General features: G+C 33.3%; 1 protein-coding gene and 1 pseudogene across 1 annotated transcript; one reads left to right on the top strand and one right to left on the bottom strand.

The window, feature by feature from the left end:
• Positions 1-33,144: 33,144 nt before the first annotated feature.
• Positions 33,145-46,606, bottom strand: LOC139848594 (plasma membrane ATPase 1-like; annotated as a pseudogene).
• LOC139848595 (uncharacterized) lies at positions 34,591-38,369 on the top strand. Its single transcript, XM_071838320.1, has 4 exons — positions 34,591-34,816; positions 36,533-37,637; positions 37,785-38,100; positions 38,247-38,369. Exons 1-4 carry the CDS (start codon positions 34,591-34,593, stop codon positions 38,367-38,369), a joined length of 1,770 nt encoding a protein of 589 aa, XP_071694421.1.
• Positions 46,607-72,089: the final 25,483 nt, after the last annotated feature.

Here is a 72,089-nt window from a genome sequence, read left to right as displayed (position 1 = left end):
GGGACGGACTAGGACATCGATCCGAAACGACCTCGTCCTAAATAACAAGGGAAACAAAATTTTAAAATTAATTTCTTAATTGTTTTATAAGTTAAAGATTATAAAAATAAAAAAAAAAAAAAAAAAAAAAAAAGGGTAAACTCCGCGACTCGCGGAGTTTTCAGTATAAAACCTCCGCGACTCGCGGAGGAACAAAATTACAGAAAAAAAAATAAAACTAGCTGCACGATCAGTTCACTCCCACAAACAAAAACACAGCAAAAATACTGCGAAAACACCTCGAAAAAACCCGAAAATCACCCCCAAAAATCTCAATTTTTAACCGTTAATCACCAAATTTTTTGCTAAAATCATGTTGAGAAGGATGATATCTAAGAACTACTCAAGAAAAACGGTAAAATTCTACACCTAAACACCATTTAATTCGAATTTTAGTGTTCTTGAGCTATTTTTCCCCAATTTGATTTTGATGCTTTTTAGTGTAATTAGACTTAAATTGTTTATGTATTATGCTTGTATAACCTAGATTGATGCTGTTTAACATGATTAGAAGCCTTAAACTTCAAATTTTGAATAATCTAGGGTTTGTGTTCTTGAGCAATTTGGGGCTTTTTGATATAAACAGGTTATGGCCGATTTTTGTCATGAATTATTGCTAAATTGAGTAGTGTAACATGTCTAGGTAGTTAAAAGATCCAAACTTTGAGCCTAAACATGATTTTGAGAATTAAAGTGGACTTTTTCAAGTCCAAAATTCATGAACTTGATTTTTGAAAGATAATGCCATTTGAGACTTGTTTATTTGCTAGTAATGATTATTTTGACATGTTATTTGAGTTGAATGCTTATGAACTTGGCGAAAATTTTCGTATATGCTTATTTGAAAAAGTGTAGATTTGATAAAAATGTGAAAATAAGCTTAAGTTTGATATAAATTGATAATGTCATTGTAATTATTTTGATTGATGATTTTGCTGACACTAATGCATATTTGGATGCACAAAATTTGTGTTTGATGTGTTTTGCAGAATGAAAGGGGTGAATCTTCATCCCAAGCCCGCCATGCTCCTGCTGAGAACTTGGAACAACAGGAGGTAGATAACTACTACAAGCAGGATGTACCTCATCCAGTCATGACCTTTTCAGATATGCACTTGGAACAGTTGCACCCGAACCTGCGATTTGACAGACTTTGGATAGATTATCCAAAATATCAACGGGGTTTGCATACTCTTCACTCTAAGGTTGTTGAGGTACCGAGGGTCATAGAATGGGGACCCTTGGAAGCTGTAGAATTGGCCGGGCCAATTAGGGAATTACTGGTACAGAGGTATGGTAATTCTTCTTTTAATGACTGGATATGTTTATTCACCATACGCAGACCTGTATATAAAGTATGGTGTGAAGAGTTGTTATGTAGTATAGAGTTGAATGATCGGGTAGCTAGTTTAACCGATCGTTCTTTTATTAGATTTTTGTTAGGCGGTTCGATGCGCCACATGTCTTTACTGGACATGGCTCAGGCTTTACGTATATATACGCCTGAGGAGTTAGCGTCTGCCGATTGTAGAGGATTGATACTAAACGGTAGGAAAATAGATGAAAATTTTGATACACACGGTGTGTGGAGTCAAATGACAAGCCATCACCGTTTTAAAGGGGGAAACTACTCTTATTTGGATATAGATAGAGCCGAATTAAGAGTAATACATAGGTTTTTAGCTAATTCGATTACACAAAGGGGTAAAAACAAAGAAAAGGTAAATGAACAAGATTTGTTTTACCATATGTGTATTCGAGACCCACACAGCGCTGTAAGTATACCATATTGTGTGGGTTATTATTTATCAGCTATGGTTCGAGGGATGCGTCCACATAGCATAATAGGAGGTGGTATTTTTATTACTTTGATTGGTGAATATCTCGGTGTGGATATAAGTCGGGGGGGATTATTGGTAGAAGAGCCGGAACCCCGCGACACTATAGGTTTAAATGTATACCATGGTGCTAAAGTTTTGAAGCGGCGAAATAACGCCGCAGTACGATACAATGGTAGACATCCACAGGTAGAGAGAAACCAGGAACAAGGTAATGTAGGAGGGGGGAATGAGATGCAAGAAATGCATAGGTTTATAGCTTCTCAGGAATACGAAAATGCTAGACAGAGAGCATTTGAAGATTGGCAAGTTCATCAGAACCAGATCATAGCGCATTGCCAACATATAGGTAGAAACTATATTCCTACTCCGAAACCCGTCTTCCCTCCTTGGTCGATAGAGATGCAGCCACCATATCCTACGTATGACCCTGCCGAAGCATTCTATAGCACTTATGGTTATGCGTGGAACCCCTATTGGTACCAATATCATCCTTAGTTTACTTATTTTTATTTTTATTTTGTAATTTGTAATTATTGATACATTTAATATTTTTGTTAATATTGTAATCATTTTTATAATTATCTAACTTTTATTCTTAGATTTTAATAATTTTTGAATGTGGGGTAATAAACCAAACTTCAAAAATATTTATATATGTTTGCAGTTTATCTTATGTACACAACAGGGTAAAACAACGCATTTTCAAAGACTGGCATTAAGTTCAGCAAAAGCAAGTAATTTTGACGACAATGATGCAAAATGTATGTGAAATAACAACAAGACGGAATGAACAAATGACGTGCACCATTTATCATTCAGCAAACAAACGCCAATATATTTGGAAACTTTGGTAAAAATTTAATCATTTTCACACAAATCACCCTCAATAATTTAAATTGTTACTGATTTCTTGCAAATGAGGGCATTGCAAGATCTTAAGTGTGGGAAGGGATTAAATTCTTTCGAATTTTAAAAAATTTTTATATTAAACACTTGGTTACCATTAAAAATACTAGTAAAGCAGTAGTTGTATTAGAATCTAGTGCTCTCTGATAATAAAGAACAGCTCTGGTCTTATATACTGACTACCCAATTCTAGTAAAATTTTTCAAAATTTTCAATTAAATGAATTCAAAATCATGTTTATACATATTTATGAACGATAAAACTAGGTTTTAACACCGAAATTATTGTTACCTCAAAAAGGACATAAATTGAGAAACAAACTAAAACGTCAAAATTCATTTAAAATGGAATAGAGGACGATAAAAAGAAAAATAAAAAGCCAAGTGTGGGAAAATTTACCAAGTTATTTTAAACATATGTCACATATATTTGAAAATACTTTTGCTTTGGACTAAACTAAACTGTTTTACCCGATGAAAGAAAAGAAGAGATGGATCTACACGATGAATCAATTCCATCATTAAAAGGAAGTAAAGTCTTCCGAAAAAGACACGCGCTTCTTGATTTAGGTCATGAAGTTGTCGTCCAGACCAGTTGTAGGTTGACGAAAAATCTAGAAAAGTCATCACTAAAATCAGCTGGAAATCCACGGACCTCAGCATTAAACAGGGTCGCCAAGTGGTCAGATTTATCCTAACCATGAGAAGGATTTATCTCGTACAATGGGGAGGCACCGTGCAAATTAGCTGGATAAGACTAATGAATCAGATCCCCAGAAAGGATAATCTCCTTAAAGATTAAAAATCAGCTTTTAAGACTGATATTACTCAATCCTAGAGATTGACCTTAAAGATTGAGAATTACAAACTCATGGAATTCAATGATATCTAAACTCGAGCTTGAACGAGAAAATATTTTGATCAAAATTATAAACCGATTTGTTTTCTGAAAACCCTATTTTCAATGCGTTCATTACCATTGAACGTAAAATCCTAGGAATTCACCTAGAATTCATTAGGTCACCTGAACTAAATCGGGTGTCAACCGTAAGAACGGTGGTTGCATAACATGGTCAAAGACAGGACCTTGTGCCAGACCGACAAATTATAAGGGTGAGCTTTACTATTGCTCCTACCAAGGATAGTAATTGCGTCCGACACGTTATAGACCATAATCAAAAGCATGTCACGGGACATTGCCTTAAACAGTTGCTTGTTCAACGCTTTCCTTTACAACCGGACGGTAGTTTGCCGAAAGGTAATATACGGAACAAGTAAACTGGACGTGTTGCTTTCCAAATACAAGGTTAGCAAGTGGGTGACACAAAACCGCAAGTTTTGAGCTAAAATTTTCAAATCTGAAACCCACCAAACCCACAAAAATATTTTGCAAACACCGGTAAAGGGTTATTCCGGAAAACTTATCTAGGGTAAAAAAAAAAACTAGATTTAATTTTCAAAAGATCAAATGTTTTCATAAAGATCCAATTTCCTTAATGGATCTAAATTTTTATAGTCATGTGGGACTGTAAACCATATCGTTACTACCATTGTTTATACCGCCGTATAGAAATCACTGATGTACAAAGTGTGAAGAATAAAGAAGTGATTCTAGTATTTCAAGACAATATTGCTTGAGGACAAGCAACGCTCAAGTGTGGGAATATTTGATAATGCTAAAAACGAACATATATTTCATAGCATTATTCCTCAAGAAAGACAAGCTTTTTGTTTCAATTGTTCTATTTACAAGTGATATTCGTTTAAATAATAAAAGGTGAAGACAAAAGACAGATTCGACGATTTGAAGACGCAAACGACCAAAAAGCTCAAAAGAACAAAAGACAATCAAAAAGGTTCCAATTATTGATAAGAAACGTCTCAAAATCACAAGAGTACAAGATTCAAAACGCAAAGTACAAGATATTAAATTGTACGCGAGGACGTTCGAAAATCCGGAACCGGGACCAGAGTCAATTCTTAACGCTCGACGCAACGGACTAAAAATTACAAGTTAACTATATATATAAATATAATATAATATATAATTAATTATATTAATTATATATATATTATATATATATATTTAAAACCGTCGGCAGCAGGAAACTCCAAGGGAGTAAACTGTAAATACCTCTCCGCGACCCGCGGAGTTTTAAGGGTATTTGGCCGCGAGTCGCGGAGCCCCAAATTTCACTTCTGGCTATAAAGCCAACCGAATTCTGATCGAATTTATCATCTTTTTTCTCAATCTCTCTCTCAATATATACGTAATATATTTATATTTATAATTTATATTTTAATTTTAATTATAATTCTAATAATAAGGGTATGTTAGCGAATGTTGTAAGGGTGTAAGTCGAAATTCTGCCCGTGTAACGCTACGCTATTTTTAATCATTGTAAGTTATGTTCAACCTTTTTATATTAATGTCTCGTAGCTAAGTTATTATTATGCTTATTTAAAACGAAGTAATCATGATGTTGGGCTAATTACTAAAATTGGGTAATTGGGCTTTGTACCATAATTGGGGTTTGGACAAAAGAACGACACTTGTGGAAACTAGGCTATGGGCTATTAATGGGCTTTATATTTGTTTAACTAAATGAAAGTTTGTTAATGTTAATATAAAGATTTACAATTGGGCGTCCCTATAAACTACCATATACACTCGATCGGACACGATGGGCGGGGTATTTATATGTACGAATAATCGTTCATTTAACCGGACACGGGAATGGATTAATAGCCACTAGAATAATTAAAACAGGGGTGAAATTACATTCAAGGGTAATTGGTGTAAATGTTAACAAAGTAGTAAAACCTTGGTTTACACGCAGTCGATAACCTGGTGTATTCATTAAACAAAGTATTAAAACCTTGTTACAATTCGAATCCCCAATTAGTTGGAATATTTATCTTCGGGTATAATAATAACTTGACAAGGACACTTGCAATTTATATTTATGACTGATGGACTGTTATGGACAAAAACCAGACGGACATATTGAATAATCCAGGACAAAGGACAATTAACCCATGAGCATAAAACTAAAATCAACACGTCAAACATCATGATTACGGAAGTTTAAATAAGCATAATTCATTTATTTCATATTTAAATTCCTTTATTTTATATTTAATTGCACTTCTAATTATCGCACTTTTATTTATTGTTATTTTATTTAATCGCACTTTTAATTATCGTACTTTTAATTATCGCAATTTAATTTTATCGCATTTTTATTATTCGCAATTTCATTATCGTTATTTACTTTACGCTTTAATTTAAAGTCTTGTATTTATTTTATATTTTACATTAGGTTTTAACTGCGACTAAAGTTTTAAAATCGACAAACCGGTCATTAAACGGTAAAAACCCCCCTTTATAATAATAATATCACTTATATATATATATTTGTATTTTTATAAAAGTAAACTAATATAGCGTTGAGCTTTGTTTAAAGATTTCCCTGTGGAACGAACCGGACTTACTAAAAACTACACTACTGTACGATTAGGTACACTGCCTATAAGTGTTGTAGCAAGGTTTAAGTATATCCATTCTATAAATAAATAAATATCTTGTGTAAAATTGTATCGTATTTAATAGTATTTTCTGCTAAAATTTAATAGTATTTTATACCCCTCTGCTTTGACATCATATATACACTCCAATGATCAGCTCTTAGCAGCCCATGTGAGTCACCTAACACATGTGGGAACCATCATTTGGCAACTAGCATGAAATATCTCATAAAATTACAAAAATATGAGTAATCATTCATGACTTATTTACATGAAAACAAAATTACATATCCTTTATATCTAATCCATACACCAACGACCAAAAAGACCTACAAACACTTTCATTCTTCAATTTTCTTCATCTAATTGATCTCTCTCAAGTTCTATCTTCAAGTTCTAAGTGTTCTTCATAAATTCCAAAAGTTCTAGTTTCATAAAATCAAGAATACTTTCAAGTTTGCTAGCTCACTTCCAATCTTGTAAGGTGATCATCCAACCTCAAGAAATCTTTATTTCTTACAGTAGGTTATCATTCTAATACAAGGTAATAATCATATTCAAACTTTGGTTCAATTTTTATAACTATAACAATCTTATTTCAAGTGATGATCTTACTTGAACTTGTTTTCGTGTCATGATTCTGCTTCAAGAACTTCGAGCCATCCAAGGATCCATTGAAGCTAGATCCATTTTTCTCTTTTCCAGTAGGTTTATCCAAGGAACTTAAGGTAGTAATGATGTTCATAACATCATTCGATTCATACATATAAAGCTATCTTATTCGAAGGTTTAAACTTGTAATCACTAGAACATAGTTTAGTTAATTCTAAACTTGTTCGCAAACAAAAGTTAATCCTTCTAACTTGACTTTTAAAATCAACTAAACACATGTTCTATATCTATATGATATGCTAACTTAATGATTTAAAACCTGGAAACATGAAAAACACCGTAAAACCGGATTTACGCCGTCGTAGTAACACCGCGGGCTGTTTTGGGTTAGTTAATTAAAAACTATGATAAACTTTGATTTAAAAGTTGTTATTCTGAGAAAATGATTTTTATTATGAACATGAAACTATATCCAAAAATTATGGTTAAACTCAAAGTTGAAGTATGTTTTCTAAAATGGTCATCTAGACGTCGTTCTTTCGACTGAAATGACTACCTTTACAAAAACGACTTGTAACTTATTTTTCCGACTATAAACCTATACGTTTTCTGTTTAGATTCATAAAATAGAGTTCAATATGAAACCATAGCAATTTGATTCACTCAAAACGGATTTAAAATGAAGAAGTTATGGGTAAAACAAGATTGGATAATTTTTCTCATTTTAGCTACGTGAAAATTGGTAACAAATCTATTCCAACCATAACTTAATCAACTTGTATTGTATATTATGTAATCTTGAGATACCATAGACACGTATACAATGTTTCGACCTATCATGTCGACACATCTATATATATTTCGGAACAACCATAGACACTCTATATGTGAATGTTGGAGTTAGCTATACAGGGTTGAGGTTGATTCCAAAATATATATAGTTTGAGTTGTGATCAATACTGAGATACGTATACACTGGGTCGTGGATTGATTCAAGATAATATTTATCGATTTATTTCTGTACATCTAACTGTGGACAACTAGTTGTAGGTTACTAACGAGGACAGCTGACTTAATAAACTTAAAACATCAAAATATATTAAAAGTGTTGTAAATATATTTTGAACATACTTTGATATATATGTATATATTGTTATAGGTTCGTGAATCAACCAGTGGCCAAGTCTTACTTCCCGACGAAGTAAAAATCTGTGAAAGTGAGTTATAGTCCCACTTTTAAAATCTAATATTTTTGGGATGAGAATACATGCTGGTTTTATAAATGATTTACAAAATAGACACAAGTACGTGAAACTACATTCTATGGTTGAATTATCGAAATCGAATATGCCCCTTTTTATTAAGTCTGGTAATCTAAGAATTAGGGAACAGACACCCTAATTGACGCGAATCCTAAAGATAGATCTATTGGGCCTAACAAACCCCATCCAAAGTACCGGATGCTTTAGTACTTCGAAATTTATATCATATCCGAAGGGTGTCCCGGAATGATGGGGATATTCTTATATATGCATCTTGTTAATGTCGGTTACCAGGTGTTCACCATATGAATGATTTTTATCTCTATGTATGGGATGTGTATTGAAACATGAAATCTTGTGGTCTATTGTTACGATTTGATATATATAGGTTAAACCTATAACTCACCAACATTTTTGTTGACGTTTAAAGCATGTTTATTCTCAGGTGAATATTAAGAGCTTCCGCTGTTGCATACTAAAATAAGGATAAGATTTGGAGTCCATGTTTGTATGATATTGTGTAAAAACTGCATTCAAGAAACTGATTTCGATGTAACATATTTGTATTGTAAACCATTATGTAATGGTCGTGTGTAAACAGGATATTTTAGATTATCATTATTTGATAATCTACGTAAAGCTTTTTAAACCTTTATTTATGAAATAAAGGTTATGGTTTGTTTTAAAAATGAATGCAGTCTTTGAAAAACGTCTCATATAGAGGTCAAAACCTCGCAACGAAATCAATTAATATGGAACGTTTTTAATCAATAAGAACGGGACATTTCAGAACAGATATATCTCATGTTATTTCCCTGGACTTTAAAGGGAGAAGCCAAAGATTGGTTGGAATCGTTACCTGAAGGGGCGATTGATACATGGGATGTTTTAGTTGACAAATTTCTTAAACAATTCTTTCCTGCATCTAAAGCCGTAAGACTTCAAGCAGAAATTGTTACGTTTACACAGAAGCCAAATGAAACTCTATATGAGGCATGGACAAGATATGGAAAGTTGTTAAGAGGATGTCCGCAACATGGTTTAGACACCTGTCAAATAGTACAAATATTCTACCAAGGATGCGACATCACTACAAGAAAAGACATAGATATAGCAGCTGGTGGTTCTATTATGAAGAAAACCGAAACTGATGCTTACAAAATTATTGATAACACTGCTTCCCACTCACATGAGTGGCACCAAGAAAAAAACATCGTTAGATCATCTAAAGCAGCTAGAGCCGATTCTAGCCATGACTTAGATTCCATTTCCGCAAAGATAGATGCTGTGGAGAGACGAATGGAAAAGATGACTAAAGATATTCACTCAATACGAATTAGTTGTGAGCAGTGTGGAGGACCACATTTGACAAAAGATTGTCTCAGTATTGAATTAACAATGGAACAAAGAGAGAATATTTCATACATAAACCAAAGGCCTGGAAATAATTATCAGAATAATTATCAACCGCCAAGACCGATTTACAATCAAAACCAGAATTATAACCGAAATATTCCATACAACAACCAACAAGGTCCTAGCAATCAACAAGTATCCAATAATACTTACAATCAGCAAAGACCTAATTTTCAAAACAAACCACCACAACAAACCGATGATAAAAAGCCGAATTTAGAAGATATGATGATGAAGCTAGTTGAAACTCAAACGCAGTTTTTCACATCTCAGAAACAAACTAATGAACAAAATGCTCAAGCATTTAGAAATCAACAAGCTTCTATTCAAAATCTGGAACAAGAAGTAAGTAACCTTGCAAGGTTAATAGGTGAAAGAAAACTGGGAAGTCTACCTAGTGATACAAATGCTAACCCCCGGAATGAAACAGCTAAAGCCATTACCACAAGAAGTGGTACAACACTTAAACCACCTGAAATACCTGTAACTTCTGATGAAGCTACTCCTACTCCACAAAAACCACAACCTGATCAGAATAAGGAAAAAGAACCGGTAGTTGAAAAGGTTAATGAAGATAACACAGTTAAGGATAAACCTTATGTTAAACCATACCAACCACCACTTCCTTACCCGAGTAAAATGAAGAAAGAGAAACTTGAAGCCGAGCAATCCAAATTCTTGGATATGTTTAAACAGATAAATGTAAATCTTCCTTTCATTGATGTGATTTCAGGAATGCCTAGATATGCTAAATTCTTGAAAGATCTAATCTCAAATAGAAAGAAAATGGAAGAACTCTCGGCTGTTACTATGAATGCTAATTGTTCAGCAGTGCTGTTGAATAAGATACCAGAAAAATTATCTGATCCAGGAAGCTTCACAATTCCATGTTTTCTGGGTAGTCTTAGTTCAATAGAAGCATTGGCAGACTTAGGTGCTAGTATAAATCTAATGCCGTATTCACTATACGCTAAACTAGACCTTGGAGAATTGAAACCAACCAGAATAAGCATACAACTAGCCGATAGATCAATAAAATATCCTAGAGGGATAATGGAGAACATGCTAGTTAAAGTTGGTAATTTAGTATTTCCAGTAGATTTTGTTGTTTTGGACATGGAAGAAGATTCTCAAGTTCCTCTCATATTAGGAAGACCATTCTTAAACACGGCTAAAGCAATGATAGACGTGTTCAGTAAGAAATTGACCCTAAGTATAGAGGATGAGAGTGTTACCTTTTCAGTTGATAGAGCAATGCAACAACCACAATCTGCAGATGATACATGTTATTATATTCAAACTATAGATGCACATGCAGAATTATTAGAAGAATTTCCAGAATTACAAGGAACAGGAGAATGTTCTTTAGGAGAAGGTAATGAACCAATTGATGAAGCTGAAATGTTAGCTACACTTATAGCTAATGGATATGAACCAACAACAGAAGAAATTCAAATGCTAAAAGAAGAAGACAGATATCGATATAAATCATCGATAGAAGAACCTCCGAAATTAGAGTTAAAGCCACTTCCAAACCATTTGGAATACGCTTATTTACATGGTGAATCTGAATTACCTGTAATAATATCGTCTTCTCTTACTGAAAATGAGAAATCACAACTCATTTCTGTGTTGAAAGCTCATAAACCAGCCATTGCATGGAAGATTCATGATATTAAAGGAATAAGTCCTTCGTATTGCACACATAAAATCCTTATGGAAGAAGGTCATAAAACGTATGTGCAACGCCAACGAAGACTAAATCCTAATATGCAATATGTAGTTAAGAAAGAGATTATTAAACTGCTAAATGCAGGTCTAATTTATCCAATCTCTGATAGTCCATGGGTAAGCCCAGTTCAATGCGTACCTAAGAAGGGTGGCATGACTGTCATTACAAATGAGAAAAATGAGCTTATTCCTACTAGGACTGTAACAGGATGGCGTGTATGTATTGATTATAGAAAATTAAATGACGCCACCAGAAAAGATCACTTTTCCTTACCTTTCATAGATCAAATGTTGGAAAGATTAGCCGGAAATAGTTATTATTGTTTTCTAGATGGATTTTCCGGATATTTTCAAATTCCAATAGCACCCGAGGACCAAGAGAAAACCACATTCACGTGCCCTTATGGTACTTTTGCTTACAAACGCATGCCATTTGGACTTTGTAACGCCCCTGCAACCTTTCAAAGGTGTATGATGGTAATTTTTCATGACATGATAGAAGAATGCATGGAAGTTTTCATGGATGACTTTTCAGTCTTCGGTGATACATTTGAATCATGTCTAGTTAATCTGGAACGAATGCTTCTTAGATGCGAACAATCAAATCTAGTACTTATTTGGGAGAAATGCCATTTCATGGTTAAAGAAGGCATCGTTCTTGGACATAAAATTTCAAAAGAAGGAATTGAAGTGGATAGAGCTAAAGTAGATGTAATTGCTAAACTTCCACATCCCACCAATGTTAGAGGAGTTAGGAGTTTTCTAGGGCATGCCGGTTTTTACCGACGTTTCATAAAAGATTTTTCTAAAATTGCCACTCCTATGAATAAACTCCTAGAAAAGGATGCTCCATTCATCTTTTCAGATGAGTGTATCAAATCTTTTAATATTCTTAAAGAGAAACTCACTAATGCACCGATCATGATAACACCAAATTGGAATCTACCATTTGAACTAATGTGCGATGCAAGTGATTTTGCAATGGGAGCCGTTTTAGGACAAAGGATTGAAAAACAATTTCAACCTATATATTATGCTAGTAAGACGTTACAAGGAGCACAAACGAACTATACAACTACTGAAAAAGAACTCCTTGCTATTGTCTTTGCTTTTGACAAATTTCGATCATATCTCGTTCTAGCAAAAACGGTGGTCTATACCGACCATTCTGCTCTTAGATACCTATTTTCGAAACAAGATGCTAAACCAAGATTAATCCGTTGGATCTTACTCTTACAAGAATTGGATATTGAAATCCGAGATAAAAGAGGAACAGAAAATCTCGCCGCTGATCATCTTTCTCGTCTTGAAAATCCCGAATTAGAAGTTCTAAATGAATCAGCCATACAAGACAATTTTCCTGATGAATATCTATTGAAGATAGATTATAAAGAAATCCCATGGTTTGCAGACTATGCAAACTACTTAGTTTGTGGATTCCTTGAAAAAGGATTATCGTACCAAAAACGAAAGAAATTCTTCAGTGATATAAAACACTATTTCTGGGAAGATCCACATCTGTTTAAAAGTTGTCCCGATGGAATAATACCCCGATGTGTATTTGGAGATGAAGCTAGTAAAATATTAAACCATTGTCACACAGGATCAACAGGAGGGCATTATGGGCCTCAACTAACAGCAAGAAAAGTTTATGATGCTGGATTCTATTGGCCTACAATTTACAAAGACGCACACCTTCTTTGCAAATCCTGTGATGCATGTCAAAGGGCCGGAAAAATAAGTCAACGTGATGAAATGCCACAAAATGTCATCCAAGTATGTGAAGTATTTGACATTTGGGGTATTGACTTTATGGGTCCATTTCCAAAATCTCATAATAATCTATATATACTCGTAGCCATTGATTATGTATCTAAATGGGCGGAAGCACAAGCTCTCCCAACCAACGATGCACGAGTTGTAGTCAACTTTTTAAAACGTCTTTTTGCATGGTTTGGAACACCGAAAGCTTTAATAAGTGATCGGGGTACTCATTTCTGTAATAATCAACTTGAGAAAGTTCTTAAAAGATATGGAGTAACTCATAAAATCTCCACCGCATATCATCCACAAACAAGTGGACAAGTTGAAAATACCAACCGAGCTTTAAAACGTATTCTAGAGAAAATCGTAGGATCAAATCCAAAGGAATGGTCCATTAAATTGGAGGATGCACTCTGGGCTTTTAGAACAGCCTACAAAACTCCAATTGGAACCACACCTTTTAGACTTGTTTATGGAAAAGCATGTCATCTTCTAGTAGAAATTGAACACAAAGCATTTTGGGCTTTGAAAACATGTAATCTTGATTTACATGAAGCCGGACGTCTACGATTAAGTCAACTAAACGAATTAGAAGAATTAAGACATGAAGCATACGAAAATTCGTTAATCTATAAAGAAAGAACGAAGAAATGGCATGATAAAAGAATCAGAAGTTCAAAAGAATTTAAAGAAGGAGACAGAGTTCTTCTTTTCAATTCAAGATTCAAGCTATTTCCTGGAAAATTGAAATCAAGATGGTCTGGACCATTCATGGTCAAAAGAGTTTTCCCATACGGAACGATAGAATTAATAAATTCAAATGGGATTGAATTTAAAGTTAATGGTCACAGAGTTAAACATTACATACATGGTCCGATGGAAGTCGACAACGAAGTTAATCACAATTTCGACACCACGGCTAACTAAGTGTGGGGAGAATCAAGTCTTTAAAGGATAATATGTATTTCTGTTAGAGTTAGATTGTCTGTTTTCGTGTAGTTCTCGAAAATGGAACCCGAATGGTCTTTCCCTAGCAGACCCTAAAGAACTAGTCTTCTCCCCCCATTCTGAATTTTTATTTTTTTTAGGTTTTTACGAAATGAAGACTGCCTGTGAACTAAACCATGGTCTAATGCTACACGCTTTGATCACTAAACGTAATAATGACATACTCCCGAGTGAATTAGTATCAGTAATCAGAGAAAGAATGGACGGAGTTAGAAAAGAATCCAGATGCGAAGAAAATAAGTTACAATTTGGTAAAGGAAAATCAAAATCCGCAGCGAAAAGAAGAGCACGACACCTAGAAAGATGTCACAAATGCGGAAAATGGTCACATGGAGGTAAATGTTCAAATAATCAAACCTATTCAAATACCGAATTTGTTACTTTATGCAGAGACGGACCGTTCATATGTTTAGAAGAAAAGACACTGAATGCTCGAGGTTACGCTTATGTAGCTATGGAAAACCAATTAAACCGACTATCTTATGAATGGGATAGATCATATAACTAAGAAATCTATTTCACATGTATGCTTGTACAGTTTTTATTTTATTTTTAACCTTTTGATAATAAACGCTAATTTGTTCGCTAAAAAGTATTAAATTGGTATTAAATAAAATTAGGTTTGGCGACCGAAATTATTGATATCATACAAAAATTTATTACATCACTGCGAAATTTAACGTTTATTCTTAAGGTATAAATATCTTTAATCAATCAACTCAAAATATTTCAAAAATTCGTCATGAGTTAAATTAGGTCTTAGAACCGAAATTACTTTACCGAAAAGAGGGGCGCATATTTTTGATAATATTTGATTGATTAAAGTGGGATAAAAAGCCAAAAAGATATTTAATTTTATTTTTACCATGTTTTTAAAAATTAATATTTAAATCTTAAATTAATATTGTAAACTTTGTAAAAACAATATTTAAAAAAAAATGTAAATATTTGAAAAATTAATATAAGTTTGGTGTGAATTTATAATGTGAATTTTTAAAATTAAGTTTGGTGTGAATTTTTAATTTTTAAAATATGAATTTTTAATTTTATGCATTTCAAATTTTAAGTTTGGTGTGAATTTTTAATATTAATTTTGAATTTTATATTTATGTTGTGTGAATTTAAAAACAAAAATTTACTTTATCTCATTAAGTTAAAAATATGATTTTTAAAATTCGTCGTAAGTTGAAGACTAGGTCTTTGAACCGAAATTGCTTTACCCGAGGGAGGGACGAGAACTTTTATTATCATTATTTTTAATCTTATTGAATTAAAGTATGCCAAAAACATTAAAAAACCCAAAAATCTTTACTTTTAAAAACCGCGCTTTGATTTGACAAATTTTAAAATTTTGTCGAGAGACAGACTAGGACAACGATCCGAAACGCCCTCGATCCTAAAGGAAAACAAAATTTTTAAAATTTAATTAATTATAAGTTTTATAAAGCATAAGGTTTTAAAAAAAAAAAAAAAAAAAAAAAACCTGAAAACACTGTAGCCGGCACCCCATGCGATCGCATGGGGTTTGCACTTGGAACCCATGCGATCGCATGGGGACCAAATGCAGGTCAGAAACAAATAACAGCAGCGGGTCTGTTCTTCACCACAACACACACACATACACCCGAAACTCACCCAAAAATTCACCAATTTTCGCCATTTTTCCACCGTAATTCGTCATTTTTCTTGCTCTAATCATGCCTAGATTCTCATTCCTCAGCAAATTGGTAAAAATTACACCCCTAAACTCTATAAATTCCTAGTTTTTGTGATAATTACCAATTTTTTACCTAATGCAATTTTGTTAATTTCTAGTGTAATTAGTGTTAAATTGTTAGTATTTTAAGCATGTATAACCTAGATTGATGCTATTTAACATGATTTGAAGCCAAAAACTTCAAAAATTTTAGAAATCTAGGGTTTGTGTTCTTGAGAAATTTGGGGCTTTTTGATATAAACAGGTTATGGCCGATTTTTGTCATGAATTATTGCTAAATTGAGTAGTGTAACATGTTTAGATAGTTAAATGATCCAAACAATGATCCTAAACATGATTTTTGGAGATTAAAGTGGACTTTTTAAGTCCAAAATTCATGAACTTGATTAATTTGATATATTTGCCATTTGAGACTTGTTTAATTATTAATAATGAATATTTTGACATGTTATTTGAGTTAAATGCTTATGAATTTTGTATACATTTTCATATGTGCTTATTTGAAAAGTGTAGAATTGTGAAAAATTGTGAAAATGTCTATAAGTTTAATTTTGATTTAACATGTTATAGTGATTGTTTTAAGTTGTTATTTTGCTAACACTAATGCATATTTGGATGCACAATTTTTGTGTTTAATGTGTTTTACAGAGAGCCGATACTGGAGGTTCAGGAGCATCATCATCTAGACGACCAGCACCAGCACAAGAACCACAGCCAGAAATGCAACACGAACAAGAACCACAACAGGAACAACAACAGCCTGATCAGCACATACCTTATTATGATCCAGTACAGTTTGTTGATGAATTCATAGTATTCCCAATGAGGCCGCCAGTAGAATTCCCAACGATTCCTGAGCACACTCTACATCCTAATCTGAGATTTGATAGAAGATGGAGAGATTACGAGACATATCAAAGCAACAAATTCAAATTGGTAACAAAAAATGTAGAGGTGCCAAGGGTAATTGATTGGGCCCTTTTGGAAACGGTCCATCTAGCTGACCGTGTTAGACAGCTTTTAGTTCAAAGGTATGGCAGTTCTTCTTTTACAGATTGGGAACGTCTTTTCACCATTCGTAGACCTGTATATAAGGAATGGTGTGTTGAGTTGATGAGTACTATATCACTAGATACAAATATAGTTAGGATAGATGATAGAAGATTTCTTAGGTTTATCCTTGGCGGTAGGATGTACAGAATGTCCATGCTGGACATGGCCAGGGCCTTACAGATATATACTCCTGGTGAGTTGCTATTACCCGATTGTACAAACTTGATTCATTATGGTGAACGGGTAGATAGTAACTTTGACGCTGACGCCATTTGGAGGCTTATGTCACATTTTGATGTTTTTACACGAGCAGGAGGACACTCCTATACACATATTGACAGAGCCGAGCTTCGTATTATTCATAGATTTTTGGCCAACTCGATTACACAAAGAGGTCATAATAAAGAAAAAATTACCTTATATGATTTATTCTACCTAAAGTGTATTCGGGATCCTAGAAGCTTTGTCAATATCCCTTACTGTGTTGCTTTTTATTTATCTAAAATGGTAGAGGGAATGCAGGACGGGAGTATAATAGGAGGAGGTATTTTTGTTACTCTCATTGGAGAGTATTTAGGTGTTGATAGGAACCAAGGGGGTCCATTACAGATTTGTAGAGAACAGGTTGAGCCCTTAGGATTGAAAGTTTATGTGGGTGCTAAGGTATTGAAAAGTAGACGTAACCAGGCAGTACCCTATGAGGGATCTCATCCTCAGGTAGAGAGAGGCTCAGACGAGGAAATGGAGGAGGCGGAAGACATTAGGGATGTCTTTCGAGATGCTATTCTTGACGTCCACGTTCGTATAGATGAGGAAGCAATGATGAACGCGGCAAGACATAGTATGTATGAGCAGTGGAACTCCGAGCGAGTATACGAGGATTATAGGCGACGCCAACACGATAGCTGGTTAGTTCATCAGCACCAAATCATGAGCCAGCTATCATATCAGGTACCAAATAACTATGTACCTACTCGACCTGCTCATTTTCCGCCACATAGCCCCGATATCCGACCACCCTTTAACCGGTATGACTATGACCAAGCCTATCAGAACACCTATAACCAACAATGGAACCCGCCCGATGAGATGAACTGGAACCCCTATCCAGACTGATTTAGTTCCATTTGGTTATTTTTATGATTATTATGTTTTTATCTTTTGACTTTTTCATGTTTAAACTTATGTTATTGGATAAATTTGTGTAATTTTTATTATTTTATTATTATTGTGTACTAATATTTCATATTTAGAATTTGAAAGTGGGATATTAAGTCCCATTTCAAATTGCCATGCATGATTATACTTGTATGTATGTATATTGTCGATTGTTCAAAACAGGGTAAAACAGCGCATTTTCAAAGACTGGCATTAAGTTCAGCAAAAGCTACTAATTTTGACGAAAAGATGACAAATAAATGTGATGTAACAACAGACAAAATGAACAAATGCTATGCACCATTTATCATTCAGCAAACAAACGCCAATATATTTGGAAACTTTGGTAAAATTTAATCATTTCTACGCTAATCACCCTCAATAATTTAAATTGTACTGATTTCTTGCAAATGAGGGCATTGCAAGATCTTAAGTGTGGGAAGGGGTTAAATTCTTTCGGATTTTTAAAATTTTTATCTTTATACACTTGGTTACCATTAAAAATACTAGTAACGTAGTAGTTGTATTAGAATCTAGTGCTCTCTGATAATAAAGAACAGCCCTAGTCTTATATACTGACTACCCAATTCTAGTAAAAAATTTCAAAATTTTCAATTAAATGAACTTAAAATCATGTTTATACATATTTATGAACAATAAAACTAGGTTTTAACACCGAAATTATTGTTACCTCGGAAAGGACATAAATTGAGAAACAAACCAAAATGTTGAAATTCATTTAAAATGGAATAGAGGACGATAAAGAGGAAAATAAAAGCCAAGTGTGGGAAAATTTACCAAGTTATCTTAAACATATGTCACATATATCTGTAACAAATAACTGAAAATACTTTTGCTTTGGACTAAACTAAACCATTTTACCCGATGAAAGAAAAGAAGAGATGGATCTACACGATGAATCAATTCCATCATTAAAAGGAAGTAAAGTCTTCCGAAAAAGACACGCGCTTCTTGATTTAGGTCAAGAAGTTGTCGTCCAGACCAGCTGTAGGTTGACGAAAAATCTAGAAAAGTCATCTCTAAAATCAGCAGGAAATCCACGGACCTCAGCATTAAACAGGGTCACCAAGTGGTCAGATTTATCCTAACCATGAGAAGGATTTATCTCGTACAATGGGGGGCACCATGCAAATTAGCTGGATAAGACTAATGAATCAGATCCCCAGAAAGGATAATCTCCTTAAAGATTAAAAATCAGCTTTTAAGACTGATATTACTCAATCCTAGAGATTGACCTTAAAGATTGAGAATTCAAACTCATGGAATTCAATGATATCTAAACTCGAGCTTGAACGAGAAAATATTTTGATCAAAATTACAAACCGATTTGTTTTCTAAAAACCCTATTTTTAATACGTTCATTACCATTGAACGTAAAATCCTAGGAATTCACCTGGAATTCATTAGGTCACCTGAACCAAATCGGGTGTCAACCGTAAGAACGGTGGTTGCATAGCATGGTCAAAGACAGGACCTTGTGCCAGACCGAAAAATCATAAGGGTGAGCTTTACTATTGCTCCTACCAAGGATAGTAATTGCATCCAACACGTTATAGACCATAATTAAAAGCATGTCAGGGGACATTTCCTTAACGGTTGCTTGTTCAACGCTTTCCTTTACAACCGGACGGTAGTTTATCGAAAGGTAATATACGGGACAAGTAAACTGGACGTGTTGCTTTCCAAATACAAGGTTAGCAAGTGGGTGACACAAAACTGCAAGTTTTGAGCTAAAATTTTCAAATCTGAAACCCACCAAACCCACAAAAATATTTTGCAAACACCGGTAAAGGGTTATTCCGGAAAACTTATCTAGGGTAAAAGCTAGCTTGAATTTTCAAAAGATCAAATATTTTCATAAAGATCCAATTTCCTTAAGGATCTACATTTTCATAGTCATGTGGGACTGTAAACCGCCTTTCAAATGTGCACTTTGCTTTGGAAACCGAAAGTAAATCGGCTATTTGATTGCAAGTGTCGTTGACCTAAACCCGAGGCAACTGTGGATGACACACCCACCTTTAACCATGGTTCTATCGTTACTATCATTGTTTATACCGCCGTATAGAAATCACTGATGTACAAAGTGTGAAGAATAAAGAAGTGATTCTAGTATTTCAAGACGATATTGCTTGAGGACAAGCAACGCTCAAGTGTGGGAATATTTGATAATGCTAAAAACGAACATATATTTCATAGCATTATTCCTCAAGAAAGACAAGCTTTTAGTTGCAATTGTTCTATTTACAAGTGATATTCGTTTAAATAATAAAAGGTGAAGACAAAAGACAGATTCGACGAATTGAAGACGCAAACGACCAAAAAGCTCAAAAGTACAAAATACAATCAAAGAGGTTCCAATTATTGATAAGAAACGTCTCGAAATTACAAGAGTACAAGATTCAAAACGCAAAGTACAAGATATTAAATTATACGCAAGGACGTTCGAAAATCTGGAACCGGAACCAGAGTCAACTCTCAACGCTCGACGCAACGGACTAAAAATTACAAGTCAACTATGCACATAAATATAATATAATATTTAAATAATTCTTATAATTATTTAATATATTATATTATTTATAAAACCGTCGGCAGAAGAAAACAACCAAAAATGAGCCTCCCCAGCTGGCCATGCGATCGCATGGCCTGGAAGGCATAAATCCATGCGATCGCATGAGCCCCAGTTCCAGCCCACATGCCTATAAAAATCGAGCTTTGGTGAACCAAAAACATCCATCCATCTTTCTCTTTTCTCATACGTAAAACATATATATATATTTATAATTTATATTTTAATTTTAATTATAATTCTAATAATAAGGGTATGTTAGCGAATGTTGTAAGGGTGTAAGTCGAAATTCTGTCCGTGTAACGCTACGCTATTTTTAATCATTGTAAGTTATGTTCAACCTTTTTACATTAATGTCTCGTAGCTAAGTTATTATTATGCTTATTTAAAACGAAGTAATCATGATGTTGGGCTAATTACTAAAATTGGGTAATTGGGCTTTGTACCATAATTGGGGTTTGGACAAAAGAACGACACTTGTGGAATTTAGACTATGGGCTATTAATGGGATTTATATTTGTTTAACTAAATGATAGTTTGTTAATGTTAATATAAAGATTTACAATTGGGCGTCCCTATAAGTTACCATATACACTCGATCGGACACGATGGGCGGGGTATTTATATGTACGAATAATCGTTCATTTAACCGGACACGGGAATGGATTAATAGCCACTAGAACAATTAAAACATGGGTGAAATTATGTAAAAGGACACTTGGTATAATTGATAACAAAATATTAAAACCTTGGGTTACACTCAGTCGACATCCTGGTGTAATTATTAAACAAAGTATTAAAATCTTGTTACAGTTTAAGTCCTCAATTAGTTGGAATATTTAACTTTGGGTATAAGGATAATTTGACGAGGACACTCGCACTTTATATTTATGACTGATGGACTGTTATGGACAAAAACCAGACGGACATATTAAATAATCCAGGACAAAGGACAATTAACCCATGGGCATAAAACTAAAATCAACACGTCAAACATCATGATTACGGAAGTTTAAATAAGCATAATTCTTTTATTTCATATTTAATTTCCTTTATTTTATATTTAATTGCACTTCTAATTATCGAATTTTTATTGTTATTGTATTTAATTGCACTTTTAATTATCGTACTTTTTTAATTATCGCAAGTTTATTTTATCGCATTTTTATTAATCGCAATTTCGTTATCGTTATTTACTTTACGCTTTAATTTAAGTCTTGTATTTATTTTTTATTTTACATTTGGTTTTAACTGCGACTAAAGTTTTAAAATCGACAAACCGGTCATTAAACGGTAAAAACCCCCCTTTATAATAATTTTACTTATATATATATATTTGTATTTTTATAAAAGTAAACTAATATAGCGTTAAGCTTTGTTTAAAAAGATTCCCTGTGGAACGAACCGGACTTACTAAAAACTACACTACTGTACGATTAGGTACACTGCCTATAAGTGTTGTAGCAAGGTTTAAGTATATCCATTCTATAAATAAATAAATATCTTGTGTAAAATTGTATCGTATTTAATAGTATTTCCTTGTAAAAATTAATAGTATTTTATACCACTCCGCTACCACATCAATATGTAAATATATAAATATTCAATAAATGTTAAATATTGCACATTTGATAAATTGTAATATTAAATGTAACTAAAAGTTTAATTATAGATATTTTATTATTATTAATATTAATATCAGTAATATTAATATTATTAAATTAAATATGAAATTTGATACATTTGATTGGTTATATTAATACTGTTGTTATCATTGTTGTGACAACCCGGAAATTTCCAACCAAATTTAAACTTTAATCTTTATATGTTTCTGACACGATAAGCAATATTTGTTAAGTTAAATTTCAAGAATTTTAAACTATGTTCATACATTCATTCAACCTCGACCAAGTTCCAACGATTCACGAACTATTAAACGAATATGATTATATATGTATATGTGTATATATATTATAACTTGAAACGTAAACAAATTATTAGATTAAATACTTTATATGATTGTATCTGTTTCAAAATGTTTATCAATGGAATTAGAAGATAAGATCAAATGATTGAATTATCAGATATATTGAATTATGATTACAAGTCTCTGTTGAAAGGCCCACGTTGATTTGAGAAATCTTTCCATTTTAACAATATTCGGAAAATGGTAAAGTGATTTATAAATAAGAACAAATTGTCAATCATTGAGAACTAGACAAAGGATAGTGGAAGATTGAATCTCATAAAGACTCGATTGATCTATTTAGTTTCAAACGTACAAAAACGTTTTCAGTTTAAAAAGAACTTTATTATTAAAACGTATATAACTTTTATAAATATCTAGAACCACTTTTGACAACTCATTACTTAACTAGTATGATAAAGATAACGATATTTATATTTTATTTTATTAAATATATATAACGATTGAAATTAATATTATATATATTTATACGCGTATTATACGTACATAGTTTTATACTTTTACTATACTTAAACTTTACCTTTACTTTATTTTTACTTTACTTTAACTTTAATAATTCACTTTAATAATTCATACTTTAATAAATCACTTTAATAATTCATACTTTAATAATTCACTTTAATAATTCATACTTTAATAATTCACTTTAATAATTCATACTTTAATAATTCACTTTAATAATTCATACTTTAATAATTCACTTTAATAATTCAAAAATCTATTATAAATAGAATTCAATAGGTTACATTATTTCATAGAAACTTGAAAATATTTTTCTCTAAACTCTCTCAATCGATTTACATATATATATTTACTCCATATTATTTCAAGATATTATTAGTATACATAAAATATTACGACGGAGTGCTGTCCGAGTGATTTCAAAATTTAGGATTAAGGAAATTATGGGTTATAGCTATGGAGGTGATTGAGTATGGTTCATGGGTATGCTCGTGAGGTCAATATAGTGTTTATCATTTCCGTTGCGTCTACGTACCTTTCCTGCAATATTGAATCTCAATATTGATACGTGAGTACTCATAATTTAACTTTTATATACTAATAGTGTATCCCTGACTAGTGCTCGAGTATTTAGGATTATGCATGCTTGTACTTTTGATATTGCCCTTAGACAGGTTAGGTTGAATCTTGATTTAGTTACACTTGCGGTTGAGATAAGGTATAAGATATGCATGTCCTTGGAAAGCTAGCGAAAAATTAAGAACTTTTCCTTTAGATATCGAATGGTTTCGATGAACGGATTAGAAGTTATAATCAATTGAATTTTCGATATTTTTATTAAAAATGATTATTATTATCGTCGTTTTTATCGTCGTTCTAGTTTTATCTTATTATTATCATTATTATTATCTTTATCAATAAAAGGGATTTATCATTAAAAATTGTTATTTTTTTTATTACTATCGTTATTATCGTTAAAGTTATAATTAGTATTATTATTATTATCCAATTATTATTATTATTATTATTATTATTATTATTATTATTATTATTGGTATTATTATTATTATTATCATTATTAATATATATAACATTATTTAAAAATAGTTATTGTTATTGTTATTATTATTATTACTATATTATCATTAAGATGATTATTAGTATTATCGTTAATAATGTTATAGTAACTATCATTATTAATATTAGTGTAATTAAAACAAATATTTGTAACACCTAATTATTTTGATTACTATTATTATCATTATTATGAACACGATATAAAAGACAATTAAAAGCTATTAAACGAAACGATTAGGAAATAATGAGTAAGAGTATCATGATGAAATTAAAATATTATAAGATATTGATTTAGATAAAATTATCGTTCTTATTATTTTTATCATTACTATTATTATTAAAAGTATCGTTAGTATTAAAACTATCATTTTAACAAAAATTATCATTTTAATAGAAATGTCATTGTTACTATAAAATATCATTATTATTATTATTATTTTAAATAAAATTATTATTTTAAAGATAATATTAGAAATTATCGTAAATATTAAAGTTATCATAATTAGAATTATCGTTTTATCATAATGTCATCTTAGTAATTATAAATATTGATATTTTTATAATAATAATTATTATTACAAAATAATACAACTTTTACTTACTATCATTATAGATATTATTTTATCAAATAAATATGTGATACAAACATATTTTACTACATCTAATAACTTACTTTAATAATACCTATCATATTATCTTTATGATATTAAATGAACCCTATAAATTTTATTACTTAATATATATAAAAGTATATTTTATTATATAAATTTAATATAAAATTTTATTTATTAATAAATAAATTATATTATTTACTCTAATAAATCTTTTAAAAATATTTAAAAATATAAAACGACGATATTTAAACTATATATTAATCATGTATAGATTTTTGGAAATTATTTTGAGTCAAATTTACTTTTGTTGACTTTTGCATATTAGTCTCGAGCATTAGGATTGTGGTACACTATGACTTGACCTAATTTGTTAGACAAATATTGACCAACACATAAATATATATAATTAATTTAGGTTCGTGAATCCGAGGCCAACCTTGCACTTGTTCAATGACGTTATATGTATTTTTACTACGAAATACAGTATGGTGAGTTTCATTACTCCCTTTTTAAATGCTTTTGCAATATATATTTTTGGGACTGAGAATGCATGCGCTTTTATAAATGTTTTACGAAATAGACACAAGTAATTGAAACTACATTCTATGGTTGAATTATCGAAATTGAATATGCCCCTTTTTATTAAAGTCTAGTAATCTAAGAATTAGGGAACAAACACCCTAATTGACGCGAATCCTAATGATAGATCTATTGGGCCTAACAAACCCCATCCAAAGTACCGGATGCTTTAGTACTTCGAAATTTATATCATGTCCGAAGGAGGATCCCGGAATGATAGGGGATATTCTTATATGTATCTAGTTAATGTCGGTTACCAGGTGTTCACCATATGAATGATTATTTTTGTCTCTATGCATGGGACGTATATTTATGAGAACTGGAAATGAAATTCTTGTGGTCTATTAAAATGATGGAAATAAATGATTGTGATAAACTAATGAACTCACCAACCTTTTGGTTGACACTTTAAAGCATGTTTATTCTCAGGTGTTAAAGAAATCTTCCGCTGTGCATTTGCTCATTTTAAAGATATTACTTGGAGTCTTTCATAGCATATTTCGAAGAACGTTGCATTCGAGTCATTGAGTTCATCAAAGATTATTATTAAATCAATTTATAGTTGGATAGTGGATATTATGAAATGGTATGCATGCCTGTCAATTTTCGATGTAAAGAAAGATTGTCTTTTAAAAACGAATGCAATGTTTGTAAAATGTATCATATAGAGGTCAAATACCTCGCAATGTAATCAACTATTGTGAATCGTTTATAATGTATATGAACGGGTCCTTTCAGTTGTTATCATCATTATTATTATAATCAGTAGTGAAGTTATAATTTTAGTTATTATGAATAACATTAGTATTATTATTAGATATTATTATTACTATTATCATTAAGGACTATTATTATTATTATAAATTATTATTATTATTGTTATTATTATTATTAGAAAATAATACATTTTATTGTTATTAACATTAATAATATGATTATTATCATTTTTATTATTATTAGTATCATTATTATTGATTAATATTATTAATATAATTATTATTATTACTAATATATTTATTAATTATATGAACTATAAAAAAAATCAATAAAATTTGTACAAATTTGTTACAAGTATCCATCAACCGTATTAAATTGATAGTTCTATCTCCAATCTTGTTTACATATCAAAATCAATTCAATCAATCCCCACATGTAACCACTTTCCGTTTCCTTTCCTTTTCTACTTCAACTTTGCACTGGTAAAAGTGATTCTTAATACATGCACACCACTTTATTTGATTAATTTATTATGTTGCTATTTTTGTATCTATCTATATATTCCACTTGTTGAAATTATTGTCACAGTAGTATTCCCTCACTTTATTATATCTAACATTGCATACATACTAGGAGATACCAATCATTAACCCATCTCATGTTATTTATATACATATTATATATACTCTTGAGTTACAATCAATTCATAACCATTTTTCTTTGCAAGACACTACCCTCGATACCTTCTTCTTCGGCCACCTTGCCACAGTCGACCACCGTAGCCTAACACCACCTTCTTCTTCACGACAACACTTACACAACAACCTTCGAATAAAGACTGCTGTTTCTGTCGCACTATACCTGCTGGCTGCTATTTTCTATCAAAAATCGTCATTATTTAAATATGTTTTCATTTCTGTTATAACCAAGAACACCCATAAATTAACCCATTACAACTTCATCTTGATTCTTGTCTGTTATGATTACAAAACCGAGACCTCACCATAGTATCACTACCGGTACCTACTGGCCTGGTCACTGTAACATAAACCATTCAACAACCATCGGGCCACCACTCATCCATCATTTTTTTCACTATGCTACTGCAGCTGCTATGGTACCTGTTTCTGTTAATACTACTGCTGCGTTTTATATACTTTTATTGTTCCTGTCGTATAAGGCTAGTTAAATGAAACCACCTGCTGCTATTCTGTCTTCCTTGTTAGAGAAAACCACCACAGTCACCATAGTTCCATCTTTCACACCACCATCTTAAACCATGAACTACCATCAACACTTAAATCGTTTACTACACTTCCCTGTTCAAAACTCAATCCATTGGAGCTGCTGTACCTGCAATGATCAAAACCACTCGAACACGATGACTGTTATTACTGCTTGTTAACAACTAACTATCTATAATTGATTTTAGCCTTTAATAGTGACACAATTTGGATTCCTCTTCCACTCTTCAAAACTTAAATTTAACATTGGAGCAACGATTGGTGATCCATAAGTAAGACATCATCCAAAGACATTTAGAAATGTAACTCGTTTTACCTATGGATCATGAACTAAACGATCTCATCATTTCCAATTACGCCATAGCAAGTTATATTGAGTAGCTAAACAAATTCGATTTATACCTTTGGATCCCACCGTTAGAACTACCTGCGATTTTTGCTACGGTCTTTGTCTTGTACCACCAATAATCAAATTATCATCAAAAATGATCAACACCATTAGAACCACATACCTGTTACTGCTACAATTCATCTTGTGCTCCTCTCGATTGATTATTGCTACTACTGTAACCAGGATTCCGGATGCCTAGAACCAATACATCTTGATTTAAATGTTATTAAAGTGTTAAGATTATAGTATAATTATGAATATAAACTTAATACGATTATTAATACATTTATGATACAAGTATGATATAATTATGATTAAGCTTAAGGATATGGTCATTTTACGAAAGTGTTATTATTGTAATTATTACCAAAACTATCATCTTTATTATTATCATTATTACTATTATTATTATTATTATTATTATTATTATTATAAACTTAAAAGTTTTAAAACTTACAAAAAATTAGTGGGAAGCCTAGAGACAATCTGGGCCCCCACACCTCTAGCAATAGCAAAACCTATCCTAGTAAAAATATGAGCAGCAGCACCGGCACCAATATCTTGCGCCATCGAACTCTTCTGAACCCGCTTTAGCAAAGAAACAGCCTCCTTCTCTAATTCCCCAAGAGAAGAAAATGAGAAAGGAATGAAACCATAACCAATCGCCAGACAACTAGATTCGTACTTGACCCGCTTCCGACGAGCCGCATTAATCACAGCACGTCCAGGGACAAAGTCAGAAAGCCCAGACTGTGTCAAAGGAGAAGACCCTGTCAAGTCAACACAAACATCGCGACCACAATCCCAGGAATAAAGTAACACATCTGCAGGTCTGAGGGCCCTGTCGTTCCCTCCAGACAACCCAATGTCAACCTCCTTTCTTGCTGAAATCCCAGATCGATAACAAACATCAACAAGGGAATCCCGGACAATATTATGTCGATGCTTAATACCCACCATACCAGCACAAGACACCGCGTGATCCCCGAAAATATCCCCAGTAAAAACCCTTGAACAGGCAGAGCATGCCGTCGAGATAGAGAACAATGGAACACCTAACCGGTAGCACAACACACATCGGTAAGTCTTTGCGTTCATCGTCTGACCCAACCCCAAAATAGGGACTGCCCTTAGCCAAGCAGAGGTGTGATCACTCTGCTGTGATTTCCATAAGGCCAATTGTCGGGGAGATAACGAAAAAGTGGATTCTGCAGAAGCGGTAACCTTTGTGAAATAAACATCTGCCAATTTCTTCATGAGTATTGGGGCAGCGACCTCACTCGGATTACCTAAAATATCAAACCCAACCGTTTTATTAAACAGACCCAATGCATCTTCAAAAGCACGACCAAGACCAACAATACCCGCATGACGTAGGAGCTTGGTCTGCAATCCAGCAGACTGTAATCGAGAAGCCAGAAAAGCATAATGACGAACATCTCCCGCAGAATAAACACCAAGCCCTCCAAATGCAAATGGGAAGGTGGCAAGCCGCCACTGCCAATCACCAAACCCAGGCCCTGAAGCAGTAACAATACGCTCCAAGGAAGATCGAAGAGCTCCATCGAAAGCGCGTTGAGCCGCCTCAAATATACTAGGAGGACAAGTACGCAAGGAAAAGTAGAGTTTAGAAACTCCCGTACATGCCCTAAGCAACAACAACTCACACTGAGGATCATCAAGCTTAGCAACCTTATCCATAAGCGCAATGGACTTGGTCACCCTTTGCATCACCAGTTCACTACTAAAACCAGGATCGGAACTTGCGGGGGCCCCAAGCAACTTAACACCATTTAAAGGCCGAGCAATATTAGGAGGAAAGACACCTACTTGCCTGCTGCGAGGGTCCTCCGTAGGCCAGAAAATTTCCGTTTTTTCAACGTTGAGATGCAGCCCAAAACGAGGCCCATCCTCCATAATCAAATGCAAAACCTTCCCCACCACCAAAGTGTCCCCAATAATAGTACCATCATCCAAATACCACGCCTGAATACAAACCTCAAAATTATCTCTGATTTTAGAAACCAAGGGTTGTAGGACCAAAGCAAAAAGCAGCGGACCAAGGGGATCACCCTGTTGCACCCCCTGAGAGGACCATAATGTGTGGTTCCCATAATACAATCTGGCTGGATTAGAGTAGCAAAATTCAACCCACCGAGAAATGCTCGGACAAAGGCGGCGAACTTCACGTAACATGACCGTACGATCAACTAGATTGAAGGCATTTTGAAAATCAACTAATAACATAGAGAGGCCAACATCAGAGCCACGATCCTCAATTATTACTATTATTATTATTATTAAAATTATAATTAAAAATTATCAAAACTTTCATTTTTTATTAAAATTATCATTTTTATTATTATTTTTATTATTAGTAATATCATTTTATTATTATTATTATTATTATCATTAATATTGTTTCATCAATATGATTAATATTATAAATTTTATTACTACAAATAAAATGACTAATGTCATTACCAAACTTATTATTATCAATATCGTTATTAAATCTAATTATTAGTATTATTATCATTATTTTAGTATTATCTTAATTATTATTTTAACAAATAAAAGATATTAATATAAAAATATAATTATTACATATATCATAAAACTATCTAATTTACTAGAACTAGCTTCTTTTTATTTTGAGAGGAACGATTCCCCCGTCCGAGAATCGGCATTCACGCACTATTTCTCCCCACTAAAAAAACGATTGAGAATATCTGGAACTTGAACAAAAATGCAGAAGCGAGCATGCCTCGTGGCTCACCTCTCCCTCTGTTTTAGCCAACACCATCAACCCCTTAGGATCCACTCAAGGAAAAGCACTTGCCATCTCCCTTCAACCTTTTTTTTCAAAACGCAAGAAAAAATTTTTTAAGTAACACGAAAGGGGTCAAGCCGGTTGTAGGTGACCCGACCCCGTGTACAAATAAACGCGACATAGACTAGAAGCCGATACAAGAAGAAACCACGAATGACTAACAATGTAGTTGCGGAGTGGGCAACTATGACACGGAAATACAAACCAATTACAAAGCACTATATAATCAAAAGCGACTATGTAAGATAAATCATCAGATTACTCAACCATTATAACCAATCGATCTTCACGTTCTTTATTTTAGTAGAAATCCATTTGTAAGTTTTGAGTTGAATCTCCATCAATGCGGTAGGACAGTTCCAACATTTATTTGAAAATACTTTTTTATTTCGATTACTCCAAAAGAGATACGCACGTGACCACTTCACGGCTTGCCAAATTCTTCGACCCTCGAAAGACATTGAAAGCGAACAATTTCCTTGAAATGCTTCATTTATACTTAAGTTTGTTACCGACCAAATCCCCCACCACTTGTAAACCATTTCCCATATTTCAAAGACGTGACGGCAAAGGATTAACGAATGGTCAATTGATTCAACGGTATCATCACAAAGGGGACATAGTATGGAATCGAAATCAATACCCCGTTTATCGAGTTCAATACGCATCGGGATGCGTTTTTTAACTCTCTAAACGAAAACTTCAATCTTTCCCGGAACCAAGTTGTTTTTCATTGTTTCTGAACCTATGCCATAACTCCCAATAGACTGATCATCGATCAGACTTGCTACTTTTTTGGTAGTAAACACGCCATTCGTAGCTACCTTCCAATACCACGCATATCCGAGTTTATATCATGTTTGTCATACAAATTAATAAGATTAGTTAGTAAAAACAAATCATCTCGAGCTCGTCCGGTGAGATCATCCCAAAACGGAATGGTGGATCCGTCTCCAACCTGTTTCACAAAAGAGTTTCCAAACGAAATTCCCGTCTTGTCGATACATTGACCCATAGAGAATTAGGTTCTCCCTTTAACCCTTTGAGCGAAATGAGTGTTTATTATTCAATTTATGCTTCCTCTTAAAATGTACTCCGTATATAGTTGAAATACTGTATAGAGTTCTGATGAAGTTCTAAAATTATAAAATTATGAAATTTTTACCCGTAGCTAATATAGGCGTGATTAACTATTAGGAGTTTTTACAATTGATCAGTTACGAGCAAAACATGTTGTGATCTGTAATTATATGGATTTACGGATTGACTTTGGATTCGTTCTTTTGTGGCAAGTTTCTTTGTTTTTCTCCTTTTTTTTATTTTTATTTTAATGTGGCAGTGATCAAGCACCGTGCTCTTTTATACCTCATTTGTCGATGTAGTCCGTAGATAACTTGTAGGATTCCACATTCCCCTTTTATAGTAGTGTGATAATCGTGTTTGTCATATTATGGAGTTATTTATATTTATGGACTATGGTACTAGAAATATCATGAAATTAAGGCCTGTTTAGATTCCTCCCAACTAACAACTTGCTATCATGTTAACGACACGTTGTCACTTATTTAAAATGATTGAACAAAGATTGAAAACTGTCATCAGATTACTTAAGAACTAAACTTTTCTGAACCCTCACTTAACATAATACACTATCATACAGGGGGAAAAAAAATGGTCTAATTTCGTCTTCCCAAAATATCCTCCTAAGTAACTAGAGAAATTTACTTGAATGGACCTCGTCAGATCTCATTTACATATCTAGTCATCAAAAACGCCGTACAAAGAAAATACCCGGAGGTGACCACCGAACTGATTTTGGACCGGCGGCCCAGGGGATGAGAAACAAAATCTTGAAATCCGTCACCTTTCTTCTCTAACAAAATATCATTCTTCGTTGTTTTCATTTTTACCTTCATATCTAGTTTGGTTGTACACCCACTACTTGGACATGCATTATTTACATGGAGTCATGAACTGGGAATATGTGGCCTTCCCTGCATATGTACAATATGATAGATTTGGTGTGGCCTTGTGATTTCTCTAATACAATAGTGAAAGTTTAATGTGTCTTTACATGTTAGTTCTACATACAGATTAGTTAAAATGGAATATTTTCTAAAAAAGTTTACTACTTCGAAATCATAATTGAAAGGTGAAATCAAATTTTTTCTTCTTTGTAACAATCTCTCACAGTCTCACTGTTTGCTATATCACAAAAAATAAATTCAATCGATTTAAAAAAAAAAAACAATACCAGTAACATAATTATAACTGTATTAAAATATAATTCCATTCCATTAATCTAAAAATGGTTAAAAATCATTAATTTCTTGGTCTGAGTTTTGTTAAGAGTTTTACTATCATAAAAATTATGTTCAACCTTTTTTACTATGGGAACATGAGTTTAAACTCGTATTATTTGCATGATCTTAATGACTACACCAAAGTACAATCATCAAATGAGTTGGTGATCATAAAAATTAAGAACTGCACAAAGTACAAACTAGTAAGCCTAAAAATTTCAGACCCAAAAAGCCTTTGTTCATATTGACAACAAATTATGACACATAAAGGTTCTCCTTTTCCCAGTTCACAAGTACATGGGAAAAAAAAAAAAACTAAGAAAATAACCTCGCGAAAAACAATTGTTCTAAAGGTAACTCACAAACTAACGACATTAGTGTCTTAGACGGCATATGTTTTTTGAACCGTTTCTATGTCTAGACCCTTGAGTCGAACAACTGATTCAACGTGACCCTTCAATGTATGCAATTCTCTCAAACTAATAAACACCGCAACACAGATCAACATTCATGAAATGTTTGGGGTAATGAACGCTCTATAAGGACTTAAACAAGATTAATACATATGTTTGGGGTAATGGAAATTAGCACTCCGTTTGGCTTAACACTTTTCTAATTTCAGCTCTAAACATTTCTCAGAAGGTAACATGTAAAGTCTGTCAACCGATCAGTATATTCCATGCGTTTTGTACACTGAAAAAGAAACCAGCCTGCCAAAAGTAATTCATGAATACGCTAACCTAATAAGTATAAAACTACATATCACATCACATTCAAATCAAGTTCTTTAAATCAATACATACGATAAAATTCATAGAAGCTTCAAGTTTATAAATAGTAAGCATGCGTAAAAGAATAAGTATTGAATTACCTTCCTCTCAGGTAAATGATATCATTACCTAAGTTACCAGTATATACTCTTTTGCAAAAACGTTAACAAGATTTTAGACAATAAGTAAACCATTGTAAAAATTAACAATAGATTCCTACCAATTAACATTAAAAAACTAATCTATCCTCAATACCACATGCAATCTACAATCCTTAATCCACTCATCCAGCTAAAGCACAACAAAAACACAAATTGCTTGAGTATAACTATTGAAGAATATAACCAAAGTCTCCCATGCGACTTCATCGAAGAGCGTTTTCCTTAAAATGGGCGATGACTCCCAATAAAGATGATAATTTCCAGCCACGAACACCAAATATCTGATGAATTCTAAGATGAACCTCAAACAAAGAAAAAAATTTCTCGGACAATGATCATTCAACTAGCATCAACAATAGTGTCACTGGGAATTCCACATTAACATTCAACAACATATTTTTCAATAGTTTGAAATCCATCATAATTTGAGACCTCGACCCCAAGGTTTAGTTATTCCATAATGGTGGCAACGCTCTGTTAATTCTCCTTGTGTAACATTTAAATTTTGTACAACTCGAGATTTAAGAAAATTCCATTTTGCTCTCAGAGGATCTGAACATTATCAGCTTTAGATTTTGTGCAGTGGATCTGAACATTATCGGCTTCAGATTTCATGCAGAGGATCTTAGAGCAAACTAGAATTTTCTTAAATCTCAAATGCAAAAAACTTAAATATTACGCAAGGAGAATTAACAGAGTCTCATCGTCGTAATGAAATAATAAACCATGGGGTCAGATCTCGAATTAAAATATATTTCAAACTATTGACAAATGTGTTGTTGAATGTCTATGTGGGAATTCTTGATGACAACATTGTTGTGATCAATGTCCGAAAAGATGCTTATTTGTTTGAAGTTCGTCTTAGAATCCGGCAGATATTTGGTGTGCTCGTGGCTGGAAATTATCAGCTTTATAAGGAGTCATCGCCCGTTTCAAGGAAAATGCTCCTCAATGAAGCCCAATGGAAGACCTTGGTTAGATTTTCCAATATGTATTGTCAAATCAATTTGTGTTTATGTTGTGCTTTACCTAACTAAAGGGATTAAGGAAGGTAGATTGAAGGTGCGATTAAGGATAGTAAATTTAATAATAGATTAGTTTATAATGTTAATTAGTAGGAACTTATTGTTAATGTTGATAATGGTTTACTTTTTATCTACGAAATCATGTTAACGAGTATTTACTGATTACTTTATGCATTAATATCATTTATCTAATAGGAAAGTAATTCAATACTTAGTCGTTTATGTATGCTTATTATTTATAAACTTGGAAACAACTTTTCATTTTATAGTATATATTGATATATTGATTTGAAGATATTGATTTGTGATTTGAGTGTGATATGGTTTGCAATTTTATACTAATTAGGTTAGCGTTTTCATGAATTACTTATTAGAATTTGGTATCTTTTTCAGCTTACAAAACGCATGGAATATATTAATTGGTTGCCATACACTTTATACTAGTGAAATGACCCGTGGAATCAAGGGTTTGATTAAAGGAAATAGTTTAATGATATGTTTTAGGTATTAAGTGAATGTAAATGCTGAAGTCATTTAGTTTCATGACCCGTAGAACCACAGATTCCGACTAACATACTTGATACAAATGATTGAAGTTAATAAAATGCATATAACAAATAATGAAAACAAAAGAGTACCACAAATATTTTACCTGGAACATATGATCCGAAATAATCAAAGATTTTTAAGGAGAGAATGCTAAACCATTAATATGAAGGTAGGTGATATTGTTTTCAAATTCTGACTAAATAATATACACGAGAAAATTTTATAAATTTAGAAACAGAATAATTGTTCAAGTTATATCTCTTTTGCGTTTATTTTTCATCATTATCATTTTACCTTTAATTGTTATTAATCGTGTTTTTATTATTTCTCCCAAACTCTCTCTCCTACTTGTTCTCTCCCAACGGTTCTTAAAACAAAAAAGCATCTATACTCTTAACTTCTAGATTTATACGATAAACAATTGTAGATTAAAAGACACCTCCACTAGCAATTAATCCAATTTGTTTTTGCGATCCCAACGAAACCTGTTTTTGCCGGAAACGGGATATCCACGCGCCGCTAGAAGCTCTTTGTCGGAATTGACCTTTCGCCGGCCAACTGATACCGGAAAATTATTTTTCCGACTGGTTCTTGTTTCTATCCCTTTATACGCTCCTTTAAATTGTTTAACCCTTTTGTCTTTGGTACATCCTTTATAGTCGAAGGTGATTTCAATTTATATTATCATTATCATCTTTATATAAACATAATAGTCTCCATTATAGTCTTTCCTGGTGTTTAATTTCTATCCCTTTAATTATTTATGCTACTTATATACTCCGTATTATATTAATTTGTATTATATTATTAGTTTTTAGACCTAGTAAATTTGTATAACTTTAACTTAATTATTATCTGTATCATTCACTATTATTTATTATTATTAAGTATTATTATTATTCTTTATTTTGTTTTTTTTTTACTGTTACTGTTATCCATAATTTTTTGCTGGTAGCAATTGAATCTGAAACTGACTTATACCATCTTCATTTATTTAGTTTTTAATTAACTGGTAATATAGATATTCCCATACCCTTACACTTAATAATTGGACACTATTTTTCTTAGTTTTTTATACGAATTTAACTTATTCATTTTTTTTTTACTTGTACTGGGTCACCTTTTTAGTGAATAAAGTAATATAGATCCTACGCGTACTTATGGTCACTTGAGGTCATGTTCTCCTAATTTAGGGGCGGGTAGGCCTAGAGGGGTTAGAGGTGGTTGTAGGGTAGCCACCCTTGGTAGGATTAGAGTGGGTAGCTGGAATATAGGAACCTTGACTGGTAAGAGGATTGAGCTCGTTGATACCTTTCGTAAGAGTAATGTAGACATTGTGTGTGTTCAAGAGACTAGATGGAAGGGTGAAGAGGCGATAGAGATTGAGGACTATAAGTTGTGGTACTCGGGTTCTAGGATAGCACGGAACGGGGTAGGTATCTTTTTAGGTAAACTACATATAGATAACGTTGTTGACGTGGGTAGGTTTAGCGATAGGATTATGTCGGTTAGTTTAATTATTGAGGAGACTTTCACGGTCATTAGTGCATACGCACCTCATGCGGGTTTAGGTGATGCCGAAAAGAAGAGTTTCTGGGAATTGTTAGATGAGGTGGTGAGGGGGTGCCCAGCGGACCATCGACTGATTATAGGTGGTGATCTGAATGGACATATAGGAGCGGAGACAGAAGGTTATGAGGGAGCCCATGGGGGCTTTGGGTTTGGTCCTAGAAATGAAGAGGGGCGCTCAATTCTTGAGTTTGCCATTGCCCACGAGTTGGTGGTAGCAAACTCTTTCTTCAAGAAGAGGGATGCTCAGTTAGCCACTTTCCATAGCGGGGATCGTAGCACCCAGATTGACTTTTTGCTTCTTCGTAAAGGGGAACTTAGGACCTGTAGGGACTGTAAGGTCCTTCCAGCTTTGACGTGCTCCTCCCAGCACAGATTGCTGGTCATGGACCTAGTCACTAAGGGAAGAGTTGGCAGGAGGGCTAGGGTTGTACAACCTAGAATCCTTTGGAAGAACCTCTATGGAGCGAATGCGGAGACTTTTAGAGCGAATGTTGTTGAGAGATTGAGTGTAGAAGGGGATAACGTTGCCCCTACAGAAGCAGACCAGTTATGGAATCGCATGGCGTCCACTATCAGAGATGTGGCAAAAGAGACCTTAGGAATGGCTACGGGGACATCGAGAGCCCATAAGAGTAGAAGAGAGTCGTGGTGGCTTAGTGACGATGTCCAAACGAAAGTCGCTTTAAAGCAGGCGAGGTTTAGGGAGCTCATTACTCTTGGAGAAGGGTCACATGAAGAGAGAACTAGGGTAGAAGAAAGATATAAAGAAGCTAAAAGAGAAGCAAAGAAGGCCGTAGCAATTGCAAAAGACAAAGCATACGAAGATTTATATAGGAAACTAGACTCTAAAGAGGGAGCTAATGACGTATATAGGATAGCCAAAGCTAGGGAGCGAAGAAGCAGGGACTTAGGTAACATCAAATATATCAAGGATGTAGCGGGTCAAAGTATAGTAAGAGAAGATCTTATTAGGAAAAGATGGGAAGATTATTTTGCATCTCTTTTCGGTAGGGGAAGACCAGAGCGGAACGGTGAATCCCACGAGGTTCGGGAGTTTCAAAACAACTGTTTCTGCACGATGATTAACGAGGAGGAAGTTAGATTGGCCCTACGAAAGATGGGGAGAAACAAAGCAGTAGGACCGGATCAAATTCCGATTGAGGCGTGGAAGTGCCTAGGAGGCGATGGGGTTAGATTGTTGACAAACCTTTTCAACACGACGTTTAGAAGCGCAAATATGCCTATGGAATGGAGACTCAGTGAGGTTATTCCTATTTACAAGAACAAGGGAGATGCGCAAATATGTAGTAATTATAGAGGCATAAAGTTACTTAGTCATACTATGAAGCTTTGGGAAAGAATGATGGAGACGAGGCTCCGACGCGAGACAAAGGTTTCAGAGAACCAATTCGGTTTCATGCCAGGTCGCTCGTCGATGGAAGCGATTCACATAGTTAGAAGCCTTATGGAGAAGTGTAGGGAAAAACAAAAGAACCTACACATGGCATTCTTAGACTTGGAAAAAGCTTATGATTGTGTCCCGCGTGAGCTGATTTGGAAGACGCTTAATGTTAGGGGTGTCCCAAGTAGATATATAAGATCTATTAGAGATATGTACGAGGGGGCGAAGACTCGTGTACGCACGGCGGTAGGAAACACGGAGTTTTTCCCTGTTGAGGTAGGTCTACATCAAGGATCTGCCCTTAGCCCTTATCTTTTTGCTTTGATCCTAGACGAGTTGACTCATAGGATACAAGACAACATCGCATGGTGCCTGATTTTCGCCGACGATATTGTATTAGTTTCGGATTCCCAGGATGAGCTTAACAGAAGGCTTGAGCAATGGAGGATCGCCTTAGAATCAAATGGCCTACGGATTAGCAGACTTAAATCGGAGTACCTTAGATGTGATTTCAAGAAGAGTGAAGAGGAACACGACGATATAGTGGATATCCGAATTGGGGATCAGATTTTACCCCCGCAAGGGTCCTTTAGATATTTAGGCTCGATGCTTCACAATTCGGGAAGGATAGATGAGGACGTGACGCATCGTATACGTGTAGGATGGTTGAAGTGGAGGGCTGCGAAAGGGGTGTTGTGCGACAAGAAGGTGCCCCTTAAGCTGAAAGGGAAATTCTTCAAGGTGGCAATCAGACCAGCCATGTTGTACGGATCAGAGTGTTGGCCAATGACGAAGGCCCAAGAGAGGAGAATGGAGGTGGCAGAAATGAGGATGCTTAGATGGACGTGTGGTAAGACCATGCTAGATATGATACCAAATGGAGTTTTTAGGGAGAAATTGGAAGTTGGGAACATCATCAACAAACTTAGGGAAGGACGACTTAGATGGTTTGGGCATGTCAGGAGGCGCCCAATTTTAGCCCCGGTTAGGAGAGTCGAGACCCTCGCCGTTGGCGGCGTAAGGAGAAGGGGTAGACCTAGACGTAGGATGGAGGATAGATTGAAGCTGGACATGAAAGAGCTTATACTGACGGAGGACATGACTTTTGATAGGAGCCTGTGGAGGAGTAGAATTAGGATAATTGAGTAAGTTTTTTTTTTTTTTTTTTTTTTTTCAATGTTTTTATTACATTTATTGTACAACTACATACATAACTATAACTAGTTATTCTATAGTTACACTATATATACCCCTCCACATAGTATATATGCACCTGTATCTATTTATATGTATTTAGGCTATATACATGTACCGTTGCATATGTGTGTATCTATATATGTATCTATGTATCTAAGTAACATGTATTGGTGTATGTATGATTGTCTGTCTTGTTTCTGTACCTAGGTATATATATCTACGAATTTATCTATATGTATATATGTTTAAGCATGGGTTTTTATCCATGCTTATGTGTGGTGCGTGTATATATATATATATATATATATATATATATATATATATATATATATATATATATATATATATATATATATATATATATATATATTTATTTATTTTGTTTGTCTGTATGTCTACTTGATTTTAAATGGTTTTGCGCTCTATATGATTCATGCTATTTGCCCTACTGTTGTGCAATACTGCTATTTGTGTTCCCTTTTTGGTTACTGTGTTTGGTTGCATCTTGCTAGGCGCACATAACCCTTACAGGTACGTATCTTTTGCCCTATCTATTTCGTTTTTATGAGCACATCCGGCCGGAGGTCCTTTTTGGAAGCAATCTCTTTTGCTCTAGAGTAGAGGGAGGGACGACCTTATCTAGGCGCGGGTTCTATACTCGCGGGTGGAGTAGCGACTTCCTTCTAATCTAGGGTACGAGGAATGATTGTCTACACCCACCTCTCCCATACCCCACTTTTGTGGGATTGGGTATTGTTGTTGTTGTTGTTGTGTTATTAATTAAGTGTATATAATTAAGATTAATTGTTATTTATGACATCATTATGGTGCCCTAAGAATTTTTTAATTTCTTTTTGAATTTTTTTAAGCTTGAAAAATGTTTATTTATGACATCATCATTTTAGAACTTTAATAGAAACTATAGATATAGATTACCTTCTCGGAAATGTAATGGAAATAAGGAAACTGTTAAAGCACATATCTTTGTCTCTTTGAGTTGTAAATTATCACACTTCTGGAAAACGTCAATAACCTTGCGATTTCTGCTCTCTGTTCGGCTTCTTCTGCCATGTGGTTAAGTTCGGTAACATTTGTACGATCACCAAACATTTTGGTGTCGGGAACTTCAAGCTCATGAAGGGTTCGTTGCGCATGAGCCCATGGTAACTCACGTTGTTCCTTACCGAAGTCCTTTTGTTTCGTGAAAGCAATCTAAACGGAAAAAAACAAATGTAATTAACGATTCAACGCTTTCCAAAAGAAATGTGTTTATGTAAGACTTCAAATCACAAGATGTTGACACTTGACACATACCCTCCGCTCGATAAGGTCCCAAACCCGTCCACTAAGAACGTATCGAATAAAGAACTTTATAAGATCGAGCGGGAAGTAAAAGACGATATTGTATAGCCAGATTACACCGGCCCATCCCCACCCGATTCCTTCGACCGCAGCAAAGGCCCAATTGGCATAAACTGCAATTAATGTAGCAATCTGGTACAAACAAAATGAATATAGTTTAACACTCGTCGTAATAAAAAGGTAAATACAAGTATAACAACTATTTTGTACCAATTGAGCAACAGCAAAAGCAATAACAAGCAGCCAACCAGGACGTTCAACAAACGACCAGCTACGAGACCTCGTAACAAAAATGAGGGCTTGGCTGACTGTACTGACTTGAAGATATATCGCTGACGCCAGCTTTCGAAAATCATCGTGAGCTGTTTTCTCGAGAGTAGGCACGCCAAATGTATGCTGAGATGTTTGGTGACAAGGTTTAGTAAACATAAACCAAAAATATGTATGCGTTTAGATGCAAGTATAAATGTACGTACCGGGAAGAAATCCGTTTTATAAGCCGCCCAGAAAAATATAACGCTCATCATGGCTAAGTAAGTACCGAGTACAACCCCGGCCGTGAAAATTTCGGCCAGTTTCCAGCTATCTGGAAGCGGATACGGCTTCACGCGATCCTTCGATATAGTCATTATGGTTCCTGAAATTGAAATAAGTAGGAAACCAAGTTGTGTAATCAATACAAATTATATTATATTATATTATTATACCTTACACTAACACTTGAAATGCAATGAATAGTACCTGCCGACATCAGCTAATTTGTCCTTTTCCCATTTTTAATTTAAAAAAATTGCTTTTTAAAAAACATTATTACCCACGCCGCAACGCGTGGGCTTCCTAACTCGTTATATACCAAAAATGAAGTAGAGAACTCAGAATAAGGCACGAACCACCGTTAAGGATTGCGATGATAAGAACCATGAAAGGTGGAAAATCGAATCTCCATATCAATGCAAGCAACATAAAACCGAGCTGACAAGAGCACAAACAACATAAAAGATCAACATTTTGGAAATAAACATGAAATACGCACACGTGACGACACAAAATAACTTACCACAATACAAATAGTAATTGAAACTGCATAGATCTGCCAAAAGAAAACACGTTTAGGTTCAACAAAATTTATTATAAATAACGATACTTTGTGAAAGATACAAAACAAAGGGACATTACCGTGTAATTTTTCATCCTTTGGAAAATGGCTCTACTGGTTAAAACGGCACTAATGATGACGCTAAGCCCGGGCTCAGTTAGGACTATATCGCACGCACTGCGGGCTGCGTCAGTGGCATCGGCAACAGCAATCCCGATATCGGCCTTTTTAAGGGCAGGAACGTCATTTACTCCATCTCCGGTCATTCCACATACGTGTTTCCTAGCTTGTAAACGTTTTACTATTTCGTATTTATGTTCTGTAAGTAATACAAGGGTAGTTTTAACTTTTAAGTATCTTATTAAACATTACATATCTATTTCCTTCTTATAAAATTAAATTAAAAAAAAAAAAAGACAAAATATCATGAATGGTCCACGTGTTTTGTATTGGAAATCAGGTGATCCCTGTATTTTTTAAGTCATGGATGCTCCCTGTGGTTTGCATTTTGAATGGTCCCTATGGTGAATATATACAGGACCATCCTTGACGAAAAAATGCACCACACAGGACCACCGGTGATTCAAATGTAAATCATGGGGACCATTTGTGATATTTTGTCAAAAAAAAGTATAGGAACTACCCGTGATTTTTGATACAAACCACAGGGACTATTTGTGATATTTTGTCAAAAGAAAAAAAAAACGTACAAGGGAAAACACCAGCGAAACCGTCGGCTTTCTCGATAAGTTCGTCGATGGGTAAAGAGGCAATTGACTCGTCGTTAATTTGACCGAGTAAAGCAGAGGAAGGATACATGTTGGTTCCCATCCCAAGGCGTCGACCCGTTTCTTTTCCAATGGCTAATTGATCCCCTGTTCATTGTCATAAAGATTGAGTATTTGACAGAGGTGACAAAATGAGCGGGTCGACTAACGGGTAAAAAATTGAAAACGTGGTTGTTACAAAACAGGGTATCAAAAAAATCAACTTAAAGAAAAACACCTGTGATCATTTTAACATTCACTCCAAGATTCAAAGCCCTTCGAATAGTTTCGGCGCTATCATGTCGAGGTGGATCGAAGAGCGGCATGAGCCCGATGAACTGCCAAGGGCCCCCGGGACTGTCTTTTCGTCCCTCGGGAACTTCCTATTTTTACAAAAACAGAAAAAGGGAACAATTAACAATCAAGAATAGACAAAAGACGTGCACAAACAAATAAAGTAAATTGTGTAAAAGAAAACGTAATGAATCACCTGGTATGCAACAGCAAGTGACCGTAACCCACGTTCTGCAAACTTATCAATGACGAAATGAACTCTGTGTTCTATATCTGATTTGTTGTGTGCAAGATTCAAGATCTAAACCAATATTAAAAAAAATGCAATTAAACATTTTTTTTTGTCATATAATTACTCTATATATCTAAAAGATATAGTTCAAATGAATAGCAGCTCTCAATAGTTTCACAAACGCCCCTCAAATTTTTTATATTTTCACAATTCAATCCCGCCCTTTATAACGCTTACCTTTATAGCTTTTACAAACTTACCACATAGTTTTCACATTTTATACTTTAACCATTACACTTCTCATTCATTATAAATCGATTCCATAATTTTTACTAACTAACAACTATTCATTATTATTATTATTATTATTATTATTATTATTATTATTATTATTATTATTATTATTATTATTATTATTATTATTAAATCAACCATATAATTTTTCACTTTATTATTAACTTTTTTTCTTATTATAAATTAACTATATATATATATATATATATATATATATATATATATATATATATATATATATATATATATATATATAGACAAAGGCTTTATGAATAGTTCTTCCCCATACTTTAATCGTTTATACGTCGTGCAAAAAGGTTGTACCCACAATGACAACACACTAAACATTGACAACCATTATAAACTTTAGGGCGCCAAATGTAAATACCTAGGGTAAAAAATGTAAACTCCATAGGGGTCTAAAGTTAAAGTTCAAGGGCCAAATCGTAACTTCTTTATTTTCCATAAAACTCCCCAACAAATCCACCTAAATTTTTAACCGCCTTTAAATTTTCGTACGACTTGAGATAGGTTTAACCGACATAACCGTTAAACACGAAATAATTTTACGAACCAAACACAACAAATTATATCCGAAACGGAGTCCCGACGCGGAGCGAGGGCTCCTCCACTAGTTGATACATATATGCAAACAGACCTGCTCGGGGGCACCTTTGCTGACTCTGTGCATTTTACCCTGATTGTCCAAATAAGTCAATACTGTTCTTTTATCGGTAGGATTAAACGGCAGAAAATGCAGCTCTTGAATTCCGGCACGTGCCTATATATAAACAAGAACAAACAAATTTAATGTAAATATTGAAAACTAAACCTTGTTCCGTACAAAATTATCCACCTTTTAAACACCATTTGCGTTCTTTTTATGGATTCTCTTCAGCGACTGATAGAATAAGATTGATTTCTCAAAATTATCGTTTCTTAGCTTTTGGGTTTGTCACTTTATCTTATATATTGATTTTTTCGCGTTTTTCCACCTTATAAACAACAATTGTGTTCTTTTTTATGGATTCTCTTTAACAATGATATTTAATGTTTAATTACCTCTTTTGGATCAGCAAGCATATTGACAATTGCAGCATCAATAGCATCCTGGTTTTCGGTTCTAGAGGCTCGTGCTGACATCAGCACAACAGTATCCGCATCTACTCCCTTGGCAAACACCTAATTAATTTAGTCAACCCAAATGTCAAATTCAAAGTAAGCACACAAAGTTTATATATATAAAAAAAATGAAGTCAACAAACTGACTTCAATAAGATTCTTGTCAACGGTAAGCTTGTTCAAAGTCAACGTCCCGGTTTTGTCACTGCAAAGCACATCCATTTCCGCCATTTCTTCTATTGCCGTCATTCTTTTTGTAATCGCTCCCTGTAAAAGTAACAAACATAAACCGCCAAATTTTATAAAACACTAAAAATATGGGAAAAAGTCAACAAACCTGTTGAGCCAATCGATGACACCCGATGGCCATTGTTACAGAAAGAACGGTAGGCATGGCGATCGGGATACCTCCAATAAGGAGTACAAGAAGATTATCAATTCCAGGTCTATATAGCCTATCTTGAATCAGGAACATTACAATAAACTCGATCACCATTCCAACAGCAACCGAGCAAATGCAAAAATTCCCAATTGCAGTCAAAACCTAACAAGATATTAAACGAAACTAAAAACATCAAAACCCAAATGAAAAAAACAAAAAAGCTAACACCTTTGATATAAAGTTTGAATCCTTTTCTTGCTCACCTTTTCAAAGTGACCATCTTGATTTGTGCTATCAACAAGATGAGCAGCCTTTCCAAAAAAACGTGTGGACCCCGGTGGAAATTACAACCGCCTTGAGTTCACCCTGTTTGCACGTGGAACCAGAATAAACTCCGTCTCCGGAACCTTTTGTTACTGGAAGTAACTCACCGGTTAAAGCCGACTACAAAAGACAACATCACCAGTACAATACAAAATACAAGAATTCGATTAAGAAAAATGTGTACAAGTTTGCAGACCACCCACTTGATCAATCTTTAAAGGGTCACCATCGAGCAAACGAGCATCAGCAGGAACAATATCGCCAAGTTTTATACTGATTATATCTCCTGGAACCAAGATTTCAGCATCTTCCTCGTTCCATCTCCCATCTCGTAGAATCTACAAAAATAAATAAATATAAATAAAATAAATTAAAACTGAGAACCATATTATTATGTTGAGTATACAAAACTATGGAAAAACTAGATGTTGATACCTTTGCTTTTGGGGAAAGCTGAGACATGAGAGAAGCAGCTGCATTACCAGCATTGTTTTCTTCAATTAAACTAATTGTGGAGTTGATAATTAGCAAAGTAATAATACCCACAAAATCCTGCCAATCAGGAGGTTTTTCCTACATAATTTTATTTTCAATTGTTATTTAAATGTTTATTCAACATAAAAAGGAGTAAAAACAGAAGAAAAGAAAGAAAAAAAAATACTAGTGTAAGTTTATATATAATAAAGTTGAGTGTTCTTACTCCTCCATTAGCAAGACCAATTGTGATAACAGCAGTAGCTTCCATAACCCATGACAATGGATTCCACATAAAGCCTAAAAATTTCAAAAGATTGCTTTCCTAGAAATACCCATATCATAAATTCAAAACTCACTTAAAAATTATAACTTTATTTACTAATAGAATTAAAAAGGAATCAAAAAATACTATTAAAGTATTAATTATTAAATTGGGGCGTACCTTTATTTCTTCAAGTTTATTATGGCCAAAAATGACTAATCTTTCTTGAGCAGCAGTACTAGTGAGACCCTCTTTGCTACATCTCAAATTCTCAAAAACTTCCTCAATGGGTATACTTTCCTGCACAACAACAATATTAAACACACACATATATATAATATCAAAAAAATAAAAAAAATAAAAAAAAAAATAATAATAATAATAATAATAATAATAAATAATTGAATGAGAAACACGGAACCATTACCAAATCTACAGTCTCCTTCAGCACAGCTTCAAGAAATTCAGGCTTTTCTTGTCCCATTTTATTACTTTTTGTGATAGTTACAAATCAAGCACAAAACTTTATTATAAAAGATTATGAAATAAATATAACCCAGATGATGAAATACAATCTTTTGTGAAGATTTGTGGTTTAAGAAATAGAAAGAGGCTTCCCACCTATACCAAATTTACAAGGAGTGGAACCGCTGATGATAGAAGTAGCAACAGTAACAGGCCCTTCAACAAACAAACCTATAAAATTTCATATTTCATAATTAGATTAGATTATTACGGAGTAAATTATTCATTTATTGTTACGAATTACGAATAGCAAAAAAATAAGATTTTTATCATATCTGTCTCGTATACATACATACATACATAACATATACATACATATACATATATTATATACATATATACTTATATATAAAAGATAATTTCAGCTACAAGGTTTTAGGTAATGTTGATGGCTATATCTAATTTTAAGTCATTAAGTTTTTGAATTTACTATCATTGAGAGAGTACACTTTTTGACCAAAAAGTGCCATTTGACGGTGATTGGGCTTTTATCAGATTTTGACACTCATTAATCCAAAATGTCAAATGATTGTGTCAAATATTAGTAGGGTCCACACAATTTATATTTTAACATTTTATTTTTTTATAAACTAATTTATTATTCATTAAATAAACTAGTGGTTAAGTGTCTTCCTTAATAGTCTCATAAACTAAGTTTGTATTTTTGCGCAACAAAATTCTATCTGTGATATAAACTAGCACTTACATAAGTCTACTCAATAATTCTCTTGGTAATTCATAGCGTATGTGACGATCGCTCCAAATCCATATGGACAATACGTCATTCATTGATTTCATTGCGAGGTATTTGACCTCTATATGATACGTTTTGTAAACATTGCATTCTTTTGAAAAGGCACACCATAAATGAATATTTAAATCAAAGGTTTTCAACATCTGATGATTTCTACATATAGACAATCACTGTAAATAATAGTTTACAATAGTACTTCCGTTGACAGTACAGTCAAAATAAGATACATGGTGATGATTTGGTGAATGCAATGTTTCCTTGAAAAATATGCCATGTATGACTCCATGCACATAGCTTGTCTAACATATAAGCAAACAGCGGAAGACTTCTAGAAACCTGAGAATAAACATGCTTCAAGTGTCAACACAAAGGTTGGTGAGTTCATAGTTTTAATATTACACATAATCCGTATATCAATGTGGATTACAAAAGTTCAGTTGTTTTATTCAAAACGTTTATCAATAGGTTTTACATAAAAGGTGGATCACAAGATTTCAGTTGTTTCATCCGAAACGTTTATCAATCGGTTCTACAAAATTGAGCACCCTGGTAACTAAACTTTAATGCTTATATAATTTGTACCCTTTGTATAATCATCTTAATAATACACGCAAACCAACGTGTACGCTTCTCAAATAGCATACGTCCGTTAAAAGGCTAGCGCTCTAGCTCGGACGGGGATGTCAAGCCCTATGGATCCATATACTACTACTCGCGCCCACCAGTTCTTATAACTGGCAGTTACTAGTTACCAAAGCTAAGGGATTTTCGGTTCAAACTCAGTGTAGAATTAAGTATGTACTTGTATCCATTGCGTTTAAAATAAAGTGCATGTATTCTCAGCCCAAAAATATATATTGCAAAAGCAATTAAAAAGGGAGCAAATGAAACTCACGCATATAAATATTGTAAATCAGTTAATAAAGCATTTGCATGTATTCTCAGCCCAAAAATGTAGAGAGTAAAAGGGATCTTATGAAACTCACGCATATAAATATTGTATATCGGTTAATAAAGCATTTGCATGTATTCTCAGCCCAAAAATATAGTTTGAAAAAGGGATCATATGAAACTCACACAAAATCAGTTTTAGTATTTGTATCCATTTAGTAAAACAGTTTATAAAACTGCGCATGTATTCTCAGTCCAAAAATATATGTAAAAAGGGATCAAATGAACTCACGCATATAAATATTGTAAATTAGTTTATAAAGCATTTGCATGTGTTCTCAGCCCAAAAATGTAGAGAGTAAAAGGGATCTTATGAAACTCACTGTTTAATATTGATATACAATATTGCAGGAAAACACGTAGACGCATCTGAGATGATAAACACGAGGTTTGATTCACAAAAAATACCCCCGAACATTACCCATAACCTCCTTGGCAATAACCCATAATTTCCTTAGCTCTAGCTTGCTCGAAAACTTATTTTGAAAATTACTTGGACAGCACTCCGTCGTAATATTTGATGTACATTATTATTTTTGTATCGCAAAAATAATAACACTAATAATAAAAAAAATAATAAGATTAATAATAATCTTATTAATAATAATAATAATAATAATAATAATAATAATAATAATAATAATAATAATATAAATAATAAATAAAATAAATACGGAGTAATATGTATGTGTGTGTTTTTTTTTTCTTTCTTTACTCGGCAGAAAATGTTACAATTTATAGAACCTGGCCTGAAATCTGGAGTCATGCGACTCGCATGGAAATGGCCTTCTGGCCATGCGACTCGCATGAGGACCAGGGACAGCTCACATTGTTTTGGCTCCTAGCTTGTCGACATAATATAAAATAAATATAAATATATAAATAATTAATATAATTATTTATATATTATATTTTATTCTTGTGCATAGTAGACTAGATATTTTTGGTCCGTTGCGTCGGGCGTTTCTTCTTGACTCGGGTCCCGGTTCCGGATTTTCAAACGCATTTTCGTACGCTTAGAAAACTAGCATTTTACGTTTTGTAACACGTACACTTGTCAAAATATAGACTTAGATTATCCCTAAATTATACCTCTCAAAATATAACTTATACATTTGAGTGTTTTGGTCATTTACTTCTATAAATCATCGTCTCACTATTTTTTTGAAATACATTTTAAAATAGTGTTTACTGTAGCAAAGTTACTGTAGCAAAGTCAATTTTTTCTGTAGCAATTCACTGTAGCAAAGTCAATTTCACTGTAGCAAATAGTGATTTTCGAAAACACTGTAGCATTTTGGGTACTGTAGCAATTTGAAAATGTTACTATCGTTTACTAAATAACTTGAAATTATATATATGTATATATATTTTTTTAATATATATAAATCAGTTTTTAAATACACATTGGAAGTTATTTATAAATAAATTTTAATAATAAATATTTCAACTTATCATATATATTCAAATAGATATTTAAACCAATAAATTTAATGTACGGTATCAAATAATTAATACATTGTTACCTTTTCAAGTTATAGTATATATGTATCTATTTACATATAATTGTTCGCGAATCGTCGAAAATAACCGAAGGGTATTTAAATATATAAAAGTAGTTCAAAAATTTTGAGATTCAGTTTTACAGACTTTGCTTATCGTGTCGAAAATGTTAATCATACAAAGATTAAGTTTAAATTTGGTCAAAAATTTCCGGGTCATCACAGTACCTACCCGTTAAAGAAATTTCGTCCCGAAATTTGAGTGAGGTCGTCATGGCTAACAATAAAAATGTTTTAATGACGAATATGAGTTGATAATAGAGTTTTATCTATGTTTGAATAATATGGATAAAATAATCCAATTACTCGAAGCGTATGAGAGAAGTTATCGTAATCAAGTGAAATGGAGAATAGAGATGCGTCTTATCTCTTGATGTAGTAACGATTGATTTCCGGATTTTAAGGAATAGAAAATCTTCATAATTTAAATAAGATTTGATTTTTCGGAATTTGCGGAAATTAGGATTTTCTTTGATTAAATGCGTAATCTGACTCTATTACTGCGTCCGATATTTTGCTATAAATTGACCTCTTCCGTTTTATTTATTTTCAAAACTCCTATAATTTTCTTTATTATTTCATACATCCCAATAGATTGTGAAAATGCTTAATCCAGTTCTGATTCTTGATATTTTTCTGGCTATCGTATCCTTCATTCTTCTTTTTCATCTGCCACCAGAGGAAGTTATTTTCTTCTACTATTACCTTGGGGTTATAGTGTTTTTCATTCTCCCGTGTCTTTATATTGCTATACGCATTGATATACACGGTTTGTAATTTCGGGGTTGTTATCGGGCTTTATATTCTCCATTATATTTCGGAGCTTCATGCTTTCGTTTTCTCTTCCCGATCTTAAGTCAAGCGAATAATGGTCCAGAATTCGTAGGTATGAATTTCAGAATAAACATAATTAATGTTCTACGAAAGAAACGGTAATGGCACAATCTGACTTGTCAAATTACCAGAATATCCGGAAAAGACCGAATCATCAAGAAATATATTTTCTTGATATATTTAGAGATTATATAGAATGAAAGAGTTATGTAACATGGTTTATGATGAGGGTGTGATCTGTGAACCTTTGTCACGTTCCATTAGAAACTCAACATGACTTACTGTAATATAATCACGTTGATCAAGTGTCATTATATTATACTAACTCATGCTTCAGTTCCCAACATTACTTCAAAACATCCATTTTTTTCGAATTTTTTTTTTTAGATTTTAGAAATTTAAATAGTTTCTTTTATGATGTAACACAGATAGCGCGAAGAGGTAATGATTTCAGATAAGAATGGTTTCAAAAAATATCTTCAGAAATATGGAGGATATTTATAATGGGAGATACGATGATATCTTAGAATATTTAAGATAAGATGATGATGAAGAATATTGTCCGCAAAGGTTTTAGTGTAAGGAGCAAGGTATTCTTTAATGATTTCAGCAGACTCTGAATCATTTGGATTCTTTGAAGGTAGATTTAGTCTTTGTGATTTGTCCACAGCCTCCTTCATGGTCTGCTCAATCCGTTTTTCAATTCCAAACCTTCTCTTTTTCTCTGCTTTACCACCATACTATTCTTTATCATCAAACTTTTGACTGTTAAGGTCGTTTACAGTTTTTGCTGCTTCATCAACATTTTTCCAAAATTCGGAGAACTAGTTTCGTAGTTTGGGGTGTTTTTCAGAAACTTCACATTCGAAGTATGTAAGTCCAGGAGGTAGACGTTATATGTACATATAACTGTTGGCGTAGACGTGCTACAAGATTTCAAGATACTGATTGCTAATTCCCGATAGTTGGTATGGCAATTGCCGTTACAAGATGTGGATGAGTACATGATACGGTTTCAATGAGTATAAAGATTTTTCGGAAGGTCAAAAATCAATGAAGTTGTTGGTAAATTTACTGCTAATGTGGTGAAACATGAAAGGTTCCCTGATAACAAAAACGTATATGCCAAAGTTACAAGTCTGAAAGGTCGTCGTTAACTGATTGAACGATTGATAATACTGGATACTTTGAAAAGAAATTGCAAGGTTATTTTCGGTAAAAACAATGCTAAAGGATTTATCACAGATACGTGTTAAAGTTTTACTTAGGTTTCGAGAGCTTTCCAGATGTATGATTATAAGTACAAATCTTTCTTCTCGTAGATATCGTGTAGTTGGTTTGTCTTCTCGTTTGTTCATTAGTTGAAGTGTTTCCAAGAATTTCGATGGGTTTGAACGCAAAATATAATCATATGATGTTCTAGTACTGTTCTGAATTCAAAGCATGGGTTTCGAAGCATGGTTTTGAAAGATGTAGGAATCTAAGAGTGATGTTTTTCATTTAATCTTGACTTGGATTCTGATCTATCGAAATTAGAATATGAAATTGAATGAAAATGGTTATTCTGCGATGAACAGATACGTATATCTATAGGTTTCAGCAGTATAGTTAATGATTGCTGAATCAGAATTGAAGAATGTATAGTGTAACATATTAATGTGGAATTTATATATTTCTAGGGTATTACCTACCCGTTAAAATATTCTCATCATTAACAGTTTGTACAAAAGGATTTTCAATTACAATCTTTATGAAAATATATGTATGTATATTTCCTTCAGATGTAATATAGATTTAATGAGTTATTAAACTCATTTGATTTTCGGTTGGAACTAGAAACGAATAATCTCTTCTATATTAAAGATTACATAATCGTCGCAGGATATTTCTCCAATGAAGTTATGAATCAATACTTCATCGTTTATGGTTATTAGTATTCTTCGGTGCCTACGGTGCATATGAGGTTGATACTCGTGGAACAGATTGTGAGGTTGAGGTTTCCGGTGCGGATGTTGTTGTTGGTGATACTGGTACTGTTGTTGGTTGTGCTGCTGGTACTGATGGTGCTACCGGTGCTGCCTGTGATGCCTGCAAATTGTGCATCATATTCTCCAAAGCCACAACTCGAGCGCGAAGCTCGTTAACTTCTTCTATTATTCCGGGATGATTGGCGGTTGGTACGAGAGGATGAATAAAGTTTAAAATTCTGGTTATCATATAATCGTTGCGAGATATCCTGGAAATGAGGGTGAAGATAGTGTTTCGAACGGGTTCGCCGGTAAGTGCCTCAGGTTCCTCACCAAGAGGTGAATTCGGTTGGTGGAAAGGATCGCCTTCCTCTTGTCTCCATTGATTAAGTTGATTACGAACCCATCCCCAATTCATCCAGAATTGGTGATGACTGATTGGTTGATTCATTCCGGTTACACTGCTTTCGGAACTCAGGTGGAAATTCATATCGGAATCCGAAGAACTCGAATTACTTGCAGAATTCATCTTACACGGTTAGATAAATAATTTTCGATGTGAAATGATTTTCGGATATCGGATGATATTTTAATTACATAGAATACCTTTATATAGTACAAAGGATCCGTAAATTATGGAGAAACTTTCGGAAACTGTCAAGTAAAGGTAACAGTAACAGATACGCTAAGATATTCATTTTGTCTATACACTAGTCATGCAATCCATGCAATAAGGTGTGTCTAGACTACAAATGATAAGCAGGTAATTTTCCACACAAGGAATGATAAGCAGGTAATTTCTAACAAAAAAAATTATAAGCAACAACTTTTATCATGCAGACATGGTCGAAGTCCAGACTCACTAATGTATCCTAACAATAACCGGTTAGACACACTAATGCAAATTCTGGTTCGCTAAGACCAACGCTCTGATACCAACTGTGACGATCGCTCCAAATCCATATGGACAATACGTCATTCATTGATTTCATTGCGAGGTATTTGACCTCTATATGATACGTTTTGTAAACATTGCATTCTTTTGAAAAGGCACACCATAAATGAATATTTAAATCAAAGGTTTTCAACATCTGATGATTTCTACATATAGACAATCACTGTAAATAATAGTTTACAATAGTACTTCCGTTGACAGTACAGTCAAAATAAGATACATGGTGATGATTTGGTGAATGCAATGTTTCCTTGAAAAATATGCCATGTATGACTCCATGCACATAGCTTGTCTAACATATAAGCAAACAGCGGAAGACTTCTAGAAACCTGAGAATAAACATGCTTCAAGTGTCAACACAAAGGTTGGTGAGTTCATAGTTTTAATATTACACATAATCCGTATATCAATGTGGATTACAAAAGTTCAGTTGTTTTATTCAAAACGTTTATCAATAGGTTTTACATAAAAGGTGGATCACAAGATTTTAGTTGTTTCATCCGAAACGTTTATCAATCGGTTCTACAAAATTGAGCACCCTGGTAACTAAACTTTAATGCTTATATAATTTGTACCCTTTGTATAATCATCTTAATAATACACGCAAACCAACGTGTACGCTTCTCAAATAGCATACGTCCGTTAAAAGGCTAGCGCTCTAGCTCGGACGGGGATGTCAAGCCCTATGGATCCATATACTACTACTCGCGCCCACCAGTTCTTATAACTGGCAGTTACTAGTTACCAAAGCTAAGGGATTTTCGGTTCAAACTCAGTGTAGAATTAAGTATGTACTTGTATCCATTGCGTTTAAAATAAAGTGCATGTATTCTCAGCCCAAAAATATATATTGCAAAAGCAATTAAAAAGGGAGCAAATGAAACTCACGCATATAAATATTGTAAATCAGTTAATAAAGCATTTGCATGTATTCTCAGCCCAAAAATGTAGAGAGTAAAAGGGATCTTATGAAACTCACGCATATAAATATTGTATATCGGTTAATAAAGCATTTGCATGTATTTTCAGCCCAAAAATATAGTTTGAAAAAGGGATCATATGAAACTCACACAAAATCAGTTTTAGTATTTGTATCCATTTAGTAAAACAGTTTATAAAACTGCGCATGTATTCTCAGCCCAAAAATATATGTAAAAAGGGATCAAATGAACTCACGCATATAAATATTGTAAATTAGTTTATAAAGCATTTGCATGTGTTCTCAGCCCAAAAATGTAAAGAGTAAAAGGGATCTTATGAAACTCACTGTTTAATATTGATATACAATATTGCAGGAAAACACGTAGACGCATCTGAGATGATAAACACGAGGTTTGATTCACAAAAAATACCCCCGAACATTACCCATAACCTCCTTGGCAATAACCCATAATTTCCTTAGCTCTAGCTTGCTCGAAAACTTATTTTGAAAATTACTTGGACAGCACTCCGTCGTAATATTTGATGTACATTATTATTTTTGTATCGCAAAAATAATAACACTAATAATAAAAAAAATAATAAGATTAATAATAATCTTATTAATAATAATAATAATAATAATAATAATAATAATAATAATATAAATAATAAATAAAATAAATACGGAGTAATATGTATGTGTGTGTTTTTTTTTTCTTTCTTTACTCGGCAGAAAATGTTACAATTTATAGAACCTGGCCTGAAATCTGGAGTCATGCGACTCGCATGGAAATGGCCTTCTGGCCATGCGACTCGCATGAGGACCAGGGACAGCTCACATTGTTTTGGCTCCTAGCTTGTCGACATAATATAAAATAAATATAAATATATAAATAATTAATATAATTATTTATATATTATATTTTATTCTTGTGCATAGTAGACTAGATATTTTTGGTCCGTTGCGTCGGGCGTTTCTTCTTGACTCGGGTCCCGGTTCCGGATTTTCAAACGCATTTTCGTACGCTTAGAAAACTAGCATTTTACGTTTTGTAACACGTACACTTGTCAAAATATAGACTTAGATTATCCCTAAATTATACCTCTCAAAATATAACTTATACATTTGAGTGTTTTGGTCATTTACTTCTATAAATCATCGTCTCACTATTTTTTTGAAATACATTTTAAAATAGTGTTTACTGTAGCAAAGTTACTGTAGCAAAGTCAATTTTTTCTGTAGCAATTCACTGTAGCAAAGTCAATTTCACTGTAGCAAATAGTGATTTTCGAAAACACTGTAGCATTTTGGGTACTGTAGCAATTTGAAAATGTTACTATCGTTTACTAAATAACTTGAAATTATATATATGTATATATATTTTTTTAATATATATAAATCAGTTTTTAAATACACATTGGAAGTTATTTATAAATAAATTTTAATAATAAATATTTCAACTTATCATATATATTCAAATAGATATTTAAACCAATAAATTTAATGTACGGTATCAAATAATTAATACATTGTTACCTTTTCAAGTTATAGTATATATGTATCTATTTACATATAATTGTTCGCGAATCGTCGAAAATAACCGAAGGGTATTTAAATATATAAAAGTAGTTCAAAAATTTTGAGATTCAGTTTTACAGACTTTGCTTATCGTGTCGAAAATGTTAATCATACAAAGATTAAGTTTAAATTTGGTCAAAAATTTCCGGGTCATCACAGCGTACTTTACTTATAGTGTCTCCTACAATGTACTATATCTCAGTGTTTCCATAATATACTCCATCTATAATATTTACATAAGTTTCAAACCTTGACCGTGTCAGATATGGTCCTTCGATAACCCCATGTACTTTATAACATTTCCGACGGATTCATACACCAATGTGTTGCCATAGATAATTAATTACCTTATGTTTGACGTTGTTTAACAAAAAGGTGTTAATCACGTTTATTGGTAGAAAGACGATAGTTTATAATATGATTTATGATCATAAACAAAAAGTACAACTAGAACAATAACATCATCCATTAATTCTTAGCGAACGACGTCACAACACAACACAATAATAAACTACTCGATAATCATGGCAAGTCTTAACTCTAGCATAATAATAAAATTTATAATTTATATAGATAAAGGAGAGAAATAGCTGTAGATTTTAACAAATCGAATATTACAAAAAGTTGACAACTTTCGACAAAACTCCTACCGTACCCCGTTCCATTAGACTCAGTATAAGACGATAACTCTAAATAATTATCACTTAATTAAAGATTAATTATTTTCCTAATTGTTTCCTTAATCACTTAACTATTTCATCCCTGGTTTCCTCGTTTATTGTCGATTTTTTACGATTCTCACACCCACACGTCCGTAATTCAATTATCTATAAGATGGTCTTGAGTAAAATTTTCATCTTTAATTTCGTCAAATATAGAATCCAGTATTTTCATCAAATAACCAAACATCTAATCGACTCAAATTTAGGTGTTAATCATTTGAGTAAATGAGGTAACAGGAAGAATACCAGCAGCCGAATCGAGATAACACCAACGCTGGTCATGAGGGACCAGGACGGTGATGTCGCTAATTTGAGTTTGTCGGCTCAAACCCTTTTTTTTACCCCAAACTGAAAAATTGTTCACGATGATGAGGGATGTAAAATGCGTAAGAAACTGATGTTATGCGAGGTGTATATGAAATAGCTTATATTTTACTAGGAAAAACTATTAAATACTATACAATTTTACACGAGATATTTATTTATTTATAGAATGGATATACTTAAACCTTGCTACAACACTTATAGGCAGTGTACCTAATCGTACAGTAGTGTAGTTTTTAGTAAGTCCGGTTCGTTCCACAGGGAAAAATCTTTAAACAAAGCTTAACGCTATATTAGTTTTAATTTATAAAAATACAAATATATATAAGTAATATTATTATTATAAAAGGGGGTTTTTACCGTTTATTGACCGGTTTGTCGATTTTAAAACTTTAGTCGCAGTTAAAACCTAATGTAAAATATTAAATAAATAAAAGACTTAATTTAAAGCGTAAAGTAAATAACGATAATGAAATTGCGATAAATAAAAGTGCGATAAAATAAAATTACGATAATTAAAGAGTACGAAAATTAAAAGTGCAATTAAATACAAAGACAATAAATAAAAGTGTAATTAAATACAATAACAATAAATAAAAGTGCGATAATTATAAGTGCAATTAAATATGAAAATAAAGGAATTATGCTTATTTAAACTTCCATAATCATGATGTTTGACGTGTTGATTTTAGTTTATTCCCATGGGTTAATTGTTCTTTGTCCTGGATTATTTAATATGTCCATACGGATTTGTCCATAATAGTCCATCAGTCATAAATATAAAGAGCGAAAGCCTTCGTCAAATTATTCTTATTCCCGAAGTCAAATATTCCAACTAATTGGGGATTCGAATTGTAACAAGGTTTTAATACTTTGTTTAATGAATACACCAGGTTATCGACTGCGTGTAAACTAAGGTTTTACTACTTTGTTAACAATTACACCAATTACCCTTGAATGTAATTCACCCCTGTTTCAACAAGTCTATTAACTATTAATCCAGTTCCGTGTCCGGTAAAATGAATAATTATTGGTATTTATAGATATCCCGCCCACCGTACCCAGTCAAGCGTATGTGGTTATATATAAATACGTCAAATTATAAGTTTGTATATTAAATTAACAAGGTATTGTTTAGTTAATATAAAACCCATTAATAGCCCATAGTCTAATTTCCACAAGTGTCGTTCTTTTATCCAAACCCCAATTATGGTACAAAGCCCAATTACCCAATTTTAATAATTAGCCCAACATCATGATTACTTCGGCATTAAATAAGCATAATAATAACTTAGCTACGAGACATTAAATTAAAAAGGTTGAACATAACTTACAATGATTAAAAATATCGTAGCGTTACATGGACAGAATTTCGACTTACACCCTTACAATATTCGCTAACATACCCTTATTATTAGAATTAAAAATTAAAATTAAAATTAAAATATATATATATATATATATATATATATATATATATATATATATATATATATATATATATATATATATATATATACGTTTACATATAGATAGAGAGATTGATATATGGATATATAAAACGTTCAGAATGCGTTGCCTTTTATAGGCATTTTCGAATTTGTCTGCTCCGCAACTCGCGGCACTTTTGCACTACAAACTCCGCAACTCGCGGAGTTCGTAAAACAAGCTCACACAAGTTTGGATCCTAGTCTGCCGACGGTTTTAATATAAATATAATATATATATATAATTTATATAATTAATTATATATTATATTATATTTATATACATAGTTAACTTGTAATTTTTAGTCCGTTGCGTCGAGCGTTGAGAGTTGACTCTGGTCCCGGTTCCGAATTTTCGAACGTCCTTGCGTACAATTTAATATCTTGTACATTGCGTTTTGAATCTTGTACTCTTGTAATTTTGAGATGTTTCTTATCAATAATTGGAACCTCTTTGATTGTATTTTGTACTTTTGAGCTTTTTGGTCGTTTGCGTCTTCAATTCGTCGAATCTGTCTTTTGTCTTCACCTTTTATTATTTAAACGAATATAACTTGTAAATAGAACAATTGCAACTAAAAGCTTGTCTTTCTTGAGGGATAATGCTATGAAATATATGTTCGTTTTTAGCATTATCAAATATTCCTACACTTGAGCGTTGCTTGTCCTCAAGCAATACAGTCTTGAAATACTAGAATCACTTCTTTATTCTTCACACTTTGTACATCAGTGATTTCTATACGGCGGTATAAACAATGGTAGTAACGATGTGGTTTACAGTCCCACATGACTATAAAAATTTAGATCCATTAAGGAAATTGGATCTTTATGAAAACATTTGATCTTTTGAAAATTAAATCTAGCTTTTACCCTAGATAAGTTTTTCGGAATAACCCTTCACCGGTGTTTGCAAATTGTTTTTGTGGGTTTAGTGGGTTTCAGATTTGAAAATTTTAGCTCAAAACTTGCGGTTTTGTGTCACCCACTTGCTAACCTTGTATTGGGAAAGCAACACGTCCAGTATACTTGCTCCGTATATTACCTTTCGGTAAACTACCGTCCGGTTGTAAAGGAAAGCGTTGAACAAGCAACTTTTAAGGCAATGTCCCCTGACATGCTTTTAATTATGGTCTATAACGTATCGGATGCTAGTACTATCCTTTGTAGAAGCAATAGTAAAGATCATCCTATGATTTTTCGGTCTGGCACAAGGTCCTGTCTTCGACCATGCTATGCAACCACCGTTCTTACGGTTGACACCCGATTTAGTTCAGGTGACCTAATGAATTCCAGGTGAATTCCTAGGATTTTACGTTCAATGGTAATGAACGCATTGAAAATAGATTTTTAGAAAACAAATCGGTTTGTAATTTTTGATCAAAATATTTTCTCGTTCAAGCTCGAGTTTAGATATCATTGAATTCCATGAGTTTGTAATTCTCAATCTTTAAGGTCAATCTCTAGGATTGAGTAATATCAGTCTTAAAAGCTGATTTTTAATCTTTAAGGAGATTATCCTTTTTGGAGATCTGATTCATTAGTCTTATCCAGCTAATTTGCACGGCGTCCTCCCCATTTTACAAGACAGATCCTCTCATGGTTAGGACAAGTCTGACCACTTGGCGACCCTGTTTGATGCTGAGGTCCGTGGATTTCCTGCTGATTTTAATGATGACTTTTCTAGATTTTTCGTCAACCTACAGCTGGTCTGAACGACAACCTCATGACCTAAATCAAGAAGCGCGTTTCTTTTTCGGAAGACTTTACTTCCTTTTAATGATGGAATTGATTCATCGTGTAGATCCATCCTTCTTACAGTAAATCGGGTAAAACTGTTTAGTTTAGTCCAAAGCAAAAGTATCTTTAATTATTTGTTACAGAAATATGTGACATATGTTTAAAATAACTGGGTAAATTTTCCCACACTTGGCTTTTATTTTCCTTTTTATTGTCCTCTATTCCATTTTAAATGAATTCTAACATTTTGGTTTGTTTCTCAATTTATGTCCTTTCCAAGGTAACAATAATTTCGGTGTTAACACCTAGTTTTATCGTTCATAAATATGTATAAACATGATTTTGAGTTCATTTAATTGAAAATTTTGAAAAATTTTAATAGAATTGGGTAGTCAGTATATCAGACTAGGGCTGTTCTTTGTTATCAGAGAGCACTAGATTCTAATACAACTACTGCGTTACTAGTATTTCTAATGGTAATCAAGTGTATAAAGTAAAAATTTTAAAATCTGAAAGAATTTAACCCCTTCCCACACTTAAGATCTTGCAATGCCCTCATTTGCAAGAAATCAGTGACAATTTAAATTATTGAGGGTGATTAGCGTAGAAAAATGATTAAATTTTACCAAAGTTTCCAAACATATTGTTCTTTGTTTGCTAATGATAAATGGTGCACATCATTTGTTGCTTTTGCTGAACTTAATGTCAGTCTTTGAAAATGCGTTGTTTTACCCTGTTGTGTACATAAGATAAACTGCAAACATATATACATATTTTTGAAGTTTGGTATATTACCCCACATTCAAAAATTATTAAAATCTAATAATAAAAGTTAGAAAATTATAAAAATTATTACAATATCAACATAAGTGTTAAATGTAGTAACATTACAAAAATAAATAAAACTAAATAAACTAGGGTTGATACTGATACCAGTAGGGGTTCCATGCATAACCGTATGTGTTATAGAATGCTTCAGCTGGGTTATAAGTAGGATACGGTGGTTGAATCTCTATAGACCAGGGAGGAAATACGGGCTTTGGAGTAGGAATATAGTTTCTACCTATATGTTGGCAATGAGCTATGATGTGGTTTTGATGAACTTGCCAATCTTCAAATGCTCGATGTCTAGCATTTTCATACTCTTGTGAAGCTATAAACCTTTGCATTTCTGTCATTTCATTTCCCCCTCCCACATTACCTGGCTGTTGATTTCTTTCAACCTGTGGATGTCTTCCATTATATTGTACTGCGGCGTTATTTCGCCTCTTCAAAACCTTAGCACCATGATATACATTTAAACCAATTGTATCGTGGGGTTCTGGTTCTTCGATTAATAATCCCCCCGACTTATATCCACATCGAGATACTCAGTAATTAATGTAATAAATATACCACCTCCTATTATACTGTGCGGTCTCATCCCCCTAACCATAGCTGATAAATAATAACCCACACAATAAGGTATACTTACAGCGCTTTGTGGGTCTCGAATACACATGTGGTAAAATAAATCTTGCTCATTTACCTTTTCCTTATTTTTACCTCACTGTGTAATCGAGTTCGCTAGAAACCTGTGAATTACTCTTAATTCAGTTCTATCAATATCAAGATAAGAGTAATTTCCCCCTTTAAATCGGTGATGACTAGTCATTTGACTCCATACACCATGTGTATCAAAATTTTCATCAATCTTCCTACCATTTAATATCAACCCTCGACAATCGGCAGATGCTAGCTCCTCAGGCGTATATATACGTAAGGCCTAAGCCATGTCTAGTAGAGACATGTAGTGCATCGAACCTCCTAACAAAAATCTAATAAGAGTTCGATCGGTTAAACTAGATACCCGATCATTTATTTCTATACTACACAATAATTCTTCACACCATACTTTATATACAGGTCTACGCATGTTGAATAATCGTACTCAATCGTTAAAAGTAGAATTACCATACCTCTGTGTAAGTAATTCTCTAATCCGTTCGGCCAATCCAACGGCTTCTAACGGTTCCCATTCTATTACCCTAGGTACTTCAACAGCTTTAGAATGAAGAGTGTGCAAGCTCCTTTGGTATTTTGGATAATCTATCCAACGTCTGTCTAATCTCAAGTTCGGGTACAAATCTTCCACGTGCATATCTGAAAATGTCATAACTGGATGAGGTATATCTTGTTTGTAATAGCTATCAACATCATGTTGTTCCGCATTCTCAGGAGGAGCAATGCGAGCTTGTGATGAAGATTCACCCCTCTCAGTCGTTTTCCTTGAGTAATTCCTTGATAGCATCCTTCTCAACATGATTTTGTGAAAGATTTGATGAAAAAATGGTGAAAAAATTCTATTTTTGTGTGTGTTTTTCGCTGTGTTTTCGCAGTTTTGTGGTGTGGTTGTGTTGGGGACTGATCTGTTTTTACGTTTTATTTTTTTCTGGAATTTACAAACTCCGCGAGTCGCGGTACTTTCCTTTTCAAACTCCGCGAGTCGCGGAGTTTGATTTTTTTTTTTTTAATATAAAAAACTTAACTTATTAAACAATTAATTAATTAATTAATTTTAAAATTTTGTTTCCCTTGTTATTTAGGATGAGGTCGTTTCGGAACGATGTCCTAGTCCGTCCCTCGACAAAATTTTAAAATTTGTCAATTTAAAGCGCAGTTTTAAAAGCAAATATTTTTGGGTTTTTTTAATGTTTTTGGCATACTTTAATTCAATAAGATTAAAAATAATGATAATAAAAGTTCTCGTCCCTCCCTCGGGTAAAGCAATTTCGGTTCAATGACCTAGTCTTCAACTCACGACGAATTTTAAAAATCATATTTTTAACTTACGAAATAAAGTAAATTTTTGTTTTTAAATTCACACCAAACTTAAATTTAAAATGCATAAAATTAAAAAAATTCACACCAAACTTAATTAAAAATTCATATTATAAATTCACACCAAACTTAAATTATATTTTTGTTTTTATACATACAAACTTATATTAAAAATATTAATTTTCTAAATATTTACAATTTTAAAAGTTTACAATATTTATTTAATATTAATTTATTAATTTTTTAAAAATATGGTAAAAATAAAATTAAAAATCTTTTTGACTTTTATCCCACTTTAATCAATCAAATATTATCAAAAATATGCGCCCCTCTTTTCGGTAAAGTAATTTCGGTTCCATGACCTAATTTAACTCATGATGAATTTTTGAAATATTTTGAGTTGATTGATTAAAGATATTTATACCTTAAGAATAAACGTTAAATTTCGCAGTGATGTAATAAATTTTTGTATGATATCAATAATTTCGGTCGCACGACCTAATTTTATCGAATACCAATTTAATACTTTATAGCGAACAAATTAGCGTTTATTATCAAAAGGTTAAAACTAAAAATAAAAATAAAAAATAAAAACTGTACAAACTTACCTGTGAAATAGATTTCTTAGTGATATGCTCTAGCCCACTCATAAGATAGTCGGACTAATTGATTTTCCATGGCTACATAGGCGTAACCTCGAGCATTTAATGTTTTTTCTTCTAAACATATGAACGGTCCATCTCTGCATAAAGTAACAAATTCGGTGTTTGAATAAGTTTGATTATTTGAACATTTACCTTCGTGTGACCATTTTCCGCATTTGTGACATTTTTCAAGGTGTCGTGCTCTCCTTTTCGCTGCGGATTTTGATTTTCCTTTACCAAATTGTAACTTATTATCTTCACATCTGGATTCTTTTCTTACTCCGTCCAATTTACCTCTGATTAATGATACCAATTCACTTGCAAGTGTGTCATTATTACGTTTAGTGATCAAAGCGTGTAGCATTAGACCATGGTTTAATTCACAGGAAGTCTTCATTTCGAAAAACCTAAAAAATTAAAAATTCAGAATGGGGGGAGAAGACTAGTTCTTTAGGGTCTGCTAGGGAAAGACCATTCGGGTTCCAATTTCGAGAACTACACGAAAACAGAAAATCTAACTCTAACAGAAATACATAAACCTCCCTACACTTAGTTGAAATTGTGATTAACATTATTTTCAATTGAATCATCAACAACTTGTATATCTTTGACTTTTACTTCAATCCATTTGTTGATTTCCTCCGTAACTTTCACAAATTCAACTAACATCGCCTTTTCTTTTGGCGATAAATTGGATACTAATCGGTTACATAACTTAAAGTTTCCTTTAATCTTAGCATCGTGAATCCGTTTATAAAGTTTCTTCGTTGAACTGTTAAAAATGGGTTCATCTAATTTCTTATCATCAACGGCATTCTTTGTGATTGGATCATCATTAAGTGTTTCTTCATCTTCCCCACACTTATGCGTTTTTATTGGTCTAATAGTTTTGGTTGGTGGAGATCTAAACTTTTGATTCACAAAGGTGATCGATGTATCACCATCCCTAAGTGTCATTCTACCTTCTCTTACATCAATGAATGCCTCGGTGGTTGCTAAAAATGGGCGACCTAGAATTAGAGGAATATCAAGGTTTTCCTCCATATTAATCACTATGAAGTTTGCAACAAAGGTCAAACTTCCCACGTTAACAAGTAAATTATTTGCTATTCCAATTGGGTGTTTAATGGTTTGGTCAAATGATTGAACACCTATTTTGGTTAGTTTTAATTTACCCATGCCTAATCTTTTGTATACAGAAAGAGGCATAATATTTGCACTTGCTCCTAAATCTGCGAGTCCATTATATACAGCACCATCATTAAGCAAACGAGAAATGATAAATTCACCCGGGTCTCCTGCTTTAGTAAGTCGAGTTGGTTTGTAAACCTTTTTCGGGTGTTCTTTTCTTGGTTCTTTCACTTCTATTTGAACTTCTTGTTCACATTTTTTTTCGTTTCTTGGAATGGGAGGTTTGTATAAGAATTCTTATTCATCACTCAAATTTGACTCCTCCCTATATTCCAATTTTGATTTTTCATATGTTGTTGATAACATATTTATGTTTTCATTTTGAAGGTTTTCTTGGGTGGTGAAATTATGATTAACTTCATTGTCAACTTCCATCGGACCATGTATGTAATGTTTAACTCTGTGACCATTAACTTTAAATTCAATCCCATTTGAATTTATTAATTCTACTGTTCCGTATGGAAAAACTCTTTTGACTATGAATGGTCCAGACCATCTTTATTTCAATTTTCCAGGAAATAGCTTGAATCGTGAATTGAAAAGAAGAACTCTGTCTCCTTCTTTGAATTCTTTTGAACTTCTGATTCTTTTATCATGCCATTTCTTCGTTCTTTCCTTATAGATTAAGGAATTTTCATATGCTTCATGTCTTAATTCTTCTAATTCGTTTAATTTACTTAACCGTAGACGTCCGGCTTCATGTAAATCAAGATTACATGTCTTCAAAGCCCAAAATGCTTTGTGTTCAATTTCTACTGGAAGATGACATGCTTTTCCGTAAACGAGTTTAAAAGGTGTGGTTCCAATTCGAGTTTTGTAGGCTGTTCTAAAAGCCCAGAGTGCATCCTCCAATTTTATGGACCATTCCTTCGGATTTGATCCTACGGTTTTCTCTAGAATACGTTTTAATGCTTGGTTGGTATTTTCAACTTGTCCACTTGTTTGTGGATGATATGCGGTGGAGATTTTATGAGTTACTCCATATCTTTTGAGAACTTTCTCAAGTTGATTATTACAGAAATGAGTACCCCGATCACTTATTAAAGCTTTCGGTGTTCCAAACCTTGCAAAAAGACGTTTTAAAAAATTGACTACAACTCGTGCATCGTTAGTTGGGAGAGCTTGTGCTTCCGCCCATTTAGATACATAATCAATGGCTACGAGAATATAGAGATTATTATGAGATTTTGGAAATGGACCCATAAATTCAATACCCCAAATGTCAAATACTTCACATACTTGAATGACATTTTGTGGCATTTCATCACGTTGACTTATTTTTCCGGCCCTTTGACAAGCATCACGGGATTTGCAAAGAAGGTGTGCGTCTTTGTAAATTGTAGGCTAATAGAATCCAGCATCATAAACTTTTCTTGCTGTTAGTTGAGGCCCATAATGCCCTCCTGTTGGTCATGTGTGACAATGGTTTAAGATTTTACTAGCTTCATCTCCGAATACACATCGGCGTATTATTCCATCTGGACAACTTTTAAACAGATGTGGATCTTCCCAGAAATAGTGTTTTATATCACTAAAGAATTTCTTTCGTTTTTGGTACGATAATCCTTTTTCAAGGAATCCACATACTAAGTAGTTTGAATAGTCTGCAAACCATGGTATTTCATTATAATCTATCTTCAATAGATATTCATTAGGAAAGTTGTCTTGTATGGCCGATTCATTTAGAACTTCTAATTCGGGATTTTCAAGACGAGAAAGATGATCAGCGGTGAGATTTTCTGCTCCTCTTTTATCTCGGATTTCAATATCAAACTCTTGTAATAGTAAGATGCAACGGATTAATCGTGGTTTAGCATCTTGTTTCGAAAATAGGTATCTAAGAGCAGAATGGTCGGTATAGACCACCGTTTTTGCTAGAACGAGATATGAACGAAATTTATCAAAAGCAAATACAATAGCAAGGAGTTCTTTTTCAGTAGTTGTGTAATTCGTTTGTGCTCCTTGTAACATCTTACTAGCATAATATATAGGTTGAAATCGTTTTTCAATCCTTTGACCTAAAACGGCTCCCATTGCAAAATCACTTGCATCGCACATAAGTTCAAAAGGTAGATTCCAATTTGGAGTTATCATGATCGGCGCATTAGTGAGTTTCTCTTTAAGAATATTAAAAGATTTGATACATTCATCTGAAAAGATGAATGGAGCATCCTTTTCTAGGAGTTTATTCATAGGAGTGGCAATTTTAGAAAAATCTTTTATAAAACGTCGGTAAAAACCGGCATGCCCTAGAAAACTCCTAACTCCTCTAACATTGGTGGGATGTGGAAGTTTAGCAATTACATCTACTTTAGCTCTATCCACTTCAATTCCTTCCTTTGAAATTTTATGTCCAAGAACGATGTCTTCTTTAACCATGAAATGGCATTTCTCCCAATTAAGAACCAGATTTGATTGTTCGTATCTAATAAGCATTCGTTCAAGATTAACTAAACATGATTCAAATGTATCACCGAAGACTGAAAAGTCATCCATGAAAACTTCCATGCATTCTTCTATAATGTCGTGAAAAATCGCCATCATGCACCTTTGAAAGGTTGCAGGGGCGTTGCAAAGTCCAAATGGCATGCATTTGTAAGCAAAAGTACCATAAGGGCACGTGAATGTGGTTTTATCTTGGTCCTCGGGTGCTATTGGAATTTGAAAATATCCGGAAAAACCATCAAGAAAACAATAGTAACTATTTCCGGCTAATCTTTCCAACATTTGATCAATGAAAGGTAAGGGAAAGTGATCTTTTCTGGTGGCGTCATTTAATTTTCTATAATCAATACATACACGCCATTCTGTTACAGTCCTAGTAGGAATAAGCTCATTTTTCTCATTTGTAATGACAGTCATGCCACCCTTCTTAGGCACGCATTGAACTAGGCTTACCCATGGACTATCAGAGATTGGATAAATTAAACCTGCATCTAGCAGTTTAATAATTTCTTTCTTAACTACATCTTGCATATTAGGATTTAGTCTTCGTTGGCGTTGCACATACGTTTTATGACCTTCTTCCATAAGGATTTTATGTGTGCAATACGAAGGACTTATTCCTTTAATATCATGAATCTTCTATGCAATGGCTGGTTTATGAGCTTTTAACACATAAATGAGTTGTGATTTCTCATTTTCAGTAAGAGAAGACGATATTATTACAGGTAATTCAGATTCACCATGTAAATAAGCGTATTCCAAATGGTTCGGAAGTGGCTTTAACTCTAATGTCGGTGGTTCTTCTATCGATGATTTGAATCGATATCTGTCTTCTTCTTTTAGCATTTGAATTTCTTCTGTTGTTGGTTCATATCCATTAGCTATTAGTGTAGCTAACATTTCGGTTTCATCAATTGGTTCAGTTCATTCTCCTAAAGAACATTCTCCTGTTCCTTGTAATTTTGGAAATTCTTCTAACAATTCTGCATGTGAATCTATAGTTTGAATATAATAACATGTATCATCTGCAGATTGCGGTTGTTGCATTGCTCTATCAACTGAAAAGGTAACACTCTCATCCTCTATACTTAGGGTCAGTTTCTTACCGAACACGTCTATCATTGCTTTATCCGTGTTTAAGAATGGTCTTCCTAATATTAGAGGAACTTGAGAATCTTCTTCCATGTCCAGAACAACAAAATCTACTGGAAATACTAAAGTACCAACTTTAACTAGCATGTTCTCTGTTATCCCTCTAGGATATTTTATTGATCTATCGGCTAGTTGTATGCTTATTCTTGTTGGTTTCAATTCTCCAAGGTCTAGTTTAGCGTATAGTGAATACGGTATTAAATTTATACTAGCACATAAGTCTGCCAATGCTTCTATTGAACTAAGACTACCCAAAAAACATGGAATTGTGAAACTTCCTGGATCTGATAGTTTTTTTGGTATCTTATTCAACAGCACTGCTGAACAATTAGCATTCATAGTAACGGCCGAGAGTTCTTCCATTTTTTTTCTATTTGAGATTAGATCTTTCAAGAATTTAGCATATCTAGACATTCCTGAAATCACATCAATGAAAGGAAGATTTACATTTATCTGTTTAAACATATCCAAGAATTTGGATTGCTCGGCTTCAAGTTTCTCTTTTTTCATTTTACTCGGGTAAGGAAGTGGTGGTTGGTATGGTTTAACATAAGGTTTTGCTTTAACTGTGTTATCTTCATTAACCTTTTCAACTACCGGTTCTTTTTCTTTATCTTGTTCAGGTTGTGGTTCTTGTGGAATAGGAATAGCTTCATCAGAAATTACAGGTATTTCGGGTGGTTTAAGTGTTGTACCACTTCTTGTGGTAATGGCTTTAGCTGTTTCATTCCGGGGGTTAGCATTTGTATCACTAGGTAAACTTCCCGGTTTTCTTTCACCTATTAACCTTGCTAGGTTACTTACTTCTTGTTTCAAATTTTGAATAGAAGCTTGTTGATTTCTAAATGCTTGAGCATTTTGTTCATTGGTTTGTTTCTGAGATGTGAAAAATTGCGTTTGAGTTTCAACTAGCTTCGTCATCATATCTTCTAAATTCGGCTTTTTATCATCGGTTTGTGGTTTGTTTTGAAAATTAGGTCTTTGCTGATTGTAAGTATTATTGGATACTTGTTGATTGCTAGGACCATGTTGATTGTTGTATGGAACATTTCGGTTATAATTCTGGTTTTGATTGTAAATTGGTCTTGGCGGTTGATAATTATTCTGATAATTATTTCCAGGCCTTTGGTTTATGTATGAAATATTCTCTCTTTGTTCCATCGTTAGTTCAATACTGAGACAATCTTTTGTCAAATGTGGTCCTCCACACTGCTCATAACTAATTCGTATTGAGTGAATATCCTTAGTCATCTTTTCTATTCTTCTCTCGACAACATCTATCTTTGCTGAAATGGAATCTAAGTCATGGCTAGAATCGACTCTAGCTGCTTTAGATGATCTAACGATATCTTTTTCTTGGTGCCACTACAGTCTCCTTCAGCACAGCTTCAAGAAATTCAGGCTTTTCTTGTCCTATTTTATTACTTTTTGTGATAGTTACAAATCAAGCACAAAACTTTATTATAAAAGATTATGAAATAAATATAACCCAGATGATGAAATACTATATTTTGTGAAGATTTATGGTTTAAGAAATAGAAAGAGGCTTCCCACCTATACCAAATTTACAAGGAGTGGAACCGCTGATGATAGAAGTAGCAACAGTAATAAGCCCTTCAACAAACAAACCTATAAAATTTCATATTTCATAATTAGATTAGATTATTACGGAGTAAATTATTCATTTATTGTTACGAATTACGAATAGCAAAAAAATAAGATTTTTATCATATCTGTCTCGTATACATACATACATAACATATACATATACATATATTATATACATATATACATATATACATATACATATATACTTATATATAAAAGATAATTTCAGCTACAAGGTTTTAGGTAATGTTGATCGCTATATCTAATTTTAAGTCATTAAGTTTTTGAATTTACTATCATTGAGCTCTGCGTTACAGGTAGAGAGTACATTTTTTGACCAAAAAGTGCCATTTGACGGTGATTGGGCTTTTATCAGATTTTGACACTCATTAATCCAAAATGTCAAATGATTGTGTCAAATACTAGTAGGGTCCACACGATTTATATTTTAACATTTTATTTTTTTATAAACTAATTTATTATTCATTAAATAAACTAGTGGTTAAGTGTCTTCCTTAATAGTCTCATAAACTAAGTTTGTATTTTTGCGCAACAAAATTCTATCTGTGATATAAACCAGCACTTACATAAGTCTACTCAATAATTCCCTTGGTAATTCATAGCGTACTTTACTTATAGTGTCTCCTACAATGTACTATATCTCAGTGTTTCCATAATATACTCCATCTATAATATTTACAGAAGTTTCAAACCTTGACCGTGTCAGATATGGTCCTTCGATAACCCCATGTACTTTATAACATTTCCGACGGATTCATACACCAATGTGTTGCCATAGATAATTAATTACCTTATGTTTGACGTTGTTTAACAAAAAGGTGTTAATCACGTTTATTGGTAGAAAGACGATAGTTTATAATATGATTTATGATCATAAACAAAAAGTACAACTAGAACAATAACATCATCCATTAATTCTTAGCGAACGACGTCACAACACAACACAATAATAAACTACTCTATAATCATGGCAAGTCTTAACTCTAGCATAATAATAAAATTTATAATTTATATAGATAAAGGAGAGAAATAGCTGTAGATTTTAACAAATCGAATATTACAAAAAGTTGACAACTTTCGACAAAACTCCTACCGTACCCCGTTCCATTAGACTCAGTTTAAGACGATAACTCTAAATAATTATCACTTAATTAAAGATTAATTATTTTCCTAATTGTTTCCTTAATCACTTAACTATTTCGTCCCTGGTTTCCTCGTTTATTGTCGATTTTTTACGATTCTCACACCCACACGTCCGTAATTCAATTATCTATAAGATGGTCTTGAGTAAAATTTTCATCTTTAATTTCGTCAAATATAGAATCCAGTATTTTCATCAAATAACCAAACATCTAATCGACTCAAATTTAGGTGTTAATCATTTGAGTAAATGAGGTAACAGGAAGAATACCAGCAGCCGAATCGAGATAACACCAACGCTGGTCATGAGGGACCAGGACGGTGATGTCGCTAATTTGAGTTTGTCGGCTCAAACCCTTTTTTTTACCCCAAACTGAAAAATTGTTCACGATGATGAGGGATGTAAAATGCGTAAGAAACTGATGTTATGCGAGGTGTATATGAAATAGCTTATATTTTACTAGGAAAAACTATTAAATACGATACAATTTTACACAAGATATTTATTTATTTATAGAATGGATATACTTAAACCTTGCTACAACACTTATAGGCAGTGTACCTAATCGTACAGTAGTGTAGTTTTTAGTAAGTCCGGTTCGTTCCACAGGGAAAAATCTTTAAACAA

Source organism: Rutidosis leptorrhynchoides, chromosome 5, assembly GCF_046630445.1.
Source record: "Rutidosis leptorrhynchoides isolate AG116_Rl617_1_P2 chromosome 5, CSIRO_AGI_Rlap_v1, whole genome shotgun sequence".
Lineage (NCBI taxonomy): Eukaryota > Viridiplantae > Streptophyta > Magnoliopsida > Asterales > Asteraceae > Rutidosis > Rutidosis leptorrhynchoides.
Note: the sequence above shows the minus strand (reverse complement) of the source record. Positions and strands in the feature narration are given on the sequence as shown.

Excerpts from the sequence above, each read along its gene's own strand:
- LOC139848595 (XM_071838320.1), top strand. The coding sequence starts at position 34,591 with ATGTCCGAAAAGATGCTTATTTGTTTGAAGTTCGTCTTAGAATCCGGC. Across the intron at positions 37,638-37,784 it reads CTCATTACTCTTGGAGAAGG|GATAGCCAAAGCTAGGGAGC; the intron begins GTCACATGAAGA and ends TGACGTATATAG. Across the intron at positions 38,101-38,246 it reads AGTGCCTAGGAGGCGATGGG|TCATACTATGAAGCTTTGGG; the intron begins GTTAGATTGTTG and ends AAAGTTACTTAG.